Raw genomic sequence first — 70,574 nt, 5'->3', positions numbered from 1 at the left:
ATCGTAAGCGCAAGATCAGTGGACCCCAGCCTGGAAGCAGCAGCCGTCCTCGTTTCTCAGGCAATCAACCTCAGCAGTTCAGGCAGAACCAGCGTCCACCTCAGCAGCATCAACAGTTCCAAAGGCAGTACCCTCAGTGTCGGCGTTTCGAGATAGGGGGGTCCCTAAGCCGACGAGTGAGTGTGCTGCGTGCCCCAGCCCAGATGGGTCGAGCGCGTGGGCGAGCGCGAAGGGGGGAGAGGCGAGGTGGCCGGAGTCGAGCGTGAGAGAGGTGGAAGTCCCGCGGCCTTCGTGTTCGTCCCGCGCCCAGGTCAGGTGCGCTTGCAGTAGGGGGGTTACAAGCGTCCACGCGGGTGAGGGAAGCGAGCGGCCCCAAGAGAGCGCCTGTCCCGTCCTCGGTCCCGCGCGGCCAACCTTCTCTAAGAAGGCCCTGGTCCTCCCTTTTATAGTCGTAAGGAGAGGATCCAGGTGTACAATGGGGGGTGTAGCAGAGTGCTACGTGTCTAGCAGAGGGAGAGCTAGCGCCCTAGGTACATGCCAATGTGGCAGCCGGAGAGATCTGGGCACCCTGCTGGCGTGATGTCGTGGCTGTCGGAGGTGCGGCGGAGCCTGGCGGAGGGACAGCTGTTGGAGCGGTCGAGTCCCTGCTGACGTCGTCCTGCTTCCGTAAGAGAGCTGGGGGGCCGCCGTCGTCATAGAGCTTGTGGAGCGCCATCATTGCCCCTCCGGCGGAGCTGGCCGGATGGGACGCCGGTCTTGTTCTCCGTGACCCGAGTCGATTCGGGATAGGATGATGATGGCGCTTCCTGTTGACGTGGCGGTCTGTGCTCTAGGCGGGGCGACGTGGGGGTTCCTCCGAAGCCGAGGTTGAGTCTGCCTTCCGTTGTCGTGGCCGAGCCCGAGCCATGGGGTCGGGCGAGGCGGAAGTCGTTCGGCCGAGGCCAGGGCGGAGTCCGAGCCCTGGGGTCGGGCGAGGCGGAGTTTCGTCGTCTTCCGGGTCTTAGCCCGAGTCCGAGCCCTGGGGTCGGGCGGAGCGGAGTTCGCCGTCTTCCGGGTCTTAGCCCGAGTCCGAGCCCTGGGGTCGGGCGGAGCGGAGTTCGCCGTCTTCCGGGTCTTAGCCCGAGTCCGAGCCCTGGGGTCGGGCGGAGCGGAGTTCGCCGTCTTCCGGGTCTTAGCCCGAGTCCGAGCCCTGGGGTCGGGCGGAGCGGAGTTCGCCGTCTTCCGGGTCTTAGCCCGAGTCCGAGCCCTGGGGTCGGGCGGAGCGGAGTTCGCCGTCTTCCGGGTCTTAGCCCGAGTCCGAGCCCTGGGGTCGGGCGGAGCGGAGTTCGCCGTCTTCCGGGTCTTAGCCCGAGTCCGAGCCCTGGGGTCGGGCGGAGCGGAGTTCGCCGTCTCCCGGGTCTTAGCCCGAGTCCGAGCCCTGGGGTCGGGCGGGGCGGAGTTCGCCGTGGCGCCTTTGGCAAGGCCTGACTGCCTGTCAGACTCACTCTGTCGAGTGGCACTGCAGTCGGAGTGGCGCAGGCGGCGCTGTCCTTCTGTCAGACTGGCCAGTGGAGCGGTGGAGTGACGGCGGTCACTTCGGCTCTGCCGGGGGCGTGTGTCAGGATAAAGGTGTCAGGCCACCTTTGCGTTAAATGCCCCTGCAATTTGGTCAGTCGGTGCGGCGATTTAGTCAAGGTTGCTTCTGAGCGAAGCCAAGGCCTCGGGCGAGCCGGTGATGTGTCCGCCATAAAAAGGGGGCCTCGGGCGAGACGGAAGTCTCTCGAGGTCGGCTGCCCTTGGCCGAGGCTAGGCTCGGGTGAAGCGTGATCGAGTCACTCGTGTGGACTGATCCCTGACTTAATCGTACCCATCAGGCCTTTGCAGCTTTATGCTGATGGGGGTTACCAGCTGAGAATTAGGCGTCTTGAGGGTACCCCTAATTATGGTCCCCGACAGTAGCCCCCGAGCCTCGAAGGGAGTGTTAGCACTCGCTTGGAGGCTTTCGTCGCACTTTTTTGCAAGGGGACCAGCCTTTCTCGGTTGCATTTCGTTCCGGTGGGTGCGCGCGAGCGCACCCGCCGGGTGTAGCCCCCGAGGCCTCGGAGGAGTGGTTACACTCCTTCGAGGTCTTAATACCTCGCGCAATGCTTCGGCTGGTCTGGTCGTTCCCTCATGCGAACTGGCCGTAGCCCGGGTGCACGGTCGGGGTCCAAGCTCTCGGGCTGGTATGTTGACGCTGTCAACGATTTGGCCGGAGCCGGTTTTTGCGAGAGCAGCCCCCGAGCCTCTGCACAGGGCGAGAGGGCGATCAGGGACAGACTCGACTTTTTACATACGCCCCTACGTCGCCTTTCCGCAAGGAGGAGGGGGGGAGTGCGCCATGTTACCCTCGATGGGCACCGAACATGGTGTCTCCGGTGAGCTGCAAGCGGGTAATCCGAGTGGACGTCCATGCCCCGTTCGTTGGGGGTCGGCTAGGGGCCCAGAGGCACGCCCAAAAGTACCTGCGGGTGATTTGCCGGACCCGGTCCCCTGGCGATGGGGTCCGAGGGCTCGATGCCTCCCTCCGATGGGATTCCGTTACAAGATCGTTCCCGCTGGTCTCGGAAATGTCCTAGGGTACCTCGGGAGCGCAGCCCGAGCCTCGGTTATGTATCGAACGTACCCCTGGTCATCCCTTGCTCGGTGTCTGAGGCGACTGTGAACCCTTCGGGGGCCAGCCTTCGAACCCCTGATCAGTAATGGGCGCGGAGCCCGAGTAGCCTGAGGCGGCCATGGAACCCTTCGGGGGGCTGGCCTTCGAACCCCTGACCAGTAGTGGGTGTCGGGCCCACGCGATATGAGGCGGTTGTTGAACCCTTCGGAGGGCCAGCCTTCGAACCCCTGATCAGTAGTGGGGGGCTCGGAGCCCGGTTCCTTCGCGGAGAAGGATCCCTTTCGGGGTATCCCCCTTTCCCGGTCCCTGTTGCAAGAGATAGAGAAAGAAGAAAACGGAAAAGGATACGAAATCGGACGACGTGGCGTACCTTTTCTGGCGCGATTATTACGGCGAAGGTGAAGCGTCGCGCGCTCCTCCTGCCAGAGGCGCCGCGTGTCCCGCCGCGGAGTTAATGCGACGGGGCGAGTGGTTGGCGGGGCGGCCGTTACGCGTGTGCGATCCGTTCGAGGAACGGGTCACGGGTGCACCGTCTCCACGCCGTGAGAGGAGGCTCTCTTGCTGTCCCAGGATGGGACGTGAGCCTGGCTGACGACGTGACTGCTGCGCCCGCCCGCCTGCCACCGCTATTACTGCCGGCCCTCTTTCGGTCGCTTTGACCGACGCGCCAGGCTGGCGCTGTTGGGTCGCCTCGAGTCGCGGCATTGGCTCCGCAACCGAAGAGGCGCGATGGTGGCACAAGTGGCGGTGCGGTTGCTTGCATGCAGCAACTGGCGCGCCGGTTGCTCGACGCGTGGGCCTGGGTTCCCAAGCTGGCGTGTCAGAAGTTGGAGAAGCGCGTCCATCTGGCGCGGTTGCATGCCGCCTGCATGGCTGCCCGCCCCTTCTGCCCGTTGGTCTGGGCGGAAATGGGGGGTCGCTTGTAACCGCTGGACGGTCGTGCGCACCACGCGCGGCGGTTCGGCTTCTTCTGCCCTGAGCCGGCTTGCATGACATGCGGGACCCAGCCCCCGAGTCGCAGGGGAGGGCCTTGGAGCGTGTTGGAGAAGACTCAGCCCGTGGCGCCTGGGGGCGCACGTAGGGAGAGTTGCCTTTAAAAGGAGGGAGACTCCTTTCGGAAGGCAACCATGTCTTCTTCCTCCCTTAAGCGCCGTGTCTTCCCATCTTTCAAGCCCCCGGATGGGGGGTATCCGCCGCCTCTCCGCCTCCTCGTTGGAGGAACGCAACTCCATGGGAGTTGGTACCTCTCAGCCATCGTTCGGCTTCAAGGATTTTCATCATGCTGCCCGGCTGCTCCCCTCCGCCGGCGGTCACCTGAGATGGCGACCTCCGGCTTGATGGTGGGGGAAAGCGAGCCGGGCTGCGGCCTCTTCCCCTCCCTCAGCCTCAAGGATTTTCATCACCAGGGCTGGGGAGGGGAGTGCGCCGAGTTGAGGTCGGCCCCCGCGTGGGCGGCGGCCCGCTCCTTCACTCAGTGATCGGAGGGAAAGGCGGCCGTCGTCCGTGGCGCTGGCAGCTGCAGCGTGCCTGGCTTTCAGGCGCGGGTGGCTTCGGAGCCGCTCGCGGTTCCGGCATCCGCCACGGCAGCTTGAAGAGGTTCTGCTGCCGGCGAGATAGCCGGGGCCGGCCACGGGCTGACCTCCAACTCTACGGCCTTCTGCCCGTCCTTGCCTTACGAGTTTTGGCATGGGCGGGGGGCTCCTGGCAGCGGCATCTAGCCTGAGGTCGGCGTTGCCGCTGCTTGGTCCCTCGGAGCAGAAGGCGTCGTCGTCGCCGCTGCTGGAGCAGGTGACGGCGCGCCATTCGTCGGCCTTCAGTTGCTCCGCAGGCCTTCCCCCTCGGAGTGGGGTCGTTCGTGCCTGCGGAGGGGGAACCGGAGTTCCGTTCGTAATGGCACTTCGAATGCCAGTGTTTTTTGTTCATTGCGGCTGTCGGGGCCTGAACATGTATGTAATTTCGGCACGGAGCCGTGTTTTTTCCTCATTTTCGAGCACTAAGTCTCGCCTATTGATTATCTGAACCGCTTTACCAAGCATGAGTCGCCCCGTGTCAAGGTGACGGGTGAGGTATCCGTATCCCGGAGGCGTAGGAATCCCTCGGCCCGTTCGGCCTTGTTGTCTGGGGTTCCTCTAGCTTAGTTAAAGAGACCCCTCGGCTGCCCTTCGGTGGACCGAGGCCAGGGGTAGCGATATCAGTATGAACAGAGGCGGAGTTGGCTCGAGAATGGGAACCTGGTTGGCCGGAGCCTAGCCGTGTTGTCCGTCAGCGGAGCCGACGCCGAAGTCGATCAGTCGAGACCTCGGGTCGGGCTGGCGCCCTTGGAAGCCGGTTGACCGAGGCCCCAGGGGTAACCGGTCGAGCCGCCTGCTCGGGCCGGATTCCCGGAGGAGTCCCTGGGCCGCGTCGCCGCCCGAGGCTGGGTCGGGCTTTGCTGGAGACGTCGTCGATGCCGAGGGTGCTACGGCTCCCTTCAGCGTGAAGACCCGAGCCTGCAGGATCAGATCATCTTGTAGCGTGTGCTTTCTGCGGCCGCCGAGGCCAGAAAAAACACACCCTCGCCACGCTTGCGAAGCTGCGCCTTTTTTCCCCTTGTTTCGAGCATCTGGACTCTGTCTGTAACAGGGATGTTTGTGTGAGCGAGAGTTGCTTTTCGCGGAAGGGACGAGTGAGGTATCCGTATCCCAGAGGCGTGGGAATCCCTCGGCTCGGTCGGCCTTGCCGCTTACGCGTACTTTCACCCGTCCATGAGGCCCTGTCCCCGACTTAGTCGAGAAAGCTTGAAGGACTGCTTCGGCAGGAGAGCTTCCGAACGTGAAGACTTGTTCGGTCCACGGAGTCGCTTTATCCGAGCGCAAGTTACTTATCGCAGAAGGTGATGAGTGAGGTATCCGTATCCCGGAGGCGTAGGAGTCCCTCGGCTCGGTCAGCCTTGGCTGCTTACGTGTACTCCGTCGTTTCCAGGATCCGCTTTCCGAAGTAGTCAAGAAGCACGAAAGAAATCTTGCTAAAAAGAGGTCCTTTTTTGAGGAAAAATTCGACGCAGAGGGGGTCTCCCCCCTTTTAGCCCCCGAGGGAGGGTCGGGCTTTGCCGAGGCTAGGTCGACCCTTCCTTGACGACTAAACTTTGCGTAGGCGCGAGGTATATGAACAACTTGAAAACATCTTAAGGGTAGAAGCGACGTAGCTGTTTGATGTTCCAAGCGTTGCCGTAGATCTCGCCTTGATGGTTGGCCAGCTTGTATGTTCCGGGCTTCAGAACTTTGGCGATGACGAATGGCCCTTCCCAGGGGGGCGTGAGCTTGTGCCTCCCTCGGGCGTCTTGCCGCAGCCGAAGCACCAGATCGCCCACCTGGAGTTCTCGGGACCGGACCCCTCGGGCGTGGTAGCGTCGCAGGGACTGTTGGTACCGCGCCGAGTGTAGTAAGGCCCTGTCCCGAGCTTCCTCCAGCTGATCCAGCGATTCCTCTCGGCTAGCTTGGTTGCTTTGTTCGGTGTAGGCCCTCGCCCTCGGGGAGCCGTATTCCAGGTCAGTGGGCAAGATAGCTTCAGCCCCGTAGACCAGGAAAAAACGGCGTGAAGCTCGTGGCACGACTCGGCGTCGTCCTTAGGCTCCAGACCACCGAGGGGAGTTCCTTCATCCATCGCTTGCCGAATTTGTTGAGGTCGTTGTAGATCCGAGGCTTGAGCCCTTGTAGAATCATGCCGTTGGCACGCTCTACTTGCCCATTCGACATGGGATGAGCCACGGCGGCCCAGTCCACCCGGATATGGTGATCCTCGCAAAAATCCAAGAATTTTTTGCCGGTGAACTGGGTGCCGTTGTCGGTGATGATGGAGTTCGGGACCCCGAAGCGATGGATGATGTTGGTGAAGAACGCCACCGCCTGCTCGGACCTGATGCTGTTCAGAGGTCGGACCTCGATCCACTTGGAGAATTTGTCGATGGCGACCAGCAGGTGCGTGTAGCCCCCGGGCGCCTTCTGCAAGGGACCGACGAGGTCCAGACCCCATACAGCGAAGGGCCAAGTGACGGGTATTGTCTGCAGAGCCTGAGCGGGCAGGTGCGTCCGCTTCGCATAGAATTGGCACCCTTCGCAGGTGCGGACAATTCTAGTGGCGTCAGCCACCACCGTTGGCCAGTAGAAGCCTTGCCGGAAAGCATTTCCGACAAGGGCTCGGGGTGCTGCGTGGTGGCTGCAAGCCCCCGAGTGTATTTCTTGCAGCAGTTCCCGACCTTCGGCGATGGAGATGCATCGCTGGAGGATGCCCGAGGGGCTGCGATGGTAGAGCTCCTCTTCGTCGCCCAGCAAGACGAATGACTTGGCGCGCCGCGCTACCCGCCGAGCCTCGACTTGGTCGAGGGGTAGCTCTCCTCGACGGAGATATTGCAGGTACGGGGCCTGCCAATCTTGATCTGGCGTGGCCCCGCTCTGCCCTTCCTCGACGTTCAGTGCCTCACCCTCGGAGGCCGAGGGTACCTTGGGCTGTGCCGAGGGTACCTCGGGCTGAGCCGAGGGTACCTCGGGCTCGGGCGCGTCGTCGAGCTTGACGGAGGGTTGATGCAGATCCCGGGAGAAGACGTCCGGGGGGACTGTCGTTCGCCCCGAGGCTATCTTAGCCAGCTCGTCTGCGGTTTCGTTGTAGCGCCGAGCGATGTGGTTGAGCTCGAGCCCGAAGAACTTGTCTTCCAGGCGCCGAACCTCGTCGCAGTAGGCCTCCATCTTTGGGTCGCGGCAGTGGGAGTTCTTCATGACTTGGTCAATGACGAGCTGCGAATCACCGCGGGCGTCGAGGCGTCTGACCCCTAGCTCGATGGCGATCCGCAATCCGTTGACCAGAGCTTCGTACTCGGCCACATTGTTGGACGCCGGGAAATGGAGGCGCAGCACGTAGCGCATGTGCTTTCCGAGGGGCGAGATGAAGAGCAGGCCTGCGCCGGCCCCCGTCTTCATCAGCGACCCGTCGAAAAACATGGTCCAGAGCTCCGGTTGGATCGGAGTCGTTGGCAGCTGGGTGTCGACCCATTCGGCCACGAAATCCGCCAACACCTGGGACTTGATGGCCTTCCGAGGGGCGAACGAGATCGTTTCGCCCATGATTTCCACCGCCCACTTTGCGATCCTGCCCGAGGCCTCTCGGCACTGGATGATCTCCCCCAGGGGGAAGGATGACACCACAGTTACCGGATGAGATTCGAAGTAGTGTCGCAGCTTCCGCCTTGTCAGGATCACAGCATACAGCAGCTTTTGAACTTGCAGGTAGCGGATCTTAGTCTCGGACAGCACTTCGCTGATGAAGTAGACCGGCCTCTGAACGGGCAATGCATGCCCTTCCTCTTGCCTTTCGACCACAATCGCGGCGCTAACCACCTGAGTGGTCGCGGCGACGTAGACCAAGAGGGCCTCTCCGTCCGCCGGGGGCACCAAGACAGGCGCCTTTGTAAGGAGCGCCTTCAGGTTGCCGAGGGCTTCCTCGGCCTCGGGGGTCCAAGCGAAACACTCGGCCTTCCTTAAGAGGCGGTACAGAGGCAGACCTCTTTCGCCGAGGCGTGAGATGAAGCGGCTCAGGGCCGCGAGGCATCCCATGACCCTCTGTACCCCTTTTAAGTCCTTGACGGGTCCCATGCTGGTGATGGCCGCGATCTTCTCCGGGTTGGCTTCGATGCCTCGCTCGGAGACGATGAACCCCAGGAGCATGCCTCGGGGCACCCCGAAGACACACTTCTCAGGATTAAGCTTGACTCCCTTCGCCTTGAGACACCGGAATGTCACTTCAAGGTCGGAGAGGAGGTCGGAAGCCTTCCTTGTCTTGACTACGATGTCATCGACGTAGGCCTCGACTGTGCGACCGATGTGTTCGCCGAACACATGGTTCATGCACCGCTGGTACGTCGCGCCCGCATTCCTCAAACCGAACGGCATGGTGACATAGCAGTACATGCCGAACGGCGTGATGAAAGAAGTCGCGAGCTGGTCGGACTCTTTCATCCGGATCTGGTGATACCCTGAGTAGGCATCGAGGAAGGACAGGGTTTCGCACCCAGCGGTGGAATCCACGATTTGGTCGATGCGAGGCAGAGGGTAGGGAACCTTCGGACATGCTTTGTTGAGACCAGTGTAGTCTACACACATCCGCCATTTCCCCCCTTTCTTCCTCACAAGCACAGGGTTGGCAAGCCATTCGGGATGGAATACCTCTTTGATGAACCCTGCTGCCATTAGCTTGTGGATCTCTTCGCCAATCACTCTGCGCTTCTCCTCGTCGAATCGGCGCAGAGGCTGCCTGATGGGTCGGGCTCCGGCCCGAATATCCAGCGAGTGCTCGGCGACATCCCTCGGTATGCCGGGCATGTCCGAGGGACTCCACGCAAAGACGTCGGCGTTCGCGCGGAGAAAGTCGACGAGCACTGCTTCCTATTTGGGGTCGAGCCCGGAACCGATCCGGACCTGCTTGGTGGTGTCGCCACTGGGGTCGAGAGGGACGGCCTTGACCGTCTCCGCTGGTTCGAAGTTGCCGGCGTGGTGCTTCACGTCTGGCACCTCCTTGGAGAGGTTCTCCAGGTCGGCGATGAGGGCCTCGGACTCGGCGAGGGCCTCGGCGTACTCCACGCACTCCACGTCGCATTCGAACGCGTGTTTGTACGTGGGGCCGACGGTGATGACCCCGTTGGGGCCCGGCATCTTGAGCTTCAAGTAGGTGTAATTGGGGACGGCCATGAACTTCGCGTAGCATGGCCTCCCTAGCACGGCGTGGTAGGTTCCTCGGAACCCGACCACCTCGAACGTCAGGGTCTCCCTTCGGAAGTTGGAGGGTGTCCCGAAGCAGACGGGGAGGTCGAGTCGCCCGAGGGGCTGGACGCGCTCCCCAGGGATGATCCCGTGGAAGGGCGCAGCGCCTGCTCGGACGGAGGACAGATCGACGCGCAGGAGCTTGAGGGTCTCGGCGTAGATGATGTTGAGGCAGCTGCCCCCATCCATCAGGACCTTGGTGAGCCTGACATCGCCGACAACGGGGTCGACGACGAGCGGGTATTTCCCCGGGCTCGCACATGATCGGGGTGGTCGGCCTGGTCGAAAGTGATGGGCTTGTCGGACCAGTCTAGGTAGACTGGCGCCGCCACCTTCACCGAGCAGACCTCCCGGCGCTCTTGCTTGCGGTGCCGAGCCGAGGTATTCGCCGCATGCCCTCCATAGATCATGAAGCAGTCGCGGACCTCGGGGAATTCTCCTGCTAGGAGATCTTCGTTCTTGTCGTCGTCGCGGGCCCTGCCACCCTCGGCGGGTGGTCCGGCCCTGTGGAAGTGACGCCGAAGCATAACGCACTCCTCGAGGGTGTGCTTGACGGGCCCCTGATGGTAGGGGCACGGCTCCTTGAGCATCTTGTCGAAGAGGTTTGCACCTCCGGGGGGCTTCCGAGGGTTCTTATACTCGGCGGCGGCGACAAGGTCCGCGTCAGCGGCGTCGCGTTTCGATTGCGACTTCTTCTTGCCTTTCTTCTTGGCGCCGCGCGGAGCAGACGCCTCGGGAGCTTCTTCCGATGGGCGGCCCTGGGGCTGCTTGTCCTTTCGGAAGATAGCCTCGACCGCCTCCTGGCTAGAGGCGAACTTGGTGGCGATGTCCATCAGCTCGCTCGCCCTGGTGGGGGTTTTGCGACCCAACTTGCTCACCAGGTCGCGGCAAGTGGTGCCGGCGAGGAACGCGCCGATGACATCCGAGTCGGTGATGTTGGGCAGCTCGGTGTGCTGCTTCGAGAATCGCCGGATGTAGTCCCGAAGCGGCTCCCCCGGCTGTTGCCGGCAGCTTCGAAGGTCCCAAGAATTCCCGGGGCGCACGTATGTGCCCTGGAAATTGCCAGCGAAGGCTTGGACCAAGTCGTCCCAGTTGGAGATCTGCCCCGGAGGCAGGTGCTCCAACCAGGCGCGAGCAGTGTCGGAGAGGAACAGGGGGAGGTTACGGATGATGAGGTTGTCGTCGTCCGTTCCACCCAGTTGGCAGGCAAGGCGGTAGTCCGCGAGCCACAGTTCCGGTCTCGTTTCCCCCGAGTACTTCGTGATAGTAGTCGGGGGTCGGAACCGGGTCGGGAATGGCGCCCGTCGGATGGCCCGACTGAAGGCCTGCGGACCGGGTGGTTCGGGCGAGGGACTCCGATCCTCCCCGCTGTCGTAGCGCCCCCCACGCTTGGGGTGGTAGCCTCGGCGCACCCTTTCGTCGAGGTGAGCCCGACGGTCGCGTCGATGGTGCTCGTTGCCGAGGTGGCCCGGGGCCGCAGGCACGGTGTTGCGCGTGCGCCCGGTGTAGACCGAGGCTTCCCGCATGAATCGGGAAGTCGCGGCATGAGGTTCCGAGGGATAACCTTGCCTTCGGGAGGCAGTGCTCTCGGCCCGCCGGGCCGCAGCGCCTTCCGGGAGATTCTTGAGTTCTCCCTGGATTCGCCGACCCTCGGTGGTTGACGGCTCCGGCATCGCGCGGATGAGCATCGCTGCGGTCGCCAGGTTCTGACCAACCCCGCTGGATGCGGGCGGCGGCCTGATCCTGACATCGTTGGTGACGCGGTGCTGGAGACCTTGGGGCAGGTGACGTATTTCTCCGGCCAGGGGTTGGCCCACCCATGCCTGTCCGACGTCCCGACGGATCGGCTCAAGCGCTCCTGTTCCCTCGTTGAGCCTGGCCTGCACCTCGCGGACTTGCTCGAGTTGTGGGTCGTAACCCCCCGCCGGAGCGGGGACCACAGCTAGCTCCCGTGGGATGTCGGCGCGAGGCACCGGCCTAGGGAGATCACCGTCCTCCGGCATGCCAAGATGGTTGCCTTCGGAGGGATCCCCTAGCTCGATGTGGAAACATTCGCGGCTTGGGCCGCAGCTCTCGTCGCCAAGGCTGCGGCTTCCATCGGAACAGTCGGATAGGCAGTAGTCACATGCGGTCATGAAGTCCCGCACGGCACTGGGGTTGCCAAGTCCGGAGAAATCCCAAGCGATGCTGGGATCGTCATCTTCCTCGGACCCAGAGGGCCCGTAGGTCGAGACGTCCGTCAGTCGGTCCCAAGGCGACCGCATACGGAACCTCAGTGGGGTTGCACTCGCCTCGATGAGAGCGCCCGCCAAAACGAGGTCGTTTGGCGGGTTGAGGCCGAGTCGAAATGACGCAAGATGGGAGTTAGTCGGTACCTTTTTGTCGACGAGGAGCGACGTAGTCACATCGGGGACTGGTTGCACCGTCAACTCTGGTTCGAGGGCGACGTCCTGCAGGCCTTCCGCGAGCGCGCCGGCGTCGTCTTCTTGCTCGGGGTCAGCGTGCCGCGGGGGGACGGCGCTTGCCTCCGTCTTGAACGCGAGGTCGACGTCCGGCGTGCCTTCCGTCGGGGCGTCGGGGGCGTCGATTCGCTCGACGGCCGACGAAGCGCGGCCTCCCACCTGGCCTTGACGGCCCCGCCTCCTCCTCCGTTGGCGGGGGAGAGAACAGAGCGAGCCCGAATGTTGCCCTTCCACCACGCGGGGAAGACGTCGTCGATTCCGCCGCCGGCGGGCGGGTTGTCGGCCGCCATTGTCGTAGTCGCGCGGCGGTGGAAGAAGTATCATGTCGTAGCTGCCGTCGAAGGACATGAACTCAAGAGCCCCGAAACGAAGCATCGTCCCGGGCCGGAGAGGTTGCTGGAGACTGCCCATCTGGAGCTTGACGGGGAGCTGTTCGTCAGCACGCAGCAGGCCCCTACATGGCGCGCCAACTATCGGCGTTTCGAGACAGGGGGGTCCCTAAGCCGACGAGTGAGTGTGCTGCGTGCCCCAGCCCAGATGGGTCGAGCGCGTGGGCGAGCGCGAAGGGGGGAGAGGCGAGGTGGCCGGAGTCGAGCGTGAGAGAGGTGGAAGTCCCGCGGCCTTCGTGTTCGTCCCGCGCCCAGGTCAGGTGCGCTTGCAGTAGGGGGGTTACAAGCGTCCACGCGGGTGAGGGAAGCGAGCGGCCCCAAGAGAGCGCCTGTCCCGTCCTCGGTCCCGCGCGGCCAACCTTCTCTAAGAAGGCCCTGGTCCTCCCTTTTATAGTCGTAAGGAGAGGATCCAGGTGTACAATGGGGGGTGTAGCAGAGTGCTACGTGTCTAGCGGAGGGAGAGCTAGCGCCCTAGGTACATGCCAATGTGGCAGCCGGAGAGATCTGGGCACCCTGCTGGCGTGATGTCGTGGCTGTCGGAGGTGCGGCGGAGCCTGGCGGAGGGACAGCTGTTGGAGCGGTCGAGTCCCTGCTGACGTCGTCCTGCTTCCGTAAGAGAGCTGGGGGGCCACCGTCGTCATAGAGCTTGTGGAGCGCCATCATTGCCCCTCCGGCGGAGCTGGCCGGATGGGACGCCGGTCTTGTTCTCCGTGACCCGAGTCGATTCGGGATAGGATGATGATGGCGCTTCCTGTTGACGTGGCGGTCTGTGCTCTAGGCGGGGCGACGTGGGGGTTCCTCCGAAGCCGAGGTTGAGTCTGCCTTCCGTTGCCGTGGCCGAGCCCGAGCCATGGGGTCGGGCGAGGCGGAAGTCGTTCGGCCGAGGCCAGGGCGGAGTCCGAGCCCTGGGGTCGGGCGAGGCGGAGTTTCGTCGTCTTCCGGGTCTTAGCCCGAGTCCGAGCCCTGGGGTCGGGCGGAGCGGAGTTCGCCGTCTTCCGGGTCTTAGCCCGAGTCCGAGCCCTGGGGTCGGGCGGAGCGGAGTTCGCCGTCTTCCGGGTCTTAGCCCGAGTCCGAGCCCTGGGGTCGGGCGGAGCGGAGTTCGCCGTCTTCCGGGTCTTAGCCCGAGTCCGAGCCCTGGGGTCGGGCGGAGCGGAGTTCGCCGTCTTCCGGGTCTTAGCCCGAGTCCGAGCCCTGGGGTCGGGCGGAGCGGAGTTCGCCGTCTTCCGGGTCTTAGCCCGAGTCCGAGCCCTGGGGTCGGGCGGAGCGGAGTTCGTCGTCTCCTGGGTCTTAGCCCGAGTCCGAGCCCTAGGGTCGGGCGGGGCAGAGTTCGCCGTGGCGCCTTTGGCAAGGCCTGACTGCCTGTCAGACTCACTCTGTCGAGTGGCACTGCAGTCGGAGTGGCGCAGGCGGCGCTGTCCTTCTGTCAGACTGGCCAGTGGAGCGGTGGAGTGACGGCGGTCACTTCGGCTCTGCCGGGGGCGTGTGTCAGGATAAAGGTGTCAGGCCACCTTTGCGTTAAATGCCCCTGCAATTTGGTCAGTCGGTGCGGCGATTTAGTCAAGGTTGCTTCTGAGCGAAGCCAAGGCCTCGGGCGAGCCGGTGATGTGTCCGCCATAAAAAGGGGGCCTCGGGCGAGACGGAAGTCTCTCGAGGTCGGCTGCCCTTGGCCGAGGCTAGGCTCGGGTGAAGCGTGATCGAGTCACTCGTGTGGACTGATCCCTGACTTAATCGTACCCATCAGGCCTTTGCAGCTTTATGCTGATGGGGGTTACCAGCTGAGAATTAGGCGTCTTGAGGGTACCCCTAATTATGGTCCCCGACACTCAGCACCAATATCAGAACCGTCAGAGCAATCAGTCAGGAGGTCAGTTTCAGAGGCAGAATCAGCAGGCACCTCGTCTTCCTGCCCCAGCAAACCAGCAGAACAGTCAGGCAGCACCAGCTCAGGTTAGAAACAGAGCATGTTTCCACTGTGGAGAGCAAAGCCACTGGGTGATGCAATGTCCGAAAAAGGCAGCCCAGCAGCAGTCAGCCCCAATGCCCCAGCAAAGCAGAATCTGTCTCAGCCTGGAGCAGGCAACCGCTCTCAGCCGCGCTACAATCATGGGAGACTGAATCACTTGGAGGCTGAAGCAGTTCAGGAGACCCCCGACATGATAGTAGGTATGTTCCCAGTCGACTCCCATATTGCAGAAGTGCTATTTGATACTGGAGCAACGCATTCTTTCATTACTGCATCATGGGTAGAAGCACATAATCTTCCAATTACTACCATGTCAACCCCCATTCAAATTGACTCAGCCGGTGGTAGAATTCGAGCTGATAGCATTTGTTTGAATGTAAGTGTGGAAATAAGGGAGATAGCGTTTCCCGCTAACCTTATAGTAATGGGTACTCAGGGAATAGATGTCATCCTAGGGATGAATTGGCTAGATAAGTATCAGGCAGTTATCAGTTGTGATAAAAGGACAATCAAGTTGGTGTCCCCACTAGGAGAGGAAGTGGTGACCGAGTTAGTCCCGCCTGAGCCAAAGAAAGGAAGTTGTTACTAGATAGCTGTCGATAGCAGTGAAGCAGACCCAATTGAGAGTATCAAGGTTGTGTCTGAATTTCTAGATGTGTTTCCCAAGGATTTACCGGGTATGCCACCAGAGCGGAAAGTTGAGTTTGCCATAGAGCTTCTTCCTGGAACTGCCCCTATCTTTAAGAGAGCTTACAGAATATCCGGACCAGAATTGGTTGAGCTTAAGGAGCAGATTGATGAGCGGTTAGAGAAAGGTTACGTCCGGCCAAGCACCTCGCCTTGGGCCGCCCCTGTCCTGTTTGTGGAGAAGAAAGATGGCACCAAAAGGATGTGTATCGATTATCGAGCTTTGAATGAGGTCACAATCAAGAACAAATACCCTTTGCCCAGAATAGAATATCTGTTCAACCAGTTGAGAGGAGCCAGTGTGTTCTCCAAGATTGATCTGAGGTCGGGTTATCATCAGCTCAGGATTCGACCTTCAGACATTCCGAAGACGGCATTCATTACCAAGTATGGTTTGTATGAGTTCACTGTGATGTCTTTTGGTTTGACCAATGCACCAGCATTCTTCATGAACTTGATGAACAGTGTATTCATGGATTATCTTGATGAGTTTGTGGTGGTATTCATTGATGACATTCTGGTTTATTCTCAAAGCGAGAAAGAACATGCAGATCATTTGAGGATGGTATTGCAGAGATTGCGAGAGCACCAGTTGTATGCAAAGTTGAGCAAATGTGAATTCTGGATCAGTGAAGTCCTGTTCTTGGGTCACATAATCAACAAAGAAGGTTTGGCTGTGGATCCGAAGAAAGTGGCAGATATTCTGAACTGGAAAGCGCCAACGGATGCTCGAGGAATCAAGAGCTTCATTGGAATGGCCGGATATTATCGGCGATTCATTGAAGGGTTTTCGAAGATTGCGAAACCAATGACAGCGTTGCTAGGCAACAAGGTTGAGTTCAAGTGGACCCAAAAATGCCAAGAGGCCTTTGAAGCGCTGAAAGAGAAGTTGACTACAGCGCCTGTCCTAGTCTTGCCTGATGTGCACAAGCCCTTCTCGGTGTATTGCGATGCTTGTTACACAGGTTTGGGATGTGTGTTGATGCAAGAGGGAAGAGTTGTGGCTTACTCGTCCCGACAGCTGAAGGTTCATGAGAAGAATTACCCAATCCATGACCTAGAGTTGACAGCAGTGATTCACGCATTGAAGACATGGAGGCACTATCTGTATGGACAGAAATGTGATGTTTACATAGACCACAAGAGTCTGAAGTACATATTCACTCAGTCAGAGTTGAATATGAGGCATCGAAGATGGTTAGAGTTGATCAAAGACTATGAGTTGGAGATTCACTACCATCTAGGCAAAGCAAACGTAGTGGCAGATGCTTTGAGCAGAAAGAGTCAAGTCAATCTGATGGTCGCCCGTCCGATGCCTTATGAGTTGGTCAAGGAGTTTGACAGGTTGAGTCTCGGGTTTCTGAACAATTCGCGAGGAGTCACAGTTGAGTTGGAACCAACCCTGGAGCGGGAAATCAAAGAAGCGCAGAAGAATGATGAGAAGATCAGTGAGATTCGGCGACTGATTCTAGATGGCAGAGGCAAAGATTTTTGTAAAGATGCAGAAGGTGTGATATGGTTCAAGGACCGCTTGTGCGTTCCCAATGTCCAATCCATTCGGGAGTTGATTCTCAAGGAAGCTCATGAGACTGCTTATTCGATTCACCCTGGTAGTGAGAAGATGTATCAGGATCTGAAGAAGAAATTCTGGTGGTACGGAATGAAGAGGGAAATCGCAGAGCATGTAGCTATGTGCGATAGTTGTCGAAGAATTAAGGCAGAGCACCAGAGACCAGCTGGATTGTTGCAACCGTTGCAAATTCCCCAGTGGAAATGGGATGAAATTGGTATGGATTTCATATTAGGATTGCCTCGCACTCGAGCCGGCTACGATTCTATTTGGGTAGTAGTGGACCGTTTGACCAAGTCAGCCCACTTCATACCTGTCAAGACCAACTACAGCAGTGCAGTGTTGGCAGAATTGTATATGTCTCGGATCGTTTGTCTTCATGGTGTGCCAAAGAAGATAGTGTCAGACCGAGGAACGCAGTTCACCTCTCATTTCTGGCAGCAGTTGCATGAAGCCTTGGGTACACATCTGAATTTCAGTTCAGCTTATCACCCGCAGACAGATGGTCAGACCGAAAGAACCAATCAAATTCTTGAAGACACGTTGAGAGCCTGTGCGCTGCAAGATCAGTCCGGATGGGATAAGCGATTGCCTTATGCAGAGTTCTCCTATAACAACAGTTACCAGGCCAGTTTGAAGATGTCGCCATTTCAAGCGCTCTATGGGAGGAGTTGTAGAACTCCGTTGCAATGGGATCAGCCTGGGGAAAAGCAAGTGTTCGGGCCAGACATTTTGCTTGAAGTCGAAGAGAACATCAAGATGGTTCGAGAGAACCTGAAGATAGCGCAATCAAGGCAGCGAAGCTATGCAGACACAAGAAGAAGAGAGCTGAGTTTCGAAGTCGGAGACTTCGTCTATCTGAAAGTGTCACCGATCAGAGGAGTTAGAAGATTCGGAGTCAAAGGCAAGCTAGCACCCCGCTACATTGGTCCGTACCAAATTCTCTCAAGGCGTGGAGAAGTGGCCTATCAGCTCAGTTTGCCAGAAAATTTGTCTGTTGTGCATGATGTCTTCCATGTGTCTCAGTTGAAGAAGTGCTTGCGTGTGCCAGAAGAGCAGTTGCCAGTGGAAGGTCTTGAAGTCCAGGAGGACTTGACCTACGTTGAGAAGCCAGTGCAAATCCTTGAGGTTGCAGACAGAGTCACCCGAAGGAAGACCATCAGGATGTGCAAAGTCAGGTGGAATCACCATTCAGAGGAAGAAGCAACCTGGGAGCGTGAAGATGATCTGTTGGCTAAATAACCAGAGCTCTTTGCTAGCCAACCCTGAATCTCGAGGGCGAGATTCTTTTAAGGGGGATAGGTTTGTAACGCCCTGAATTTGGGGGTAGAATTTTTTTTCTTCTTTTCTCTCACCAAATTCAGGCGTTACCCTTTTCTTTTCTCTTTTCTCCTCGCTAAACCTTGATCTTTTCCAAAGTCATAGCGGGTTTTGGCTTTAGACCTCGTGTAAAGCAAAACCTTAAAATACTTTATTTTGTGTGATGCACCATGCCGAACCATGCATACTTTTTGATTGATTAAAAATGTGAATGCTTTCATCTAGAGGAAATTAGATTTTAGAAAAAGGAAAACCTTTTTCTCCTCCCCTCCCCCCCCCCTCCTTCCCCATTTCGGCCCAGCCGCCCCCTCCCCCTTTGGGCCCAGCCGGCCCAACCGTCCCCCCTCTCTTTTCTTTTTTTTCTTTTTCCAAAAATCCCCTCCCTCTCTCTCTCTCTCCCTCACCCTCACCCTAACCCTAGCCGCCGCCGCCCCTCACCCGCGCCGCCGCTGCCCCTCCCCGGCGCCGCCGCCGCCGCCCGCCCCCTCCGGTGAGGCCCTCCCTCCTCTCTCCCTCCTCTCTCTCCCTCCTCCCTCCCTCCTCCCTCTCCTCCCTCCGGCGCCCTCCCCCGCGCCCCGCGCCCCGCGCCGCCCGCCTCGGCCCCCGGCTCGGCCGCTCCGGCGAGCTCGGCCCGACCCCGGCCCCGGCCACCCCGGCCGCCCGCGCCCCCGACCCCGCCCGGCTCGGCCCCGCCCGCGCCGCCTCTCCCCCGACCCCGGCTCGGCCGTTCCCCGACTCGACCACCTCCCGCGCCCGGCCTCGGCCGCTCGCGCCCGGCCTCGGCCGCCCCCGACCCCGGCCCCGGCCCAACCGCCTCGTCCGGCTCGGCCCCGCCCCCAGCTCGGCCGCCTCGCCCGCTCGGCGCCGCCCCGGCACGGCCGCCCGCCTCCCGGCGAGCTCGGCCGCCCCGTGCCCCGGCTCGGCTGCCCGCCCCGCGCCCGCTCGGCCGCCCCCCGGCTCGATCGCCCGCCCCCGTGCCCCGGCTCAACCACGCCCCCCGCCCCGGCTCGGCCGCCCCCATCCCCGACCTCGGCCGCCCCGCTCTCGGCCTCGGCCGTGCCCCCGCCCTGCCCGTGCTTCGCCCCGCCGTGCCTTGCTCGCGTCGTGTCGGCCCCGGCGTGGCCTCGAGTTCGGCCCAGCGTGCCTAGGGCGCGCGGCCTTGAGCTCGGCTAGAGCGCGGCCCCGACGTGCACATGGTTAGTTCGCGGCGCGTGCATGCGGCCTCGCGCGCGTGCCCGCATAGTGCGCAGTGCCTTGGCACGACCCATCGTGCCTTCGTCTACCCCCAGACGCCTCGTCTACCCCCCCCCCCCTCCCGTGTCCTATGCGCGTTAATCCCGTTGTTCATATTAATAAGTAGGAATGTTAATTTGGAAATTGGTTACGTTAGTTAATTTGTATAGCTAATTGTCCAACTTATTCAATGTTAATCTACTAAAAGTGGTCACGTTTACATTAGTGCATGTAGCTAATTCTTATCATTGAAGCTAAGTAGACCTGGAACACGTAGCATTTAGGTGTTCGTCAACCCGTAGTGCGTCTCGGGCTTAAGCTTTAACTCTCGCGAAACCTTTCCCCATTTCTTTCTAACCTTGGTAAGTTCATTATCGTATGTGATATTCTATGCATATTTACTTTATTTGTTCTTTCGTAATGGTGTACTGTTTGTTTCCTAATTTGAATGGATGGATGTATGTATGCTTGCAATCGCATAGAGAACGATCCGGTCGAAGAGCCCGAAGAACTCGTAGGAGAAGCCCCTGAGCAGCAGTCGGTTGGTGGAGGCAAGTGTCCTTTGACCTATCTCTGTCCTATTCATTCTTTAATTCACCTCCCGCATTACACATTTATACCTAAGGATTGACTAGATTTTGTTATCCATGTCCTTGTTTACCTATTTGGGTCGGATTATTATTGTTTAGCTTTATGCTATTGCTCAACTCTAATCAATGAACATGATGAGATCATATATGATACGCTGTTTTCCCTCTTCTTATTATGATGTTATACTTGTGGCCTTTAAGGGGGCTCGAGCGGTTTCTCGAGTGCCTCTCCGTAAGGACCTGTTCTATGGATGACCGCCCGGGAAAACAGTGCAACCATGAGGGTGGAGTGGGACGCCCTTAGCTGAGTAATTAGAGGATCCGGGGTGTAGTTCGCTTCGCCGTCGTGCCGTCAATGGGGCTCGGTGTATGCGGCTCGCTCTGCCAAGGTTGATTTGTCCCTTGGGGAGGAGTGCGGTACATTTAGGAAACCTAACGGGCGGCTACAGCCCCGGGGAATCTTTGTAAAGGCTACGTAGTGAGACCCTGCCTATTCACCTTGGTAGTGTTTAAGGGTTTGATCGGCCCGAGGCAAGAGGGAATCACGGCTTGTGGGTAAAGTGCACAACCTCTGCAGAGTGTTTAAAAACTGATATATCAGCCGTGCTCGCGGTTATGAGCGGCCAAGGGAGCTCCAATGATTAGTGGTACTTGATCAGAGACATTTTGGTTTACAGGTGGCAATGAGACTGATGGTTTTGGTTATGTCTATGGTGCTGGTAAGTGGTATTCTTTCCGTTTGGAAAGGGTACATCGGGCTAATAACTTTGGTTAATGCTAAAACCTGGCTTTCTACTAGTAAGTAATAATCTGACCAACTAAAAGCAACTGCTTGACTTACCCCCACATAAAGCTAGTCCACTACAGCCAAACAGGATACTTGCTGAGTATGTTGATGTGTACTCACTCTTGCTCTACACACCAAACCCCCCCCCCAGGTTGTCAGCATTGCAACCACTGCTCAGGAGAAGATGAAGCTGTGGAAGGAGACTTACAGGAGTTCCAAGACTACGACGAGTTCTAGGTGTGGGTTAGCGGCAACCCCCAGTCGGCTGCCTGTGAAGGCCGCGGTTATCTACGTTTCGTTTTCGCACTTTGATTTATTGTAAGGACTATGTGGACGTCTCAGACGTATGATGTAATCGACTATTATTTCCCCTTTTAATACTATTTGAGCACTGTGTGATGATGTCCATGTTATGTAACTGTTGTGTACGTGAATTGCTGATCCTGGCACGTGCATGGTTCACATTCGGTTTGCCTTCTAAAACCGGGTGTGACATGGAGGCTCGTCCCCCACCACCAACTCCAGCCCCAGCTCACTCTCCTGTGGACGACGACGACGACGACGATGACGACGATGTTTATGCACCGCTGTGACAACGCCTCGCACGTAATCGACAAGGTATGGGAGGTAATGGTAGACGTCGTCATCATAATCCTGAACCAGACCATGATCCATTTGCTAAGATTAAGTTTTCTATTCCACCGTTCATGGGTTCTTATGATGTTGAAGCTTACTTAGACTGGGAGATGACGGTAGAACAAAAATTTAAATCCCATCTTGTTCCTGAGCAGCATAGGGTTAGACAAGCCACTAGTGAATTTAGAGATTTTGCTATCATTTGGTGCAATGAACTTGTTAACACACGTGCTGCACCACAAACATGGAATGCGTTAAAAGAGGAGATGCGAGCTCGCTTTGTTCCCCCTTCTTATAGACGTGATCTTCGAAAAAAATTGCAACGCTTAGATCATGGAGACATGTCGGTACAGGAATACTACCGAGAACTTCAGAAAGGTATGCTACGATGTGGGGTAGTTGAGGATCCGGAGGATCAAATGGTTAGGTTTTATGGGGGATTGAGGCGGGAGATTCAGGATATTGTTGATTATAAAGAATATCATTCTATACAATGCTTGTTCCATCTTTCTATGTTGGCAGAAAAAGAATTGCAAGGTCGTCAACAACGGAGGAGCAGCACTTTCGCTCCACGCCAGCCACCGGCGCCAGCCAAGGCGTCATCATCTTCGGGCGTACGGACGTCCACATCTTCCACTATACCTTCGGGTGTTGCAGCAAAACCTGCTACGACCACCTCTTCCACAGGTCGCTCCTCCGACATCAAGTGCCACCGCTGCCAGGGACTTGGTCATATTCAGTGAGATTGCCCCAGCAAACGGGCATACATTGCTACTGGTGATGGTGGGTATGTTAGTGCTTCTGATGTTGAAGATGAAGATACTGTTGGAGCTAACATTGCAGAGACTTATGATGGTGATGAAGAGGTTCTTAGTACAACAGCCACCGAGACCTATAAGGCCTTGATTGTGCAACGAGCTTTGAGTACCACGGCTAGTGACGACGACAACAGACAGCGCCACAACCTTTTCAACATGTTCCTCATTGTCAAGGACTGCCGTGTACATACCATCATTGACGGTGGTAGCTGCAACAACTTGGTGAACGTTGAGGTGGTCAAGAAGCTTGGCTTGACCACACGAGAGCATCCCCACCCTTATCACATTCAATGGTTTAACAACAGCGGTAAGTTCAAGGTAACAAAAACAGCAAGGGTGCATTTTTCTATTGGCTCTTACCATGACTTTGCTGATTTCGATGTGGTGACTATGGATGCTTGCTCTCTTTTACTGGGAAGTCCTTGGGAGTTTGATACTGATGCTATTCACCATGGTAGATCTAATAAATATACTTTCATGCATAAGGGAAAGAAAATTGTGTTGCTTCCTATGACTCCCACTGAGATTATCCACTTTGAACATGAGAAAAAGACTAATGCTAAGCAAAAAGGTGTTTTGAACTCTGAAAATCAGCAACCTATTAAGTTAAAAACTCCTACTTTGCTAGCCACTAAATCTGATCTTGATGAGTTACATGCCTCTCTTGGACTTTGCTATGCCTTAGTGTGCAAAAATGCTTTCTATTCCATTGATGATACATCTATTGTCTTGCCACCTGCTATTGCTAACCTTTTGCAAGAGTATATGGATGTGTTTCCCTCTGAGATACCCCCTGGATTGCCACCTGTGCGAGGCATTGAGCACAAGATTGATTTAATTCCAGGGGCGAGCTTGCCCAACCGTGCTGCCTACAGGACCAACCCTGAGGAGACTAAGGAGATTCAGCGCCAGGTCCAGGACCTTCTGGACCGCGGGTACATTCATGAGAGCCTTAGTCCTTGTTATGTTCCAGTTCTTTTGGTTCCTAAGAAAGATGACACTTGGCGCATGTGTGTTGATTGTAGAGCCATTAATAACATCACAATTCGGTACAGATATCCTATTCCTAGATTGGATGACATGCTTGATGAATTAAGTGGTTTTATTGTTTTCTCTAAAATTAACTTGCGTAGTGGATACCACCAGATTCGTATGTCTTTAGGTGATGAATGGAAAACTGCATTTAAAACTAAGTTCGGTCTTTATGAGTGGTTAGTCATGCCTTTTGGGTTAACTAATGCGCCTAGCACTTTCATGAGATTGATGAACGAGGTTTTACGTGCTTTCATCGGTAAATTTGTGGTGGTATATTTTGATGATATTTTTATCTATAGTAAGTCTCATGATGATCATATTGAACATTTACGTGTTGTTTTTGATGTTTTGCGTGATGCACGTTTATTTGGTAACCTTGAGAAGTGCACCTTCAGCACCGATCGTGTGTCTTTTCTTTGATATGTTGTGACACCGCAGGGCATTGAGATGGATGAGGCAAAAATTGTTGCCATCACGAGCTAGCCACTTCCAACCACGGTCACGCAGGTTCGAAGTTTTCTTGGTCTTGCAGGATTCTACAGGCGATTTGTGCTAGATTTTAGCACCATTGCAGCACCTCTCCACGAGTTTACAAAGAATGGAGTGTCGTTTCGTTGGGGACCATCACAACAACAAGCCTTTGATGCCCTCAAGTCGAAGCTCACACAAGCACCACTGCTGCAACTTCCTGATTTTGACAAGACATTCGAGCTCGAGTGTGATGCGAGCGGCATTGGGATTGGAGGAGTGCTCATTCAAGGAGGTAAACCTGTTGCTTTCTTTAGTGAAAAATTGAATAGTCCAACTCTGAATTATTCTACATATGACAAAGAATTATATGCTTTAGTACGAGCTTTACAAACTTGGCAACATTATTTATGGTCTAAAGAATTTGTCATACATTCGGATCATGAATCTTTGAAGTATCTAAGGGACAATCTAATCTAAACAAACGACATGCTAAATGGATTGAATTCATAGAATCATTTCCTTACATTATTAAGCATAAAAAAGGAAAGGATAATGTAATTGTTGATGCTTTATCTAGACGTTATACTATGCTGTCCCAACTTAATCATAAAATATTTGGTTTGGAGACTATAAAGGAATTATATGCTGCTGATTTGGACTTCAAAGATGCTTTTGAAAATTGCAGAGAGGGAAGAACGTGTCAAAAATTTATGCTGCGTGAAGGCCTTCTCTACCGTGCTAACAAGTTGTGTGTTCCAGCTAGCTCCGTTCGTCTTCTACTCTTGCAGGAAGCACATGGAGGTGGCTTGATGGGACATTTTGGTGTTAAGAAGACCGAGGATGTGTTGTTTACTCATTTCTATTGGCCTCGGATGCGGCGTGATGTTGAGCGCTACGTCTCTCGTTGCACCACGTGCAACAAAGCTAAGTCCCGACTTAACCCCCATGGTCTTTATTTGCCTCTTCCTGTTCCTCGTGCACCTTGGGAGGATATTTCTATGGATTTTGTTTTGGGATTGCCTAGAACAAAGAGGGGGAGTGATAGTGTTTTTGTCATTGTCGATCGTTTTTCAAAGATGGCACATTTTATACCCTGTCACAAAACTGATAATGTTTCACATATTGCTGATTTGTTCTTCACTGAGATTGTGTGTTTGCATGGTGTGCCAAATACTATTGTTTCTGATAGGGATGCTAAGTTTTTAAGTCATTTTTGGAGAACTTTGTGGTTTAAATTGGGAACAAAGTTGTTGTTTTCTACTACTTGTCATCCCCAAACTGACGGGCAAACAGAGGTTGTTAATCGCACTTTATCTACCATGTTGCGGGCTATTTTGAAGGATAATTTGAGGTTGTGGGAGGAATGTTTGCCACATATTGAGTTTGCTTATAACAGATCGATTCATTCCACAACCAAGCTTAGTCCATTTATGGTAGTATATGGTTTTAATCCTCGTGCCCCAATTGATTTGCTACCTTTACCACCTTCTGAAATAATGAACTTGGATGCTACACAACGTTCTGAATTCATTCTTAAGTTACATGAAACAACTAAGTTGCAAATTGAAAAGATGAATGAAAAGTATCGTATTGCTGCTAATAAAGGTAGGAAGGAGATGAAATTGGAACCTGGTGACTTAGTGTGGGTTCATTTGAGAAATGATAGGTTTTCTGATTTGAGAAAGTCTAAACTTATGCCACGAGCTGCAGGTCCTTATAAAGTTCTTGCAAAAATTAATGATAATGCATATACACTTGAGTTGCCGCCAAATTTTGGGGTTAGTCCCACCTTTAACATTTCAGATTTGAAGCCATATATGGGTGACGAAGATGAGGCCGAGTCGAGGACGACTCCAATTCAAGAGGAGGAGGATGATGAGGACATCACTTTTATACATACAATGAATGGACCGATAACACGATCTCGTGCACGACAGCTAAATCTCCAGGTACGTTCTACCCTAGTCAATTGTGTTTCAGAGCTAACGCTTGGGGCCATGGATGTTTTGATGATTAGGTACCTTGGAGAGGACCAGCAAGGACTTGGGAAAGGCCAAGGTGTTGAGGAGGAGCAGCAAGGGCGTCCACAACAGGAAGGAGATCAAGTCCGAGTCGGCTGCGACTCCATCTCGGGTTCCAGGACCAGTCTGCACTAAAATGGACGCCTAAGATGCATCCGGACTCCGATTGCGACGGACTGGATATGGTTGGAAAGATAACGAGATTATCTTACCAACCCAACTGGTTCCACCCTAAAATTCATTTGGAGTCAACGGGAATCGTCGAAATAAGTCAGCGTTCAGATTCTGTTTTGGTGCTACGACACCGTCTGTTGGGCCGTTGGGCCGTGTATCGCGTCGGAGCCCATTAGGGGCGAGTCCAGGGCAACGCACGCCCTAATACTCTATTTATTCAGCAGCCGCCGCCACATTTAGGCTTGGGTTTTGCTTAGATCAATTCTGTCATCGAACAGTGTCACCGTCATCGGCTTGTGAGACCCCCTCCCGTAATCAATACAATTTTGGTTGCGTTTCTTTCCTATTCTTGCTTGTGTTCTTGATTGTGCTTGCAGGGATAAGCCTTCGTGGCGAGGTCATTCGTGTGTCACGGGTGATAACCAACGGAGCCGTGGTGTAGTGATTGCGAGGAACCGTTCGCTCGGAGCCTTGGATCATCAATGTCGAGATCTCCACTCAATCAAATTATCGTATCTCACGGAAGATCGGACCGCGTCCACTATCAGCCTGGAGGATGGAGTGGGGCGTGAGGTGCTGAAGCTGGAGCCCGAACTCCTCCAACAGCAGCAAGAAAAAAGGCGAGATCGACAGAGCCAACCCGCAGGAGATGTAGGAGACGAACAGAACAAACTCCCTGACGGTGAGATCGTCGAGGGGAGCGGTGCCGGCGCGGATCCTTGCGGCGTACGCTGGTGAGCTCCACCCAAGCAGGCCGCACACCAGGTTGAGCGCCGCCTCAAACTGGAAGCGGTCGGGGTGACCGAGCGAAGCCATGGCGTGCACGACGGCACGGGCGTGGAACTGAGGAGCGAAGGCAAAAGGGCACGGCCGGCGGCGCGGGTGTGGAACAAAGAAGCACAAAGGCGAAAGGGCGTAATCGATTGGAAGAGAATGCGAAAGCGTAACTGCTGCACGCGGAGGTGAACCCTTTTTCAAGGAAGCCAGAGTCCTCACTCAAGGAAACCACTCTGCACGTCCCTCGATCGCCGCAGGAGATCTCGCCCGACGAGCACCAAGGACCAAGACAACCCAGTCTATGACACGGGGGCCCGGGCCCACAAGTCATACTGATTGCGTGCCAATCTTCGGGTGCGAAAAGAGCGAACCGTCGTGCGAGGAGCGAACCGCCGCGCACGATCGCGCACCGCCTCGGGGCCGCTGCAGAAGGATATTTTTTAACCAAGGCGGCGGCAACGAGGCGCCCCGCGCATGGCCCGATAAAACCACCAGGCGTGGGGGCCACGGTCAGTGAGCCGCGGGGTCAGATATGGCAGTCAACATGACCTAGGGCGGATTGACGGTGCGTGCATTAGTAGATATGCTAAAACGTTGCGCCGCACCGGCAGATGTGCTAAAACAGCGCCCCAATCACCGGTCATGCCATGTTGAGGCGAAGTACAAGCTTTATCCCCACCTGCAGGCTCGCATCCTCCCCTAAGGTGGGCCTGGGGGCCACTGTCGGTACCTTGAAACTAGGGTACCCCCTGCTACTGTATAAAGACACAGTACCCACGCGGCTATCTCTTAGTCGCGTGGTAGAAGTGCTGTGTGTGGGACCAGACCATGACTCGCTCCAGCCTCGGGTGACTGCTCTGGGTCCACAACAGCGCCTGACCCCGCCACATGGGCGAGGTCCGGAGTCGCCACGTGTCCAGAGAAGGTGACACGCTCCAAGCCGTCAAAAATGGGCCCAGACCCCCATGGGAGAGTGCCGGATCTCTGGATATGCAGTCCGAACCTCCAAGGTTGGTCTAGGACCCCCACGTGCACGGACCGGAGCCCTGGAATCGGATCTGGACCCCCCCCCCCCCCCCGTATGGTGTCCGAGCCACCCACAATGGGTCCCGAGGTCCCAGGACAGAACACACCCAGGCATTAGGTCCGGTGTCGACACGTGTCCGGACCTAGTCTGGTAGGTTTCGGACCTGTCCGCGTATACTCCTGCCCCCCGCTCAGGCGGAGACCCGATGCTGCCGCGTGGCATACTGCGCGCGACTTAAGCCAACGGGTGGAACCTAACATGACGCTTCTAGGCTATGCGCGCCTTTGCATTTATTACGGATAACACGTGCGCCCGTCCATTCCACTGACAGGTGGCGTGCACAGTCCACGATACGCGGGCCGCGCTGTTATTCACCATTACTCGTACGTTTCGGCTATCAATGCTACATGGACTGCGGTCATCAAGACTCCCCGGTGAATACTTAGTCGTTACTAGCATTAATTACACACATAATGTGTTTTTCTATTATGCTCCTGGGCCTGCATGTCGGGGCTCAGCATCCTTGTATATGCCTCCCTTAAGCTATAAAAAGGAAGGCACACAACGTTACAGGGACAAGTTTTTACACACAAGCTCATACGCTCAGGCTTACAACACTCAATACAACACACAGTGGAGGTAGGGTATTACGCTCCGGCGGCCTGAACCACTCTAAATCCTCGTGTCCTCTCGTGTTCTTCTCGAATCCACATAACAGGCAAACCGCTAAGGCCCCTCCTCATCTTAGGATTAGGGCGGGTGCATCCCGCCACCCGGCCGGAGAATTTTCTCTCCGACAGGCTGAGTCTTGCGCCTATAAATAAATGAATAGTAACATTGTACTGTTCACGCTAAATTGTAATCGCTCTCGCATCAACACCTTGGATTTTTCGAACTAGCCGAAGGTATCAGTGTAATATGAATTCTGTTAATGTCCATATGCGTATTATAAAATACATATGTGTATGAGTCAATAGATTACAGTCATTGTCTTTACATATCCCAACACTTATGAATCAAAAAGGCATGCCCTTTGTGTCCTTCGTCTGAAGAATATTATATCAAAGAGGAGATAATACTTTGGAAGACGAAGGCGCTTGACCTTAAACAATTGTATTGTTTTGTTCTTATTTACAGTATTTGAGAATAAGTGACTAACAGTGGGTTTTCATCTGGAATAATATTCTTGGGTCGTTCCATAACAAAGATTAGAAAGCTATCCACCGTATGGTAGATAAACACGTTGCAACAACTAAAGAAGGCCTGCGTTGTTGTCAGCACGTGAATGGCGATTGTCTGGCTATGAATAAAGCAAGATAGATTATGGCTTTAATTCAGGTTCACATGCAAAGTGCACAATCCGAATTAACTAGCCTACTACTCTAATATATATATGGAAATTAGTTAGGCTCCTCTTGAACACTGCACTGCAGTGTCCTATTTGCGAAGGTCGGGAAAATGGTCTGGGCATGGGCATGCTCTGTTCGGGAAATGAAGGCAATGGCAATGCCATTACCAAGTCATGCGTATCTTCTCTCTACACGAGTCACGCAACAACGCTGCTCCCTGCTGCTATGGATAGAGGATTCGTGTGACCCAACTAATCGATCGTGCATGAGGTTGGCAGGCATCCGCACTGCAGCCTCTGAAAACCATGGCAGCCGCGTCATTTACAGTGTCAGGGACTCAGGGCAGACATGCACACGTCCAGATCGAGGAGAGAGAGCTGTCAGCCATGGCAGCCGTGCTCCTCACGCTGCCTTGGCTACCTCGTCACTCGATTAGCGATTTTATTAGTTAGCATCAGTCCGTTACGGCGTGCCTTTCATAACAGAGACGCTGCTGGGCGCTGTCAGCCAGGCCCTCCAGTGCAAAAGGCGGGAATCATGGTGGGTTGCGGCTTGCGGGTGAAAAAGGCGGACCATTAGCATCGTGTTAGCAGAGAGCCACGACGTCGTCGCCCGCTTCACCACCTCTCGCACGATCACACGTTGATGGGTCTCGATCAGCTGAGATGCTGGTCCCTTGATCGCTGCAGAGCGTCCCTGTGTGCAGTTTCAGTGCAGTGCACACGCAGCCAAGCTGCTCGCTGTAGTGTAGCTGTGTAGCTAGCTGATGGATTCAGAGCCCTTGCAAGCAAAAGCAGCGCTGGTTGGCATCACAGTATCGTCCTGCAGAGTACAGACAGGCAGGCAGGCAGGCAACAGAACACCTGCGCAGAATTCAAAGTTTCCAGCCGCTCATCGTTCGGACATGGGAGTCTTCTCCATTCTGTGGCAGAAACGGCAGTGCCTGTAGCAACCCTAGAATGGCATGATCCGTCCAGCTCGCGCGGTCGATGTCGATTTCAGTGTTCGTTAACCGAACCTCACCGGCTACTGCAGTTGATTACTGCACATTCAGTTGTTAAAGGGAAGGAACCGATCATAATGATACTTATAAAACAAAGTCGGTATCCAGTTCAGTAGCCCTAATGCAATGAATTTGACGAGAATACGCAAAAAAAAAAACTATTGAACTAAAATTAGTTAAATTCGTGCAGGCGAGAGCCTTTCAGTGGCTGCGCTAATAAGCCCGTGTCACACGACAGACACCCACCGTTCGCCTGCTTTCGCATCGTCCTCTTGGCTGGAAGCGTCCGCGGCTCGGCGCACCGAATCCCAACCACCGGTAGTGCCGCATATACATCGCCCTGCCGCTCGGCCCGGCTCGCGACAAGCAAGCTGATCACCTGAGCAAGCTCGGTGAGGCCAAGCAGAGCGGCGCTCCAGTTCCAGCCAGGCCCCGGAGATATGCAGATGCGGCGGTGAGGGCCGGGCCGGCAGCAGTGGTGCCTAGCTAGAAGCGTACGTAGGGGCGGGCCCAGCCATGTGGGCGCCGTCGCGGGGGTCGTCGTCGGGGAGCGGGCGAAGGACCTGGCGCCGGCGCATCGCGGACTACCTCGCCGACGACCAGACCGACGTGTCGGACAATGAGTCCTTCATCACGGCGCACAGCGACGAGCACGCCGCCCCGGCGTCCGGCGCCGGGGGAATGCTGCCGGCGTTCCTCGCGGACCAGGGCGACCTCGTGGAGGTGATGCTGGAGCTGGACGAGGAGTCCATGGTGGTGCGCAGCGTCACGCCCACCGCCGCCGCGCTGTGCGGGCCCACGTCGCTGCCCCTGCCCGGCGCGCGGAGCCTGAGCCGGTGCTCGTCCACGTCGTCGCGGATTCGCCGGAAGTTCGCGTGGCTGCGGTCGCCGTCGCCGCGCCCCCCGGCCGCGACCGCGGCGTCCGACCAGCAGGTGGTGGTGCGGGAGGCGGCGCTGGCGGCCCGCGAGCGGCGCCGCGCCCAGGCCCGCCTGGACCGGTCGCGGTCCGGGGCCAGGCGCGCGCTCAAGGGCCTCCGGTTCATCAGCCGCACCACGGGCTCCTCCGACGCCGACGCCGGCGCCGGCGCCGGGCTCTGGCGCGGCGTGGAGGAGCGCTTCAACGCGCTCGCGACCGACGGCCTCCTCGCCCGCGACGACTTCGGCGACTGCATCGGTACGTACGTTCGTCCGAACAAACAAACAAAGCAGCCTCCGTACGTCTGTTGCTACGGGAGCCATGAACGACGACATCGACGCCGATCGTCCGTTGCAGGGATGGTGGACTCCAAGGAGTTCGCCGTGGGCATCTTCGACGCGCTGGCGCGGCGGCGGCGCCAGAACCTGGAGCGGATCAGCAAGGACGAGCTCTACGAGTTCTGGCTGCAAATCTCCGACCAGAGCTTCGACGCGCGCCTCCAAATCTTCTTCGACATGTGCGCGTCACCCCCCCCCCCCCCCCCACACACACACACACAAAACCCTGCACTGATTTCTTCCTCTGTTTTTTCTGTTGCAACTGGTGCTGCTCCTTGCTCGTGTTCTTGGCCTGAAACAAATCCATTTCACTTCAATCCAGGGTGGACACCAACGTGGACGGTAGGATCACGAGGGAGGAAGTGCAAGAGGTAATCAAATCAAGTAGAGCGAGCGAGCCCACTTGATTAATTAGTCAACATATTAAGTTACTGAGTTAGTAGTACAATAATCGAAAGTAACATTGCTGTAACTATCACCTTGATCGGGTGAGATAGGCATGGAGTTTCACTGTGTGGGTAGGTAATTAGACTTGAGCTTCAGCGTGTGGTCAGCCTAAAAGCTTCCCCCTTTTTGTTGTCACTACATACAGCTGATCGTTCTGAGCGCGTCGGCGAACAAGCTGTCAAAACTCAAGGAGCAGGCTGAGGAGTACGCGTCCCTGATCATGGAGGAGCTCGATCCGGAGAACCTTGGCTACATAGAGGTGTGGATACACATACACGTGTACAAGTTACACCAATTGCTATACCCAGCTACGTGTCAACAGTGTGGGTTTTGTTTGACTGGCTGGCGTGGCCACGTACGCAGCTGTGGCAGCTGGAGGCGCTGCTCCTGCAGCGCGACGCGTACATGACCTACAGCCGGCCGATGAGCAGCGGCAGCGCGGCGCAGTGGAGCCAGGGCCTGAGCGGCGGCGCGGGCGCGGGCGGGCAGCCGTCGGCGCAGCAGCAGCAGGGCGTCGCGTCGCGGTGGCGGCGGTGGAGCCCGCGTCGCGCGGCGGCGCGGGCGCGCGTGGCGGCGGCGGAGAGCTGGCGGCGCGCGTGGGTGCTGGCGCTGTGGGTCGCGGCCATGGCGGCGCTGTTCGCGTGGCGGTTCGTGCAGTACCGGCGGTCGGCGGCGTTCCGGGTGATGGGGTACTGCCTCCCCACGGCCAAGGGCGCCGCCGAGACGCTCAAGCTCAACATGGCGCTCGTGCTCCTCCCCGTGTGCCGCAACACGCTGACGTGGCTCCGCTCCACCTGGGCGCGCTTCTTCGTCCCCTTCGACGACAGCATCGCCTTCCACAAGGTAAAAAAACTAGAAACTAGTACATGCGCTCCTGACGTGGGGGGCCCTCCACCCGATAGTAAGTTCAAAGTCCTGTGTGGCCGTCCGTCGAGTTTGCGTTGCGCGGTCAAACGGTGGGCCGCTGCCGCGTGGGGCCATGCGTGACTTATTTTTGGCCTTTCGGGCCGTCGCGTACTTTGGGCTTGGGGGGTCTTTCCAACCCTACTGCTCGCGGGGTCCAATCAGAAGTCAGATTAGCGGTTCGCTGAGAGGCCTACGAACGTGACGGCACAGAAGATCCGCGCGCGCGGCCCTGCACAGCACAGTACAGCAGTCGTGTCCTGGTCAAGATTTCTGGTCCGATACGCCGGTGCGGTGAGTCACCCGACCGACAGGTTTTCCGCTTCCAGGTGGGGGCCATGCGCACCCCGTCTTGATTTTTGTCTCATGTCTTGAGGGAAACGTGTTGAAATGTACTACTAGTAGCTTAAGCGTTGATCTACGTTTGTGTTCGGTCGTGCAGACAGTGAAACTTTTATGGTCCTGTCGGGCAAAGGAGAATGCACCAATCAACACGTGTGCATGCACCTTAGTTGAATCCAGTTTTCGCTAACGAATCATTATTCGACAGAAAGCATAGAGAATCAGGTACCCGGCCGGCCGGGGGTCGTCGTCCCAGTGGTTGATTTCGCGTTTTTTGTAAACGCCTTTGATTGATTTCGCGCGCACACGCCATGGCATGGCAGATCATCGCGACGGCGATCGCGCTGGGCATCTGCCTGCACGCGGGGAACCACCTGGCGTGCGACTTCCCGCGGCTGATCGCGTCGGCGCCCGAGGAGTACCGTCTGGTGGCGCGCTTCTTCGGGCGGGACAGGCCCAGCTACCGCGGGCTCCTGGCGGGCGCGGAGGGCGTGACGGGGATCGTCATGGTCACGCTCATGGCCGTGTCCTTCACCCTGGCCACGCGGCCGTTCCGGAAGCGGGAGGAGGCCAGCAGGGACAAGAAGAAGGCGGCGGCCTGCGCATGCAGGGGCGTCCCGCTCGCCGGCTTCAACGCCTTCTGGTACTCGCACCACCTGCTCATCGTCGTCTACCTCCTGCTCCTCGTCCACGGCTGGTTCATGTTCCTCGTCGACAAGTGGTACCAGAGGACGGTACGTACACGTAACTATATGTATGTATATATTAATATATCCATATATATCACAACGCCTAAGCAGCAGCAGCAGGAGCAGTACAGTGAGGGCGTCACGGATGTGCCCGTGGCATCTGCTGCCGATTAGCTCAAAAAAAAAAACTGTTGCCTTGGAACCGAAATGCGCGAGAATATTATAGGCTTGGTTCTGCGCTCACCCACTCTGCAGCTGACATTTTATTTAGCCCATTGCGAGACACGTACTGGGGATAGATGGGCACTCCCATGCTGTGCAGGAGGGAATCTGACAGCTGCCCAGGCTCGGTGGTTGGATATGTATGTATTTTTAGACCTGGAACCATGTAGTACTTCTTGAAGCGCCGCTCACCCCTGATGCTGTGTTGAGACATTCTGCCAACCAAGTGTTTTAGAGTTGTATATATATCTGCACTATATATACGGTACCTGGCCGCATCGTCGTTCTACCTTCAATGGAATGGAACTGCAACCTTGCTGACAGTGTGACGATGGATCTCTTGGGTGACGCAGACGTGGATGTACATTTCTGTGCCGCTGGCGCTTTACGTCGGGGAACGGACGCTACGGGCCTTCCGATCCAAGGCCTACGCAGTCAAGATTCTCAAGGTGTGCCTCCTGCCGGGGAACGTCCTGACCGTTACCATGTCGAAGCCCTACGGGTTCCGCTACAGGAGCGGGCAGTACATATTCCTCCAGTGTCCAACAATCTCCCCGTTCGAGTGGTACGTACATACGCACGCATAGTTGGCACTCTCATGCATGCATCTCTTGATACTTCTCCGTGTCGGTGGCGTATGTGGCAGGCACCCTTTCTCCATCACCTCAGCTCCCGGAGACGACTGCGTCAGCGTCCACGTCCAGACCAGGGGCGACTGGACACAGGAGCTCAAGCGCATCTTCGTCGAGAACTACTTCACGCCGTGCGTGCCCAGACGGGCTGCCTTCGGGGACCTAGGCGCGGTGGACCACAAGACCAAGAGGTACGTGCATCAGTGCATGGCATGGCTTCTTCCACGCCGTCACGTCCTGTTTCTCTGCCTCTGATTCATCCATCGGTCAATACGAATAAAACCGCCTCTGGTCTTCCATCTGATCGACGCAGCCCGCCGAGGTTGCTGGTCGACGGCCCCTACGGCGCCCCCGCGCAGGACTTCAGGAACTACGACGTGCTGCTCCTCGTCGGCCTCGGGATCGGCGCCACGCCCTTCATCAGCATCCTCAGAGACCTCCTCAACAACATCAAGCTGGCCGACGAGCTCATGGTACGCGTACAGTACCGTCTCGTCTGTATGTATTGCAGCTGTAGCGTGTCCGCTTTCTTTACTTTCTCGTCGTCTGAACCTTTTTCCATTTCAGGACCTGGCAATGGAGACCGGCCGGGCCGAGGACAGCGCCAGCAACCTGAGCGCGTCGACGGCGAGCGGCGGCGGCAACAAGAGGAGGGCGTACCGAACGACCTGCGCCCACTTCTACTGGGTCACGAGGGAGCCTGGGTCGTTCGAGTGGTTCAAGGGGGTGATGAACGAGGTCGCCGAGATGGACAATAAGGTGACGACGCTGCCCTCTGCCTTTTTTTTTTTCTTTCCGTTCGTGCGCGCTGGTTTCCTGCTGATGGTTTTGGCGCCTTGCCGGCCAGGGTGTCATTGAGCTGCACAACTACCTGACAAGCGTGTACGAGGAGCGAGACGCGAGGACGACTCTGCTGTCCATGGTGCAGGCCCTCAACCACGCCAAGCATGGCGTCGACATTGTGTCAGGGACAAGGGTAAAAACACGCTTTGCTAATTGGCTCGTTCGGTAAACGGAGCTATCAATCATGAACTCATTTCAACATGTGAAATTTCGCCGCTCAATGTTTTCAGGTCAGGACACATTTTGCAAGGCCTAACTGGAAAGAAGTATTTACGAGGATAGCGTCCAAGCACCCAAATTCTACAGTCGGTAAAATTTTTGCCCCCTAGTGTATTCATTTTTTTTGTCAACACACTGAGAGGCGCGAAAAAAAACTACTTATTTATTGAGCATCGATCAAGTGTTTGCCATTCTGACCATGAGAGTTTTATCATGCACGCAGGGGTATTTTACTGTGGGAGACCTACACTTGCCAAAGAACTGAAGAAACTGTCACTTGACATGAGCCACAGAACGGGAACCCGATTTGATTTCCACAAGGAGTACTTCTGATGGAAAATACAAGTGCCCCTGATTTCTTTTAGTACTAGAAGATACAGATAAAAAAATTCACAAATTTTGCGTAGAAGCGAACTGATCCTCTTTCACAGTATGTAAATGTACATGGTATAAAGCAGAGAGTAGTTAGAAACGTTTTTTTTTCTTTCTTAACCAAATGGGAGGGTGAAAATATGTCCTGCGCTTTCAGACAGCCATTGGTTACTGCAGATATAACTGTATAGATCATATCATTGTATGCTAAGCATGCAAGAGACTTGAGGCCAACAATCTGAATGCGTATCACTCAATTAACTGGTCGTGTTTACTTTATTACAGCCAGTGGCATCGCGCAGAAATCATATATATGGTCAATTGATTCTTCATGTAGGCCTCAGCTGTTGAAGCAAACTAGCATGCTTGCTGGGGCCGATTTGCATTAGGTTAGATAGTTTGGACTTTGGGGGCAGATATGAAACGCTATCATATGAAAATATACCAAGAATCACTTGCTATTAATTAATAATCAAATACATTTTTCCCCATGAGTAATAATGTACAATGCATCTATATATATTATGTTTAAAGCTAGAACAGAGAAAGTTAAACTGCTTGCTAGTCCTAAATCCAATGTCAGCAGGAGAAACAAGACTTTCAGTCTTCAGGTAGTACTTACACCAATTAGAGATCCCTAGACCCATCCTGACAAGGTAAACAAAACTTAGTCGCACTCGAAAAGAACAGCGAATCTATACCCCCCCCCCCCCCCCCCCCCCCAACACACACACACACCCCACACCCCCATATGAGTTTAGTTGATGAAGTATGCCGCACCAAGAGCATCTTGTGCAGAAATCCTCTGCAAACGAAGACAGACACTGATTATTAGACCATTTCCAGCATTTCTCAAATTAGCTGATATTGCTGATATGAAGTTTGCATTGCTCAGCATGCCTCATATCATATCGAAATCCCAGATAACAAAGCCAATGTTGAAAGATAATGTCTGAAACATAAGAGCAACATACCTGTGAAGGATTAAGGATCAACATCCGTTCAATTAATTCAACTGCAGGACAGTCAAAGCTGCAAACAATTTTTTTGACATAATTAAATCCAAACGTAAAAAAAATAATGGTAACCACACCAAATACCTAGGCGTATGAAATAGTCAGTGGATTACTTCTGCAAAATATCTCTCAGGCTTCGTTTGGTAGGAGTCGCAGGACGGATAGTCATTGTCTTATACAATGGTAGCTTGGAAACACCTGGCCAGCTTTCCTCGTTTGGAGATCCACACAGTTCAAATATTTTTGATAACTGCTCTTGCTAAAACAAAACACAAGCTTCTGTCATGGTTTCAAGCATAAACATAACAAAATAGGAAAAAAATTGAATGATATCAATAATCTGAAACTACTCATCCATATTCGAGGAAATATTGTAAAGAAATGTGTTGGCATGCTCACGAGTAAAGAGTTAAAGGAGCTGACTATAAGTGAAAACATGAAAATAGCCATTAACGTGTTTTATTACTAGGATATCCAACACAAACAGAAATCACTGGACAAACTGAGAAAAGTAAAAACAAATATATACAACACTTCAATTCAATAAGTCCAAGGTACTAATTGACAAAAAAAAAACGCATGAAACCATAATGCTAACATCCACATTTGTTTAAAGGTGGTCTTAAAAAAGTACTGAATTCTGATGGTCTAAAGAAATAAAATCCCTCTTCCAAAGATGTGCTATTTGATGGAAATCATCTTTCCATAAGATATGAATAGATGCATCTATGGACTTGAGTAATCAAAAGAAAATCGACTTGTTCAAGCAAAAGCGAATGATGGAAACTGTCTGGTTTCCTGGAATCTAGTCAAAATGCCACTACAATATGGAGGGATTGATATTCATGATCTGGTGTATTTAGGATGGCCTCTCCGCGTTAGGTGGCTTTGTCTTGACAAGACAGACAGTTCTCGCCTTGGGCAGGATTACCTATTCAAAATTTCAAATCACTCAAAATGCTCAGGTTATTTTCAAGGTTGCTGTGGAATTCATAGTTGGTAATGGGGAAGGCATCCCGTTCTGGTCCAATAGGTGGCTGCGAGCAAATACAGTTTCTGAGTTGGGCAACTGGCACCTATAATCTTTTCAAAACAATTCCTAAGTCATAAAACAGCACCCGGTTCTGCAGGCTTTGGAGACCCCCCATAGGGTCTCAGATATTAAAGGTACACACTCTCTGTCGGTCTGTCCTGGTCCTGAGAGGGAACCTCTTGCTATGGGATTTGGTTGATAATATGTTGCGAGGGGATTGAAGATCAGCACCGATGGAAGCTCAGCAGGTCTAGTACTTATTCTAGCAAATGAGCCTACAATGCTTACTTTCTTGGCTCCATTCACTTTGCTCCATCGAGCAGAATTTGGAAGAGCTGGGCTTCACAAAATTGCAAGTCCTTCATTTGCCCTGCAATCAACTATATGTTCGACTGGTGATCATCTAGCAAAGAGATTTCCTCATCCAGCGACCTGTCCTCTTTGTGATCACACAAGAGATTCCATCCAGCACTTGTTGATCTCTTGCATCTTCGCTAGACAGGTATGGTTTGTTATTCTTCAGAAATTGGGTTGAGCCCCATCTCAGTCCGGTTTCTGCTAGCAAATTTTCAAGCTGGTGGAACCGGCAATCAAGGATGTGCCTAAGGAGATGAAAAAAGGGCTTAATTCACTCATTACCCTAGTGGCCTTGGATATTTGGAAGCACAGTAATGTGTGTGTGAATTGTGATGCTGCGTGGCAGTGAGGAGTGCATAGTGGAGATCGGAAGAGCAATTGGGATCAAGAACTGGGGCGCTGAGGATAGCGAGGAAGTGGCGCGGTGGTTTCGTCGACGGCGGCTGCGGCTGAATCGCCAGTCGCCATAGTCGAAAAGAAACCCACCCGCCTGGGAGGTTTATTCCTTCTTCAATGATGATTACAGCAAATCAAGTGCCCCTTGTACTTTGGAGCACTTCTACTAATCCTCCTAATTACTTCCTTCCTGATCCAATAAACCGGTCCCACGCTTGGCTAGACTAGCCACGGGCCAGGCTTCGTGGACGTCGTGGGTGTCGCCTATACTGGCGCCCAATGGGAAACACCACACACCCTGATGGAGGGGGGTGACCTTTAATATATAGTCAATATGACTTGCAGTACATGGAATATATCCAATTACATGGAAAGCTATCAATCTAGAATATCCCTAGAATATCTCAAAGAACATGGAAAGAGTGTCAAAAGTTGGCGAAGCCAACAACACTCGACGACTTCAGCAGTGGACCTAGACACCGTGGTCTGACACTTGGAAGACTAGGAAACCAAGTTGCCATCGAGGAAGACGCAGAAGCCGAAGGTAGAGTGTCAAAAGTCCGAACAGGCAGTCCAATCCGCATTAGAGTAAGCGGTGAGTAGAGATAGCAATGGGGCCCCGATCCCCGATTCCCCGCGGGGAATTCCTCCATTAGGGGATGGGGATGGGGAAGGTTCTCCCCCACGGGGATGTAAACGGGGAAAAGTCCTCCCCCGACGGGTAAACGGGGACAGGGCATTCCCCATCCCCGTTCCCCGCGGGGACCTGTTAAACTTACCATCCCTAGCGATGAGGGACTGAATGGAGCCAGTACCAATGTGGAGTCCGGAGCCGAGTGTGCCCTTTACGTAGCGAAAGATGCGCTTGACCAGCGCAAGGTGAGGCTCGTGGGGATCGTGCATGAATAGGCACACCTGCTGGACCGTGTATGCTAGGTCGGGTCAGAGTGAGATATTGAAGAGCACCCACAAGGCTCCTATAGTCGAGGCTGGCAGAAGTGTAGAGTCTTGGCATGAGTGTCAACGGGAGTCGCTGTAGAGTGACACTCAGCCATGCTGGCGTCCTGGAGAAGGTCCACAGCATATTGTCGCTGAGACAGAAATAGGCCATCTACAGAGCGGGTGACGGAGATGTCGAGGAAGTGGTATAGGTCGTCAAGATCACTCATGGTGAATTCAGAGGTGAGTTTGGTCATCACATGCTATATGAGAGTCGAGGACGAGGCGCTGAGGATGATGTCGTCGATGAGAGCAGCAAGTAGGCGATCTGCACACCCTCTTTGTGAACAAAGAGAGAGGTGTCGGATGTCGATGTGACGAAGCCAAGCTGTCGAATGAACGAAGCAAACCACTAGTACTAGGCTCGAGGAGCCTACTTAAGTCCGTACAGGGACTTTTGCAGAAGGTAGACGTGATCGGGGGTGGTGGGGTCGATGAAACCAGGGGGCTGCTGGCAATAAACTGTCTCGTTGAGGTGGCCATGAATAGGGGTGTAATCGGATCGAATACGGACGGATATCAATGAAATCATATTTGTTTTCATATTTTTAGTCGGATTCGAATTCGAATACGGATAGCTTCGAATACGAATACAAATACGGATGTTCTCGAATACAAATACGGATAATCGTGGATCGAATACGGAGCTAATCGGACACGGATAGCGTCGGTAACGAATATTTTTGTCGGATATTGTGTAAGACACCATTCCAGACATATCATAGTTGTAATCATTTAGCCTCTCCTTTAGTCCAAATATTTTTGAGGATTATATGTGCACATATGCTACACCTCCATAAAAATCCATGAATTTCTAAGGCTATTTTGAGTATTGTTAATTTCTTTATGTAGAAAATCATTAAAATGCAATTAAATTCATAAAATATTGATAACTATGATATGTGGTTTCACGTGTTATTATGATATGTGGTTTCACTTATTATTATGGTGGTTTCACATGTAATCATTACGGGTTTCACAAATAAGTAGAAATAAAATGAAATAATTGATGACATCTTGTGGTTTTATGGTTCAAACATTTTTGAGGATGCTATATGGACATATGTTACTCATACACCAAATTTCGTAAATTTCTGAGACTATTTGTATATTATTAATTTCTTTTTACAGAAAATCATCAAAATGCATTTAAATCCATAAAGTATTATAGTATCGACCAAAAATTACAAATAAGTTATCAAGACTAATAAACATTCCATAAGAAGATAACCTCAAGTCCCTACATGAAAATGAGAAAGTGAAGTAAAGGTTATGTTGAAACTTGGATACTTAAGCTGATTTCACGTGTAACTCACACAACAAGTGTAAGAAAATGAAAAGAATCACTGACATCTTATGGACTTTATGGCCCAAACATTTTTTAGAATTTTATGTAGACAAATGTTAACCCTCCGTCAAATTTTACGAATTTCTAAGACTATTTGTGTATTATTAATTTCTTTCTACAAAAAATCATCAAAATGTAATTAAAATCATAAAATAATCTAGTGTCTACCAAAAACTTCAAAAAAGTTACCAGAACCAATAAACATTCTATTAAAGATAATATGAAGTACCTATGTGAAAATGATAAAGTGAAGTATTGATTATGTTAAAATTTGGATAGTTAAGGTGATATCACATGTAACTCATGTAACAAGTGAAAGTGATTTGAAAGAAATGTTGGCAATCTTTAGATTTTATGGCCCAAACATTTTTTAGGATGCTATATGGGCATATATTGCTCCTCCATCAAATTTCATGATTTTTTGAGACTATTTGTGTAATATTATAATTTTTTCTATAGAAAATTATCAAAATGCATTTAAATTCATAAAATATTCCACTATCGACCGAAAATTGCAAATATGTTACCAGGAACAATAAACATTACATAAGAACATAACCTCAAATTCCCATATGAAAATGATAAAGTGAAGTATTGATTATGTTGAAACTTGGATATTTAGGGCGATTTCACATGTAACTATCCGAATATCTGAAATCTGAAATCTGGTAAGATATCTGGGTAGATATCCGGATATCCGAAATATGAAATCCGGACAGTTATCCGAGAAGATATCCGGATATCCGAAATCCGACGGATATCAGGCATATCATATCCGTATCCGATATCCGAACTGTATTATCCGAATTCGAATCCGAAATCCGAAAATTCTGCGGATATCCGAAAAAAATTATCCAACCGAATAATTAGCCTCTTCGGACGGTCGGATGGTCGGATAATATCCGTACCGTTTACACCCCTAGCCATGAAGAAAGGCGTTCTTCACATGTAGTTGGTTGGTCGACCAGGCGCTAGAGGTGGCGACACTGAGAACCATCCGAATGGTTGCCGGTTTGACAACCGGGTTGAACGTCTCGCCGTAGTCGATGTCATGGCGCTGGGAGAAGCCGCAGACCACCCAATGTGCCATGTGACGAGAAAGAGTGTCGTCGGAGTGGAACTTATGCTTGAAGATCCACTTGCATGTCACAACATTGGCGCCAAGGGACCGAGGGACGGGGCGCCATGTGTGGTTGTCGACAAGAGCCTTGAATTCATCGGTCATGACTACACGCGAGTTGGCATCGGCCAGGCCACTGCGGTAGTTAGCCGGGATCGATGGAGGTGCTGGCGATGCAGCAATGGTGTTGAGGTTCCTGTACTGCACCCTGGGATGGTGCCAGTCGCAGAGCGAGTTACAGGACGATGTGGCTCCGATGGAGGGGCCAACGCTGGTGACAAAAGTCGTGGCTCTGGTGGAGGGGTCGACGCTGATGTCGGAGCCGAACTGGGAAGGGAAGCCAACGAGGGAGAGATGCAGGCAGTCGAGGGCACGCCAGAGTCGGGAGAATGACGACCGTAGACGAGGTGGTAGTCACGAACTAGGGGTGGGAGCTGGGGCACCATACCCGAGGATGCAGGAGGGCCTTTCGCTCAGCCCATACTCTATCAATATATATACACATGCCTACCCTGATTTATGGTTAGGGTTTCAATCTAATATGCAGGTATTAGGAGGGAGACATAGACGGTATGTGACGGCATCAATCTGCTCGGTGATCTAGTAGGGCCCAAAGTAGTGAGGCCCCAGCTTGGAGGAAGTTGTCGTGGTGTCGACAGTTGTATGCTGATGCAGACGGAGCCAAACACAGTCGCCGACCGAGTACTCCACTAGGCACCGCTTCTTGTCCTGATGTTCCTTCATGACGTCCTGGGCTAGCAAGAGACACTTGCAAATTAATGCCATGAAGGTGTCATGGTGCCAGAGCTATTGGCTGACCATCTGTATGCGGATGTAGGACACCAATGCAGGTAGCCTGCATGACGATGATGCAACTACACCTTGGACTGGCCATCTGTATGCGGATGGAAGGCGGAGTTGTGCAGGAGCTTGGCACCTGCTAGCTTGAACGACTCCCAGAAGCTGCTGGTGAAGATCGTGTCCCGGTCGCTAAGCACATGCAGAGCACGAGACATCCGAGGCTGCAGTCATGCCTCCACCGCCGACGCCACCGATGGTTCGCCAAAGAAGCACTTGGAACACTTGGTGAAGAGGTGATGAGCGTGCATCTGTTGCAGCACAATGTTGACATGTTGTAAGTGTTCAACCCACGAGGAACTTTTTTTTTCTGGAATACGCAGGAGAGTTGCGCATCATTGCATTAATAGAAGAATAGGAAAGGGGGAGAGAACCCCGGTACAGAACACACACACCACTTAGAGACTAACTAAGGATCACCGACTATCATGGAGGAAACACGACCCACAACGCTGATCTAAGCTAGCAACTCATCAACTTGGAGGAAGGACAGGGCCTTGGCTCCAGTCAAGGACCATAGCACCGCCTCTTTCCTAGCCACTCTAAGGGTTGTGACCAGGCTGGGATTACAACCATCAAAGACACATCTATTCCTATGCTTCCAAATGGTCCAAGCACCTAGGATCACTAAGGAATTAAAACCTTTTCTCAAAAAATCAGATGCCCGAGAGCTGCTAGACTTCCACCACGACTCAAAAGAATCCTCATGAGCTGGACACAGTTCCTGCAGCCCCACTGAACTAAGGAAATGAAACCAGAACTGTATGGCAAAAACACATTTGACCAGCAAATGATTTATGGTTTCAGCCTCTTGGTCGCACAGGGGGCACTGCTCAGGTCGGTCTAGTCCTCTTTTTATAAGCCTGTCAGCAGTCCAGCACCTATTATGTTCCACAAGCCATATAAAGAACTTGCACTTTCCAGGAGCCCAAGATTTCCACACACGTTCTGCTGGTTCGAACTGAACCGAACCAAGGAAGAGAGCTTTATAAGCAGAACTAGTTGTATACTCCCCTGAAGCGCTGAATTTCCATAAGTGGCGATCCCTTATTCCAGGCTGGAGCACAACTTCACAAAGTTCCAAGAATTCAGCAATGACTCTAACTGAAATTGCCCCATTCACATCGGAGATCCACTGAAAATTAGGGAGCGCATCTTTGACCAACCGTCTGTTGGCAAGACGCGGGGGCACCAAATCAAACACTGCAGGAGCTATGTCCTTAATACATTTCCCATCCAACCATCTATCCTTCCAGAAGAGGGTATTGGCTCCATCACCGAGCTTAGTAATAATGGCTGCAGCGATCAAATTTTTAACCACCTTACATACACGAGTGGGGAAGTCCGTCCAAGGCCTACTGGGGTCTGTTTTCTGCAGCCATGGCCAACGAGCTCTCAGAGCCCAACATAGGTTCTTTAGCTCACTAATCCCAAGACCACCCAGCTCCTTGGGACGGGTAACCTTAGGCCAAGCCAAGAGGCAATGACCACCACGGAACTCTTTCCTGCCCCTCCAAAGGAAGCCCTTCCTCAACTTAACAATTGCTTTGATGGCCCAAACAAGAAGGTCAAGTGCCAAAGCTGCATAAATCATCTTTGCCGTCATGACAAACTGCACATGAATAGCTCTACCAGCCCTGGTCATAAGTTCAGCTTTCCATCCTGGCAGAAGGCTAGCAACTCAATCAACGATGGCCTGAACCTGGTCCCTTGTGAGTTTCTTGGGAGACAAAGGCAGACCAAGGTACTTACATGGAAAATCTGAAATATTACATGGCAGCAAGTCTTGTAAACAATTCAAATCTTCTTCCCCACAGCAGATTGGGAACACACTGCTCTTCTGGATATTAGTCCTTAGACCTCTCCGGAGGTCAATATTGGTGGGAGACAGGCGTCCTTCAACTCATCGAGGAGCTCGACCATCACCAAGATGAGGACACTATCTTTGACAGTACAATCATTGAGGGCACAATAGTCGAAGCAACAACACCAACTATCATCATGCTTGTGAACAAGAAGCACCGAGGAGAAGAATGATGATGTTGACTCCCAGATAACATCTCAATGACTTAGGTATTGTTGTGGGTGGTGGCAGAGGAGGCCTTGACCTGGCGGTGCTCATATGCCTTAGGCCAGACGCATCGCTGACTGTAGATTGGAAGGGTGTTGGAGCTCGACATCGAAGGCCAGTGGTTGACCAGGCTAACAATAAAGAGGTCGATCTTGTGCTATGTTGTGAGCTCCTCACGGTGAGACAACAGCGCCACAAAGTGCCCCTGATACTCCAAGATGCTCATGCGATGTAAGGCCTTGAGTTCACCAAGGAAGTTGGAGCGAATTGGCAATCCCAAGTGCAAGTTGACAAACTCAACGAAGCACGGCCATGAACCGAGGCCCAAGTTGCGCTCCGTCTAGTAAACCAGTCCGCTGCAATGCCATCTAAATGCAAGGATGCCAGCCAGACCTTCTCCATGGTGCAATGGTCGCAGAAGTAGTTGTCACACTTGTTCAGCCACATGAGCAGATCGGACATGTCGTTGAAGCAAGAGAAGTTGATCTTCGAAGGGCGAGGCCTATCGCGGCGTTCATCGTGGTCATCGAAGCCAGGGTAGCTGTGGTGAACATACCAATCGAGATGTCGATCATGGTATGATTAGCCATCATGGTCACGCAGGTGAAGTAGGTGTCAGGTTCATGTAGTCACGATCGTGAAAATCACCATGGTCGTGGAAAACATCACAGTCACGGTCGGTGTGGCCACCATTGTTGCCATGCGTCCTCTTTGAAGTCACCATCGTCTTCACCGAACTGGAACTTCTCCATCGTCTATACTGGTAGTCCTCCATGGCAACATCGAACACCTCAAGCAAAGTGCTCTTAGCATCATCGGCAACATCCGACGGATGTGGGAACTAGGAAGCATCGGAAGAGCACGACAAGATGGACATGCCCACTCACTAATGAGATACCCCCAGAGTTGTTGACCACCCATGTGAACCTCCATGTTGAAGAAAAATTCAGCCCCCATTTGATGCCATCGAAGATAACTAGTCACCGGGGAACTAGAACGACGTTGGGACGAGTGGATGATGCCATGAGGTCCACTGGTTGTGCTCATTCTCTTCTTTTTTTTGGTGTACATAGAGCAAAGCAAAGGGCTCATAGCATAGCACAAGGACAGGTTGGTCGCTTATTGGCACAACTATGCCGAAGCAAGGGAGCCAGACGGAGCAGGTCGGGGCCAAAATCGGAGTGCGAAGGGACTCGACAGAGCAGGCTTAAGCAAGCGTCGGCATGCGACAGCGCCAACATGCAAGCCACAAGACAGGGGTTGCGAGGTAGAGGGCAGAGGCGGTTGCAACAAGCAAGTGTGGGGCCAACACCTGAGCCACGACATCACGTTTCGTGGATGGCACCATTGTGGTAAAGGTCGTAATGCCAGAGAAATCACTACCGCAAGGCATAGAGGGCAAGGTCATAAGCGCCTATACCATAAAATCAATTTTTGACAGAATCAAAAAGATATCTGGTAGAATCGTAACCATAGAATATGACCCTAATAGAAATGCATACTTTTGTCTCATGCACTATGAGGATAGTGAAAAGAGATATATTTTACATTCGGCTATAATTGGAGATACTATTATTCCTGGTACGGAAGTTCCTATATCAATGGGAAATGCCCTACCTTTGAATGCACTTTGAAATATTAATTTACATAATTAAAAGTAACAATTTAGATTTACAATGAAGCCTAGAAATCGATCACTGATCTAATTTGGCTACCTCTATAGAATATACCTCAACGAAGATCTGTGCCATGGAGTGAAAGTGCACGGCACGGACCCACACAAAACGAAAGCGTGAGATGGAGCCACAGGAAGGGGGAGAGGGAGAGTTGCACAACCACCTCACTGACGGCTCACCAATGGTGGTAACCAGGTAAATGGATCTCGAACCTAAACCTAGCTTTATTACCATGTTAGGAAATGCAAAATCACACTGTATTGCAGTCCGCCAGTCCCCAAAGCGGAAAACAAGGTTCTTACAATATGCACTAAACCAATTATAATAGTGAAAAAATACATAACATAGATATGTTCATCTAACAAATATCAGTCACGGTTTTTAAGGCGTCCTTGAAGTGTTGCTTAAGCGGTAAGGCCAACTAGAATGGTAAGGTGCCGCCTAGCCTTAGAAATTTGAGTAAGGCGATCGTGGAAACTGGAAACTCAATGAACGTCAAGAGATAGGATGGGCATGAGCAATAGGAACTCACCAGCAAGCAATACAATGTGTTGTATGGAGAATACACAGGTCAAAAGGGGGTCGCCGGCGGTGAGCTCAAGCTCGGTGGCGGCGACAAACCGCGTCCACGAGATCTGAAATTCCCAATACGATGTAGTTTGAGGCTGGGGTAGAACTAGTTTGGGAGGGAACTAGGAAGGTGTAGGACCTATGGGTGAGAGGGATTTGGAATTGATTGAGGGAAGTGGCGGGGATGCGGCCATGAATGGAGCTGCTCCTTGTGTGGTGCCTGGACAGAGGTAGAAGAAAAAAAACAAAGAAGATGGGAGGGGAGGCGATAAGGGCGCAGGGGATGATGCCAAGCTGGCCATGGGTCGTCGAGAGGCCTACCTAGACCTAAAAATTAAGTGCAGTGAGCTGGGCTGCTTGGTCAATGGGCTGGACTGGGCTGGTTGGTGAGCAGGCTAGCAGAGCTATCTCTTTAAACCTCTTCTCGGGTTAGTCGCCTTACCTCGTCTTATCGCCTTAAAAACTATGATATCAGTGTAACAAAAAATGCATAATAGAACAAAGTACAATAGGGATCATATAATAGTAAAAAAATAGATAAATACGCACATTTTTTGTATTTGTGCATCATGCATGTGACAGGCTGTTAGTGGGCTGGTTAGGTTTACAGCATGGTTGGCCTAAGGCCCATGACCGGATGACCCTAGGGTTACTACGGCCTCTAGCTTTGACAAAACCTATAGTATATACACATGTATCATGTACATGGCAATCAATCAATCTAATCTTGTGTGTACAACATAAAATACTCATCATGTTCAATGTTCACAAAACCAAATCTCATGTAAATAATAGTTCACTTATTATAGGAAAAATAGCGCTGGGAGCAAGAGCACAAATGAGAAGTGTATGCATCATACCTCAGTTCTGCCAGGAAATAATGGTTTCTTAAGTAAAAATTCTGCAAATATGCAACCGACAGACCAAATATCCACAGGTTCAGCATAACTTGTGGCACCAAGAAGCAACTCAGGGGGTCTATGAAGTATGAACAGTTTGTCATGATGTCCACATCAGCACATATTCATGGAAAAAGTTGTGTTAGTATAAGTGGGTAGAAAGGTATTGGCCCAATCAAATGTGTTATGATGTTATTTCCCCCATTCCATATTGCACTTACCGGTACCATAAAGTGATGACATGATTTGTTAAAGTTCCGTCTCTAGTGAACAGCCTTGCAAGGCCAAAATCTGCGAGTTTTAACAACTTACCACCAGTTATTAGAAGATTAGCCCCTACAAACAATTCAATAAACAGGTAATTATGAGATCAAACATAGCCAGGGAAAATCAGGTCGAAGGCACAAATGACCAGAGATTCAAAGTTTCAAGTTAAATCTAAAAAAAGTGAAAACCTTTGATATCCCGATGAAGTACATTGTTGGCATGGCAGTACTGCAATCCTTTTAGCAGCTGCCCCATATAAACCTGAAGGAATGAAAAATTTGAGTCAATAATTAGTCATTTTAAGGAACACACTAATGAGTAATGACACATCTCATTGTTAATTCATATTTTTTCAGTAAGTACACACTCCGTGTGTTGGAAACAATCATGTGTCTTGGTTCATAGCATTTACATTAACTAAATTTCAGCATATAGAGTAATAGGAAGTAAAAGCATCTCCAACAATGCCTCAGACTGATGCCTCAAATTGAAATATACGGCTCTATATAGGAAAAACCACTCCAACGGTGCCTCATTTTTTAAAATTTGATCAAAAAATTATAGGGCACCCTCTCAAGTGCCTCAAATATACTACACCATAGTGGGCTGTCCTATAATCTACATTTAGGGCTTTACTGTTGGAGCAGAATATTTTGTTGGTGCCCTAATTCCTACAAAATATACTCAATTTAAAATTATAGAGCATTTTTATAGGTCATGCTGTTGGAGATGTTCTAATAGGCTGGTTAGTTGGGTAATTTTCTGCATTTATTAGGGGCTATCACAGCCTGATTTGTAGCTCACACTGACTATATTAGTAGAAGAGAACCACAAAAGGCCAAGTCATCCCAGCCACCAAAACACTTGTGCTCGTCTATGTTCTTGTGTGATATTGTGTTCCTGTGACATGTTGGAGGTTTTAGGCCTGTCACCGTGACTCTTGGGTCTGTTTCTCTTCAGCACCTTAGCCAAGGATCTACTAAAAATGACTTATTGACTTATTTTCCCAAGTCAAGTCCTTAAGTAAAATGCATTATTTCATGGCATGCCAATCAATTTATGGCCACTTGAATGCATGTTTAGTGCACAGGCACATAGCAATACGTCAAGGCATCTGCAAGGGATCTAGTAACTCAAGCTAGGATATGCCCTGCCCCAACAGTTTTTTTTTCGAAAATGTGATCCCAACAGGCACATAATGAAAATTTGAATGGAAAATTAGGGCTAGTTTGATAGAGCTCCTAGAACAGCTTCCAGGATGAATCCAGGAGAAGCTCTGCCAAACAGTTCTTTACTGAGAGGTGGTTCTTTGCTGATTCTGTGAAATGATTCTCTGAAATCGACTAGCAGGCTCGGAGTTAAAGAAGTAGCTTCTCCTAATTCACTTCACACACAGAAACACTGTACGCATAGTGTTAATCCTACAGAATTATTTTCAATCAGATAACCACTTCCCACAGAGAATCAGCTTATGCATGTATGAGAACAAAATAACAAATATAGGTCACTGGTAGTGGTGCATCAGCATAAACCCATGAGCTTTACAGCTTTCACCACTGTCCGTGCAATCAGTGATGATCTCGCCATCGCTCATGAGAGCTTCATCTTAGTCATCTCAGATCCCATGGAGTCTGGGATGACATCTCACCAAAGCCAATGGTTGCTTATTGTTTTTCACCCATGTCCATGGATACTAGGGATGACATCTAATCGCAAAAGGTACGCCAATTTTTGTTTCCAATGATGTTATTATTGTTTTCTTGACATTTGTGGCACATCCATGGAGGATTGAGAATAAGCCCAGCCAAGCCAGGCAGAACTATTTGTGCTGTTCCACACCACTTTGACTATGACGCTTCAACTTCTCTCCTTTCTTCGACTCACCCCGCTCACGTGTCTATGCTCCAGTTGCCAGGGCACAATGGATGCAGCAATAGGGCTGTGAATTCATGTACGAAAACCCCAGAAGGTAAGCTTCACACTCCCTTTGTATGAATTTAGTTCCAATTGCAACTATGATTTATGATTAGATTAATTGGGTAGGGCTAGGGTTAATTGTTGTAAACCCTAACTGCATTCCAAAGAGAGAGTTGTACAATATAAACGGGAGTCCCTAATGGGCCATCTAACAGGAAACCTAAGCCCAGAGGGACCCGCACGACCCAATAAGGACCGGATACAGATACACTCTAATGGCGAAACTCTAGCCACGACAGATGTTGAGACTGGACCAAAACTCCTCAAACACTATAGTCGGAAGCCCCTTCGTGAAGACGTTGGTGAACTGCGAGGTGGTCGGAACGTGAAGGACACGAACATCTCCAATGGCGACATGCTCGCGGATGAAGTGGAGGTCAATCTCGACATGCTTTGTGCGCTGATGTTGAACGGGGTTGGTGGAAAGGTAGACAGCGCTAACGTTATCGCAGTAGACCAGGGTGCTCCTCATCAACGGACTGTGGAGTTCCGGTAGCAACTAGCAGAGCCACGTCGTTGGCCACGGCGCGGTACTCTGCCTCTGCACTAGAACGAGAGACAACCGGCTAGAGCTTTGACGACCAGGAGACAAGGTTGTCTCCCAAGAACACGGCGTAGCCTGAAGTGGATCGACGCGTGTCTCGACAGCCCGCCCTGTCGGCGTCAGTGTAGACCCAAAGCTCGGTGATCGCGGGCCGACGAAGAAGGCTGAAGTCGAGGGTACCCCGAAGATACCGCAGGATCCGCTTCATATCGGTGAGGTGCGGCTCCCAGGGGTTGTGCGTGTGGAGGCACACCAGCTGGACGACGTAGGCGATGTCGGGCGGGTGAAGATGAGTTACCGGAGAGCCCCGGCAGGCTACGATAGCCAGTGGGGTCGGCCACCGGAACCCCAGCATCGAAGGAGGCCTTGATGTGAGTGTCGACCGGAGTCGCCCACGGCTTGCAGTCAGCCATGCTAGTGCGCTCCAAGATGTCCATGGTGTACCGGCGTTGGTGGAGGAACATCCCGGGAGAGCGGCACTCGACGGTGACCCTAGGAAGTGGTGCAGCTCACCCATGTCCTTCATCGCAAACTCCTACTAGAGGCAGGAGATGATGCGACGCAGAAGGTCGACGGAGGAGGACATGAGGACGATGTCGCCGGCGTAGAGGAGGAGATACGCCGTGTACGATCCGCGGCGGAAGACGAACAAGAAGGTGTCTGACTTGGCCTCGACGAAGCCCTGCGAGAGTAAGAAGGTGGCGAAGCGACTATACCATGCTCTGGGCGCCTGCTTGAGGCCGTAGAGGGACCGGTTGAGCTTGTAGACCAGGTAGGATGAGCTGGGTCAACAAAGCTAGTCGGCTGGATGCAATAGACCATCTTCGTGAGGGTGCTGTGAAGGAAGGCTTTCTTGACGTCAAGCTGATGCACCAGCCACTCCCGGGAGAGCGCCAGGGTCAGGACGGTCCAAACGGTGGCGGGCTTCACCATGGGGTTGAAAGTCTCGTCGTAGTCAACCCTGGGACGCTGAGTGAAGCCCCGTAGGACCCACCGAGCCTTGTACCTGTCCAAAGATCCGTTAGCCTTCAGCTTCTGCTTGAAGATCCACTTCCCCGTGACCACGTTGGCGCCGGAAGGGCGTGGCACCGGGTCCCAGGTGTGGTTGGCCTGTAGAGCCTCGTACTCCATAGCATGCCGCCAATTTGGATCGGCGAGCTCTCTACGGACGGAGCTGGATACGGGGGAGAGCGCCGGAGAGGACAAAGCCGAGGGGACAAGGCGGTCGACGGGCTGGAGAACACCGGCAGCCCGTCGGGTAACCATCGGGTGGATGTGGCCCAGGTCTCGGTGAATGGCCACGGGATGGTACACCGGTGGCTGGGTGCAAGAGCGGGCCGATGCACAAGGCTGGCCACGTCGCTGGTAGACACGGACAGGGTCGACGAAGCGTGGAAAGGACGGAGACGACGAGGCCGCGTGTGGCTGCGCGGGTGGCGTCGGTGTCGCGCGTAGCGGCGCGGGAGACTCCGGGGCTGCGCAGGAGACGTCGGGGCCGCGTGTGGCTGACTGGCGGCACGAGAGACTCCGAGGCCGGGCGAGACTGCATGGGAGACATCGGGGCCACGTGTGGCGGTGCGAAAGACACTGGGGCCGCGTGTGGCGGCGCGGGAGGTGTACCCGTGGACGAAACAGGGAAGGGAGGAACGATGGAGGGAACCGCAGAATCGTCGTCCAGGAGGGAGTCGAGCTCCGTAAGAGAGGCAGCGGAAGAGAAGGTAGAGAAAGGGAAGTCAGACTCGTCAAAGACGACATGACAAGAGATGATGATCCTATGGGAGGAGAGATCGAGGCACTGGTACCCCTTGTGATCCGGGGAGTACCCAAGAAACGCACCCGAGCGGAACGAGGGGCGAGCTTATGGGCGGCAGTGGCAGAGAGGTTAGGGTAGCAAGCACACCCAAAAACTCGAAGGTGGTCGTAAGAGGGGGAGGTGCCAAACAGAGCAGAAAAAGGAGTGGGGTGAGAAACCGCCTTGGTGGGGAGGCGGTTGAGGAGGTAGGTGGTAGTGACCAAGCCCTCAGCCCAGTAGCGAGCGGAAAGGGAGGCCTAGAACAACAGGGAACACATGACATTGTTCGTAGTACGAATTGTGCGCTCAGCCCTGCCGTTCTGAGGGGAGGAATAGGGGCAAGACATCCTCAACTGGACATCGTGGGAGAGGAAGAAGTCACGAGACACGGAGTTATCGAACTCCCGCACGTTGTTGCACTGAACACTCCGAATGGTGCGACCAAACTTAGTGGAAACCCAAGCGAAGAAGTAAGAGCATGAGAAACGTGTCGAACTTCAAACACAAGGGAAAAATCCACGAATAATGGGAAAATTCATCCAAAATGATCAAATAGTACTTATAACCAGAAATACTGATAACAGATGAGGTCCATACATCATAGTGTATCAGATCAAAAATGCATGCCGCTCTGGAAGAGGAGGTAAGGAAGGGAAGCCGAACATGGCGACCTAGCTGACATGCATGACAATGATGCTCAAAAGAGCCCCGACTACAAGACACAGTGGAGCTGCTACACAGCTTGGACATCACATCACGCCCGGGGTGGCCAAGTCGACGGTGCCAAGTGACGGACAAAGCAGCAGCAACGAGGGCGTGTGACACATGGGTCGTAGAAGAGGTAGCAGGCAGGCAAAGGGTGTATAAGGGCCTAGAGCTGTCACATCTGGCGAGAAGGGTCCTGGTAGCCAGATCCTTCACCGCAAACCAAACGGGTCAAACTCCATAGAACAAGAATTGTCAGTAGTGAACTGACAAACAGAAAGAAGATTTTGAATGATGTTGGGAGCAACAAGGACGTTGTTTAAATGGAATGGACCGAAAAGGACTGTGTCGCCTACTGAGGTGACGGGAAGGACAGACCCATTTCCAACAACAATAGAAGGGAGAGAGGGGTGAGGGGGAGAGGTGGAGGAGAGGATACCTACGTCCGGAGTGGTGTGGTACGACGCGCCAAAGTTGGCCACCCAGTCAATGACACTGGTGGGCGGGGCCAGCGTCATTGTGCTGAAGGACTGCTGGTCCCACCCGCCACCCCAAGTACCCCACTCGAGCTGAGCTGGAGGGCCCGAAAGCGGAAGGAGCCCCGACTGGTGTAGAGGAGCCAGGGGCGCCGTCGGTGGTGGAGCGACAAGGAAGATCGTCGGTAGGGCGTGGCGCAGAGGTACCCGCGGACGGCCCCGACCACATAGAGATGCCGTCGGTCTACGGGTTGTAGAAGGATGGCCACTAAGCGCCACCCCTGCCTGCTGGAGCACGGCCACCACCGCGAACTCCCTTGCCACCGCCCTTGCGGCCTCGGCTGCCACGACCACCTCCGGAGCTAGAAGCCTGACGAGGGACTCCGAAGGCTGGCGAAGGCGGAGAGGGGTGGTGAGGAGCCCCCCGGAGTCCGAAGGAGCGGTCCGAGTGGCGTTGTAGAGGGTCGTGGCAGTGGCAGTGTCGGCGGTGGACTCGAGCTCCTCGAGCAGGAGGTCGTTGCGGACATGCTCGAATGTGGGGAATGGCTTCTGGCGCTTGAGGATGGCCTTCAGGTGCCCGTAGCGAGGGCTCAGGCCACGCAAGATGTTGAGGACGAGACTCTCATCCATGAGATAAGCCCTAAGGACACGGAGAGAGTCAGCCAACGTCTTCATCTGACGGCAGTACTCAGTGGCAGATAGGTCCCCCTAAACAAGCTGGTGGAAGGCAACCTCCAGGTATAGCTTCCGGGCCTGGTAGTTGCCGCGGAAGTGAGTCTCGAGCGCGACCCAGACCCGACGAGCTGTGTTGTCCAGCTCGCCGGCAATATCCTGCAGCTCAGCAGTGATGGTGCCGAAGATCCAGGTGAGCACCACCTGGTCCATCCGAAACCAGGACTCGGACGGCTCGGTGGTGTTGAAGAGGATGTGGGCTTCGAGGGCGTAGCGACACAAGATCTGCAAAACCTGCTGGTGCCATCGGGCGTACTGAAGGGAGTCGGGGCCGAGAACGTCGGTGACGAGTGCCCGAATGCTGGGGATACCTAAGGCCTGTGCGTGGAGCGTGCTGTGGATGGTCATGGCAGAGGTCGGAGAGTGCTGCCCTGGACACCCTTGCCCGCGAGACGACGGTAAGTCTCGGCGAACTGACACTCGAGGGCATCGGCAGTCGCCTGCTCCTGCTCCAAGGCACATGCGGTCCTGCGCACGCCAACGAGCGGCCATAGCAGCGGCTTGGGCGGCGACCAGGGTGGCAGCGACAGCGTCGGTAGGCGGCCGCTGCGAGGCGGTCAGGGGGCAGAGTACGTCGAGGCAGTGGTGCCGGTGTGATCCCCGACAACCAAGTCGTGGGCCCCGCTGGTCATGACGTTGTATGGGAAGCCCGACGCGAGCATGGCGGCCCAGAAGGCGGCATCATCGGTGATGGGGACGACGCTGGAGGGGGGAAGCCGTCGGAGACGAAGCCAGAGTCGCCGTAGGAGGACAGGGGTATGCCGAGCGCACCAGAAAGAGCAGCGGCCAGCACGCGCGAGTTGCTGTCCACGGAGAAGGGGAGGCTGAAAAAGCTCGTGCCAGGGAGGATCCTAGTGGCATGGCCGAGCGTGGGAGCGCCTGCGCCGAGGCCTCCCGCGATTGATCCGTCCGGGCCAAGGTCGTGGGCACCGAGGGCGAGGGTGCCTGCGCCGAGGCCTCCCGCGCCGCCGCGCCGGATCCGCTCGCGCTGAGGGCAGAGCGGTGGCGCCAGGGACGGTTGCGCCGACGTCGATGTCACCCGCGATCGGAGCACTAGTGGCGACGAGGGAGAAGCCCGGCGGCCCCCAAGGACGACGCATGGTCGAGAGACGCAGGGCCTGCTCCAGAGAGGAAGAAGTGCGGGGAGGGAAGGCCCCTGAGGGCGGCGGTCGGTCGGCCATGGCAGGGGAAAGGAGAGAGCGCCGACGTCTAGGAGAGGAGACCGGGGGCTATTTACAGGAGAGAAAAACCCTAGGCTCTGATACCATGTTGGAACCCCTAAGTGCATTCCAAAGAGAGTTGTACAATATAAAGGGGAGTCCCTAATGGGCCATCTAACAGGAAACCTAAGCCGAAAGGGACCCGCACGGCCCAATAAGGACTGGATACATATACACTCTAACATTAACTAAACTAGTCTAATACCCGTGAGTTGCGACGGTACCCAACCATATTTGATGATATTGATTGGGTAGCGACACTTGAGAGTCTTAATGGACCCTCCACATAAAAATACCCATAATAAATGAATTTAATGTCAAAGTGAACATATTGTTCATATTCCAGATATTGAACTGGTAAAACAAATATTACACTTGATCTTAGCCAAAAGACCAAAAAATGAGTTGGAAAGGAGCCCCTATACTCGAATTAAATTATAGCCAATGTTTTGGCTTGGGACTTGGGAGCGAGAAGATGGTGTAGATCTGATGCCCTAACCAAAATCATCATTGAGTTTTCATAGGTAACACATGCAAATTCATTTATGGTGATGGATTAACAATTTTCTCCAAGTTTAGCAAGACATAGAAAAGCGCAAGTACGCCAACAAGATCATTCCTGAAATACCAAATACAACAAGTTTATCCTCTAATGCTTAACATGCTTACTGAAATACATACTTGCTCTTGTCTTTAGAGTATCTATCAAACAATAAAAACATTTTCCGCTTTTATAGAGCCGTGTACTCGTTTCCAATTGCATAGTTGGTTTCACTTAAAATTCAATGTGAAATTAATTCGGCATGAACAAAACTTTTTCATAGTTATGCTCTAGCAATGTTCCACAATTAAATGGTTAGAAATTTGTATAAGACCTCGCCACATTTGGTGATGTGTGGAATGCACGAACTACACCCTATGTTGAAGGAGCGGAGCAGAGCTCGCGCCAGAGCGGAAGACGAGGAGACAGGCTCCCGATCCCTAGGGGCGACGAGGAGGTTTAGAGTTGGGTGTACTCGATGCAAGTTTTATCACCTAGCGAGCATCCTTATCTGGAGGCAAGCGCCGTAATCCTCCTCGCCGGTGGCGGTGCAACGGCGGAAGAAGCGAGCGGAGGTTGTTGCGAAATGAACAGGGTTTGTTGCTAGAGCGACAGCTGCGAGAACGCTGTTGTGCAAACAAATAGAATAGGGATGGGATATGATCTGGGACCGTGGGTTGATTTTGAAGAAATACAAGGGATTTTTTTGTAAAAAGATGACGCGGGACGACCATTGAAACTGGTGCTTTAATATAGTAGAGACTATACATCTCCCTTGTTTCTCTTTAATTTAGAAATATTTTTATTGTCTTTAGTTGATCACTTGATTCATTGTTTAGCCAAGATGAACAGGAGGTTGAAGACTTTGTAGCTTTAGACAGTTAGACCGTGTCCAGCAGTTCACCCATATGGTCACCCAAAACATTGTTTTGCACTATAGACTGCACTGTTTGCAGAGTGGAGTTTAAATATGGGTATAGGAATGGGTAATCTACTGGAGATAACCTTATAAGCCAGTTGTTTCAAGCCCCTCTTCTGCTGAAAATCATATTTCAAGCTCCCATGCTGCTGAAGGTCCTAATGTGACATATGCTATTTTGTTATGTTCTGCTATGTTTTTGAGCAAATTAGGACAGATAACTTTCTCTTTATATTGTACAGGTGAAAAACATGAGCTCATTTGCTTGTTATCTATGTTCTGGCCAAAATCAGTATAAGCGTGATGCCCAAATACTGGCCTCAACCCCTGGAAATAGACCATGAAGCAGCATCATACATTCATACGTGATTACTAGTGGCTAACGCCGCAACCAACATTGATAATGCCATGCAACAAACTTGAGTTAACAGAGGCACTACTAAAAAAATCAACAAAAAACATGCATACAGAAGCAAACCATGCCTTAGATTGCTAGAAAAAATGTGAAGAGAAATGTGCCCAAAATTTATGGATGGAAGAACACTTCAGTACCTTGACTTGGGATGGGGCACTATGGTGCAATACTTTCTTCAAATCATGGTCCATGTATTCAAACACCATGTAGATATCTCCCCTATAGATGTGATCATCTGCATAGTCCATAGGATAAAATTATGTGCATGTAAAAAATTATTAAACAAGGAAAATATTAATCCATCAGCATGGGGTACATTAGTGAAGAATATAAGCAAGTAAACAAAAGAGAAGTGAGTGATACTATACCTGATCCGCCTGTTCCATGTGCAGAACCTGGGAAAAAAATTAAAAATGGTTAAGCAATGTCATTGTATCATGCACTCCATTATATATCTAGAAATGACTAGATGAACATTTGTTACCAGGAGATACTACAATCTCTTTCAATCTGATGATGTTCTCATGATCCAGCTTTTTTAATAGTTTAATCTCACGCAAGATTTGGCGTGGAAACTACATAGGTACTGAACAGTTCAGAGGGGCCTATAACACGCACAGAACAATGTGCTTGAGTATTATTAACTTTGTTGAGATGATAAAGCTTACCCCTTCTTTGCCATCATCCAGTTTTATTTTCTTAAGTGCTGCTCTTTCCCCAGTAATAATATCCACAGCTTCAAACACCTCACTGAGATTTGTAGGAAAAGACACAACAGTGACAAATTAGGTGGTTAGATAGATCATGAATATTCATGTAGTAGTAAAATGCCCTGGCAGATCAATGTAGATGTCAAGGAAATAAAACTAATGAAAATATGGCAGGAGATCTCCTTCATTCCATTTTCTTATCATGAAATAATCCTAAGGACAAGAAAGAACATCAAGATTGATAATTTAACCATTGTTATTTCAAAGAACCATGTTTAGCAGGTTATTTCAAAGATCTTAAGACATAACGGAAGACCATTATAGTCCACCTAGTTGAATAAAAGTAGGGGTTCAGAAAGAACTACAAATTATTGTCAGTGTGAAAGACTATACCTAATGGATCTACTGATTGTACAAAAATGCCGAAAAATTTTCTCAAGAGGTTTGGTCTTTTGCATCTTCATACACCTTGCGTGTTGCACAGTTCAGAATCAAATTTGCAATGGAGGTGCTTGCCCCCATTAACCGTTTTAGATACAGAATATAAGGTATGCGCTGTTTTATTTACGTTCCACTGAATACAATCAGATTATCAGACCATCTCAGAGGGAGTATTTTACAATAGTCAAAACAGGAAGAAAAGAAAGCACAAGATTCAAACACTTACCAACTGAGAGAAAAATAATATCTTGTGAAACCTTACATTTTTAGTGCATATGTTTAAATTATATTTCCAGAATAAAGACGTTCAAGGCTATAAATTACTGGATAAACAATGATATATACTTTTAAAGTGGAAATTTTCTTTCTTTTGGCCAAAGGGAACAAGCTCCAGAGTTGACTCTAGTTCCGGTACAAAGCAAATGAACGGTCGGGGTCAGGGGGATCGAAAACGTAAGAACATAGCAGTGCCTGGTCCTTAACCTGAACTATTGCTCAAACACATAGAAAATCATTTTTCTATATGCACAAAATTCTAGATAGGGCTCTAGTGTCTCCAACTCGTCATCATAAACTGTTTTCTACAAAAGCATTGGCTGAACAGGGGGGACTTGACAACATATCTTGAATTGACTACTTTGTGAAAATCTTTTTGATGACCTAATGTGCACCAACAGATTGAGATATGAATTCCTAAATTATGCTTTCTACAGATAAAAGCTTATCACGGGAAAATCGTACAAGAGAAAACATCACTTTTAGGACTCAGGATGTCCAAAAAGATGAAAGCTGACCAACTGAACCAAAGTTGTAAGCATAAACAAGTGAAATTCCAGTTAAAATGCATATAATCAGGTTAGTAACAGATGTTATGGGATCCCCCCCCCCCACCTCATCAGACAAATAAAAAGACATAACCTAGCTGCATTATATACATAGACAAAGTTTTCATGGTTGCTATACATCATGACTTAATGCATACGCCTGTCTAACAGTTCAGCCATTCTGACAGACATACCTACCGATATTGTCCAACACTATCGAGGGAACCCTAAGCAACTAAAAGATTACAGCTTTAATGATGCCAATAACTGACGGCAACTAGGGCGAAAAAGCAAAAGCACTGTTGCTCCACCAACAAGTGATGACCTACACAAAGTCTCCGCCGACAATTGGCTCCAAGTACGCCATGAATCGTGCATCCATGGACCAAACGGATCATCATTCCGCCGCCGGCCGTACGATCCCACGGCCACTCAACATCTACTGCAATTGCAGCGCGCGGCGAACGATTCAGGCGGAACAGGCCAAAATGCAAGGGAAATTCTAGCCCGGTCAGCGTGCCGCCGAGGAGATTTCGGTTCAGCTCGCTTACCCGTAGGTGCCCTCGCCGATCTTGCGGATGCGCCTGTAGCAGTCGACGGTGCGGGCGCCGGCGGGGGCGTACTCAGCCAGGTTGAGCGCGCCAAGGGGCGCCTCCTCGCCGTCCATATATAGCCGGAGGCCGCGGCGGTGTCGCGAGAGTGAGCCGGCTCCGCTAGAACCTCCGGAGGCTTGGGCAGCAGGGCAGACGACACGAAGCGGAGGATGCGGAAGCCGCAGGAGGCTAGAGTCGGGAGTGTCCTACGTAAGTCAAAGCGACCCAGTCGTATACCGCTTCCATCTTGAGTCTGGGCTTGTTAAAGTGGGCCGGCCCGTTTCGCTCCACTTTTTTTCATGCCTAAAACAAAAGTTGTGCACAAAATCTAGATTGCTTATGACTTTAGCCATGAGAGCATGTTTGGCATTACAATAAAAGAGAGAGAGCTGGTGAGAGCCAACCAAACACGCTAACTTCAGAGTTGCAAATTTCATAGAGTTTTGAGGGTTACAATATAAATTTTTGAAATGCCTCTTTTGCTACTCAAATCCTAAAAAAATAACCTAATCATAGAATATGAAGGTACTTACTCGCTATTGGGCATTGGCACTAGTTATGAGAAATAAATCTAGACTCTAAAGTAGAATTGATCCATCTAGAGTAGAGTAGAGTTTTATGAGAAATGCTGCTCTAGAATGGAGCAGAGTTATACCAAACACCCAAAAAAGCTTAAATTAGTTAAAGTTAGCTAATAACTGGTTGAAAATTTGACTAGAAATATCTTTTTATTACCCTCCTATTTATATGCACTAGGGCTAATTTTAACTAATTTTTGGCTTAAGTTCGAGGAGAAACTAGATTCATGATTAATTTTATGAAATCGATTTTGTTAATAAATTGAAGTAGAACAAATTAGATGTCCTCGAAAATGGACCAAGATCTTAATGAATCTGTTGAGCACCATTTGTGGCATTGGGCACGGCCGGACAGTTTGACCCTGAGGCCTAGATGGTCCGAGCCACCGACGGTTCGCCCATAGGCGCGGACGATCCTCGGATAGATCGAATCAGGCAGTTAAAACTCCCATCTCCTCGTGTGTTTAGTCCTCTAATCCCGCGGGAGCTGTTGGAGAACGCTTATGAACGAGTCTAGACCTCCCCTTATATATTTGAAGGGGTACGATCGATTGAAGGACCAACAATCAATATACCTTTAGTTCTTGACATTTTGCCCTATGAGTAGACGGTAATATAGTTTCCTCTCTCTAATCTTCACCTCTCTTCGGCTCTACGTTGTTTAGAGACATCTTGGGTGGCCTGCCGATCCCAAGACAAACCCTAGGATCTTTCCTCCCCGATGGGGTCCCTCTTAGGAGCGGGATCCAGGTGTTGTTGGCGGACTCTGTCGCCTCAACGTACGCGTGGACCGTCCGGCTCGTCGGGCAGAAACCCTAGCCTCTGCGCCAGGTCGCAGACCGTCCGGCCCTCGGCCGCGGACCATCTGCGCTTCCGTAGAGAGCATCACCGTCGGTACTCATCGCAGTGATTGGTGCCTAGATCAGTGTCAACACACTTTTTGGCGACTCTGTTGGGGAAATCGTGTGAGGATCTATCAGATCGTCCCTCAATGGCCGGTTTAAAAGATAGCTCTGATGTCTCCCTTAGTAACATAACTGAGCCGGCTTGGGAAACCCTATCGGCTGAAAAACAACTAGAGTTTGAGAAGCACAAGGAGTAGCTAATCAAGGAAGCACAAGGGAAGTTTCTGGCCAACTTCAGAGTGGACAGGAACAACAAGGTCGTTCGACAACGGGCGACTGATCTGGCTTCGCTCAGACCTGCTACGGCTACCCCCAAGATAAGCGAAACAAACGGAATCCAATCTCTTAAAGCTTAAATAGGTGAGCAGCGAGACCAAATGCAATTGATTATAGGGGGTATGCAAAGCGACTATAAGAGGCTAGTGCGCGCATTTGATAAATCTACTATCGCGAATTTTCCCTCGCACGAGGTTGAATCAGGGGAAAACACATGTGATTCATCGGCTGCAGATTGGCATGGCCAATTACAACCCCTTTACGGTATGCCGATAGACACGTACCTGAGACAAGCATAGCCTCCTACGCACATCGGGGTAAACCCGCCGATCTGTGCATGGCTAGATTGTTCGCACGTGGGCGCAGACCGCTTGGGCCAACGGCGGCCGTCCCGGAACCGAATTACCCAGACACGCGTCTGAGCTGCCATGTTCTGCGCAAATCCTAAACAAAAAATTTGGATCGTTCGCGCATAGCGTCAGACAGTTCGAATACACTACTAGACAGTCCGACCATGCGGTCGGATAGTCCACGCACGCAACCGCACGGTCCGCCTATTCAACCGAACAGTCCGGCTCATAATACATAGAACCCAGTGATGATGATTATTATCCAAATACACATCCATCCTAGCTAAACCTTCCATCACATCCTACAATGCTCTAGTATAGTAATATAACATCCCAAACACGTGGGGCGAGTACTTTCCAGCCCCTCCTATAAGGCCAAAAAGGAATGGCCAGTCATATGAGCCGCATAGGGCAAGCATTAATGCACCACAAAACCCAAGTCATTGGGGAGGTAAACAACATACTAATATCCAAACAACCACACCTATGTTGGACCAGAGAGCCGGTGGACTCCCGCTGGTTGCCATCGGCATAGTGAGGGAAGATATAACCAAAGCGTTCTGAGATAAGCTCGAAGTTAGCACGATCCCTAGGGGTAGTCATATCTGAGGCCCTATGATAGCCGATTTGGCTATCACCCGTACCCACAGAGACTAGGATACCCGAATTCGCAAAGTTTTCGAGTGACCAGGGTAAGAGCATGCACAAACACATAGGCCTGTTCCTAGCACAATTAGAAGAATTGGCCAACACGGAGACGTTTTTTGTTTGTTTATTTTCATTATGCCTACCAGGAACTGCATTCGCATGGTATGCCACACTGTCTCCTAATTCTTTTTTCGTGGGAAGATTTAGAACAAAAATTCCATGGATGGTCTCCGGTGATTATGAATTAGTTCTGGTGGACCTAGTGGCCCTGCGACAAGGGAAAGATGAATCGGTTAACGATTACATCCAGAGGTTCTAGGACACAAGAAACCGATGTTTCCAAATTCACTTGGCATAGAAATAGCTAGCAGGATTAGACTTTAATGAAATGCGTTATTATTTAAAAGAAAGATTAGAAGTCATTCAATTTTTCACGCTAGCACAGTTACACTAGAGAGCTTTGGCTTGTGAAAGCCGAAGCAAAGTGAAAGGGAAATAGGGTTTAACCTTTTCCTATAAATGATTTTGGTGGTTGAATGCCCAACACAAATAATTAGATTAACTAGTTTGGTCTAGATTATATATTCTACAGGTGCCAAAGGTTCAGCACAAACCAATAAAAAGATCAAAGTTAGGGTTCAAAAGAAAGGAGCAAAAGAAACCGAAGAGAACCCTGGTCTGGCGCACCGGACAGTGTCCGGTGCACCAGGGGCGATCGACTCCAACTCTTCACCTTCGGGTTTCTGGAGAGCCGCTTCGTAATTCATCGGATTGTCCGGTGTGCCACCGGACTGTCCGGTGCACCAGCGGAGCATCGGCTAGCCAGCGCAACGGTTGGGTCCAACGGTCTTCTGACAACACACAGTGCGCGGACTGTTCGCGCAGAGTCAGAGCAGCCGCCAGAAGGCGCACCGGACAGTGAACAGTGCCTGTCCGGTGCGGCACCGAACTGTCCGATACCCCAAGAAGTCAGAGCTCCAACGGTCGAAACCATCAGAACCCTAACGGTTGGGTGACGTGGCTGGCGCACTGGACTGTCCGGTGTGCCCATCGACAGTAGCCTTCCCTAATGGTTGAATTGGTGGTTGGGGCTATAAATACCCCCCAACCACCTCCACTCCAACTATCCAAGCATTCATTACTTCTCATTCAATACAAGAGCAATAGACACCACTTCAAAGACATAGTTCAAGAGATCGATCCGCTCAAAGCCCCAAAATCAACTCTAGCGCATTTAGGCTTTTGAGAGGATCATTTGTGTTTTCTTGTGCTCTTGTTTGCTTGGCTTGGCTTTTTTCTTCCTCATTCTTGTTCTCTAAGTGACTTATAATCAAAGCAAGAGACACCAAGTGTGTGGTGGTCCTTGTGGGATCTAAGTGACCCATTTGATTAAGGAGAAACCTCACTCGGTCTAGGTGACCGTTTGAGAGAGGGAAAGGGTTGAAAGAGACCCGGTCTTTGTGACCACCTCAACGGGGACTAGGTTCTTTGGAACCGAACCTCGGTAAAACAAATCATCGTGTCATCCGCTTTACATTCTTGGTTGATTTGTTTTTTCCTTCTCTCATGGACTCGGATTTTATTCTAACGCTAACCCCGACTTGTAGTGTGTTTAAGTTTGTAAACTTCAGTTTCCGCCTATCCACCCCCTCTAGGCGACTTTCACAAAGATACTGCTAAAGCGGTTCGTCATAGTGTCCATGTGGTAGAATGCGATAAGAGTAGCTCGAACAACGAATCAAAAGAGGTGTGCGCTGCTGAAATGATTTAGCCAAAGTAGGCCAAGTCTTTGGCTTATTCCTCCTTGCAGCTGGTTCAAATGAAACGGCAAGAAGAGGTTAAGTTTACATTTAATGTTGGCAAGTGTGATAAAAATATTCGATGAATTACTCAAAAATATGGCAACATTAAAATAAATCATACTATTCCATCTGCCAACGAACTCAAATGTCACACATACTGCAAGTGGCACAACTCATTCTCTCACGCGACTAATGATTGTAATGTGTTTTGACGACAGATCCAAGTAGCCATTAATGAGGGACAATTGAATTTTTAGGAAATGCAGGTGCACACGGAGCCCTTCCTAATAAATATGATCAACGTTTATGGTAAAAAGTCTTGATTCAGCCCAACACAGCCGATAAGGGCAAGGAGATCATTATCGGCGATGCATGAAAGGCCAATGAAAATGCTAAAATCTCTTGTAAGAAAGTGGTGCGGAAAAGTGTCGATGTTTGGACCCGTGGACCTAACTAACCAGTGAAATAGTGTCGCGTTCCCCAGACCCAGATGGTGATGCGAGTTGACATAAGCGATTTATCCTGGTTCAGGCTACGAAGGGCCCTACTTCTCGCAGCGGAGGGATGAGGCTTATATTACTCGCACCAAAGTGCTCGCAGTAGGGGTTACAAGCACGGCGAGAGAGGGAAGGATGCCAAGTCCCTAGGAGTGATTGAAGCAAGTGCCAACACTGAATGAAGGAGAAAACTACCTAGTGTCCGCTCGGTCTCTCCCTTGTGGAGCCATGGATTGTCATATTTTATAGGCCCGGTGAGTGTTACCTTATAGACGAGATCTGACTACATGTTGTGAAGGGGTGTCTTCATACCCTGTAGATAGTATGACCTTGTACTTTGTCACTAACTGGTGCTGAGAGCCGAGGTCGAGGCCGAGGGCTCGATCACGTACTTGAGCCCCCCTGACGTGGGGTTGCCCATACCGTAGTGGTTGACACAGTGCCCATCATGGGAAAGCTTCTTATGTGATGCGTCAGCTCTACTATTTCTGATGACGTTGGGATATTCGTGCTACCACAAGTGTGGAATGGGACGCCCTTGACTGACTAATTAGGAAAGCTAGTGGAGGACTACCTTACCCGAAAGGGCAAGGGCGGTAGAGGAGCTACGTATAGGGAGGTTCTCGGTTGATCATGCTGCGATGGCTTTTCGAACGAGGGATTCCTATATTGCCCTTCTTAGAAACCGAGCGAGTTTTCTGAAGATAGTAGAACTTTGTAAAGGCCTCGTAGTGGATCCCTTGCCATTGACCTTGGAAGTGTCTAAGGGCCTTGCAAACCCTGGCTAGACGGGATACATGACTTGTGGGTAAAGGGTGCAACCTCTGTAGAGTGTAAAATTGGTATATCAATCGTGCTCACGGTCAAGAGTGACTCAGGTCTCTCTCATGATTAAACTATGGAACTAAACTTAATTTGTCATATGCATTGCATTGTGTGTGTTGTTATTAATTTTTATCTCTTACTTATTTGGGTTGGTATCTACTTATACTTAGTAACTGCTAATAAAATTTTTACCAACTTTAAAAGCAATGCTCAGATTTAACCATCTCTTTTGGTAAGCCTTACACTTCACATGAGCTTCCACCTTTGGTGAGTTCATGTGCATTATTCCCCACAACTTGCTGAGCGATGAACGTATGTGAGCTCACCCTTGCTATACTCACATCCCCCAGGTCAAGGACATGTACCACAAGATGAGGCGCATGAAGGATGCTGTGATGAGTTCGTGAGTGGTCTAAGCCGTCGTCTCCTAATCAACTGTGGTTGCTAGATCATTGTCTTCATATGATATAATTATTTATTTATTTTATACAGAACCCCTATTATATAGTAAAGATGTGACGTTCATTTATGTACCATGAGTCATCATATGTCTCAGACTTGATCCTAGCACACTTGGTGAATTTCGTGCCCTGGTTTTGGACCCCTAAAATCCGGGTGTGACAATCTCGTCCTCATTGAGACCAACCGCCTCAATTTGTGCCACCTTGTCGAGGAGCGCCTCGTTGTTGGCCATCGCTTTGAGAGCAACGAGTTGCGTCTTGTAGTGAGGAAGAGGTCCATTGGCGATGTCGTCAACGTACCTCGCTTCCTTTACCATCATCCACCCGCTCACAAATTTACCAAGAATTTCTTCGGGCAACATTTTGGTGTACTTGGGGTTCTCATGAATAAGGTTTACAAGGTTAGGATCAATGAAAGTAAATGACCTTAGCATTAGGCGCACAACGTTGTGATCATCCATCTTGTACTCCCATAGCATCAGATCTTGTTCACCAGGGTCTTGAGCCTGTTGTACGTGTCAGTTGGCTCTTCACCCCTCTTCATGGTGAATCTTCCTAGCTCGCCTTCCACCAACTCCATCTTGGTGATCATTGTGATGTCATTCCCCTCATGAGCGATCTTGAGGGTGTCCCATATCTCCTTGGCGTTGTCCAAGCCACTGACCTTGTTGTATCCATCCTAGCATAGAGATGCTAAAAGCATAGTAGTAGCTTGGGCATTTCTATGAATTATCTCATGAATATGAATAGCATCATCATTGATATCATAATACATCATATTTTCTACTATGCCCCAAATGCTATGGTGGAGTGAAAATAAATGACTACGCATCTTATGGTTCCACCATAAATAGTCTTCCCCATCAAAGTGAGGAGGCTTACCAAGCAGAACGAATAGTAAATGAGCATTTGAATCATAAGGAATGCGAGAGTACTTAAAAGACATCTTAGAGTAGTTTTGTTTAACCGTCTTTTCTTGGAGTCGTTGTCGTTGTCCTCCTTTGGTGAAGATGAAGAAGCATCACTATCGCAGTACACTATCTTCATGATGCGCTTCTTCTTCTTTCCGTCCTTCTTGGTCTTACCGGACCTAGAGTCGACAGTTTCTCCTTCCTTGTCGCCGGAGAGGATCTCCTCCTTCTCGTCGGTCACCTTCCCCTTGCCTTTAGGATGCATCTCTTCGGGCAATTAGTCCCTTGATGAAGAGAACGACTTTGATACCAATTGAGAGCACCTAGAGGGGGTGAATAGGTGATCATGCAAAACTTAACTCAACCAACCCAAACTTGGTCTAAAATATGAGTTAGAGAGAATTAAAACCAAGTTTGAGAGTAGAGAGGAAGAGAGAAGTTCCTTTTACTTGATTGTTGTATCAAGAATTAATTAGATTTTGAGCATTGTCACAAGTGAAGAATTGGAACAGAGAGGAGATAAAATTGCAATAAAGTAAATGGCACAAGAGACACAACAATTTTTATCCCATGGTTCGGTCAAGCTTAATATGCTTGCCTACTCCACGTTGTGGTGTCCCAATGGACGAGGGTTGCACTCAACACCTATCAAGTGATCCAAAGATAAAACTTGAGTACCATGGTTCTTCCTTATATCTCATAATATCCTAGTTGTGAGGAATCTCCACAAGTTGGAGTCTCTCATGCCTTACCCATGGAGATCAAAATAAAAAATCGGTGTAAAGGAGGGAGTAGAGTACGCACACAAGAGCACGACGCAACAACAACACGCACAAATGCAAAGAAGAGAGCGCAACAACAAAGCGACAGAGTAACGACTTATAAAATACGCTCAAATCTCTCTCAAACATTTTAGAGGCATGGTCATAGATCTCAGAGTTGTATTGTGCTCAAAGTATGCTTGGTGTACTGCTCCAAGCGCCTAGTGGTCCCTTTTATAGCCCCAAGAGACCTAGGAGTCGTTGAAGCTTCATTTGGAAGCTCCTAGCCTTCCCTATCTACGTGTGCACCTGACTGTCCGGTGGCACACTGGACAATGCACATTACAATGGTCCAACGATCACTGATTGGCCACTTTCCTTCTCAGATGGGCACCGGACTGTCCGGTGGGAGGCACCAGACAGTCCGGTGTGCCATTTGACCGTTGGCGCTAGTGACGTGTCTGATAGTCGTTCGCTGTCCAGCACACCGGACTCTCGGACGCTATGCCAAGACCATCCAATGAATTATAGCCGAGGGGGCAGTTGAACCCGAGAGCGGCCTCTTCGGTCGTACAGTCACCGGACTGTCCGACACATTTCAGACTGTCCGGTGGGTGGCACCGGATTGTCCGGTGCTGCCCGGACCAACCCATCTTCTCCTTTTTTGTGCCAAATTTCTTTGGCTTCTTTTGGCTCGTCTTTAGATGATCCCTAGCACTTAAACAAACATGATTATCACATAAAACAATTGACTAAGTGTTGGAACTATACCTTTTCCATCCATTTCATCCAGGATTTGCAATATGGCCCAAACTTAAGCCCCAAAGTGCTTTTCTCTACAAAATATGTTAGAGCCCAAACACAACTGCTAGAGACATAGTAAAGGACCTATGCAACATGTTTGGACATGCAAACCTCACACTTATACCATATCTCACAAAGTTGCATTTTAGGTCCGTGTTTGTGCTCTTTTGGACTTGATATCTTCAATTTGCTTGATTACAACATGTGCTCATGCTCATATGAAAAGTGTTAGTTCATAGTAGTGTGTTGAGCAGTTGTTCACCAAAACACTTACAAATGGTTGACGGGCACATTTCCCTTTTAGAAGCGCTTTCAGAGCACGAGAGGGCGAGAAGGCGGTTGGTGAGGACTGTAGCTTCTAATTATGCATGTCCCATCTGGCTACAGAATGGGCGTATTTATAGGCATTCCGGAGGTATGTGGTCCAAAGTGCGACCCTACCCCGTCTATCAACTATATCCAAGGAATATTCCACGCAACGAAGTAATTACTGTGCCATCCATATAACAGACTAGTGGGCCTCCGAGCGCATCCCACGGAGGATCGTGCCGAGCTGTATGAAGCATAACTGCTATCGGTGTCCTCAAGAGTCTTCATGACACCTTCCTCTCAATCGATGGCTAGATGTGGGGGTAACGAAAGAGTCGGCTCTGGAGCATGGCGAAGTCCCCAGTTGCCCTTCGGTTGGCTGGGCTGAACGGAGGTTGAACAAGGGCTCCGCCTTCGGTGCGTCATGAAGGGTGACAAGGACTTCGCTTCTGGGATGTAGCGAAGTCTTAGTCGCCCCGTCCCCGCCCGGCGCAGCGCCTCAATGTCGGCCCCGCTAGACCGGAGGCCTCTTTGATCGGGGTCCCTACACCAGTGAACCTGTGAAGGCAATAAATGGCGAAGGGGGGGGGGTTCCGTTAGTTTAGAACCAAGGCAAGTTTAGACTCCGCTCAATACGGTCTTCGCTCTACGATCAAGGCTGTGTTCAGTCTCCTCCCCAATAGTATGTTCATGCAGTCTCTGGACCTACATGTTCAATTTTGGTACATTTATCAACGTGTTTGCTATACCTATTAGATTTAGTTCCTTTAATTTAATTTCTTTGAATAATTCAAATTTGAACAGCAAGTCACTTAAAAATGAAAATCAATGAATGCAAAATTAATATTCATGTTGTTGAACACATGTTACGACCTAATACAGGTACAAACCAGAAATTTCAAACACCATGTTCACATAACATGATCGCAAACTTGCGATTCAGTTGTTTTAAAATTGTATAAAACACAAACAAACTCATAAAATCATGAAACTTGTCAAAATGTCATGACATAATATGTAGTTGTTGTGATAAAAAAATTGTCAGTGTTTCATGAAAGTTGTCACATACAATCGACGGTATCAAACAACTCACATGGTTCGCCCATCCCTTCGCCGAACTAGTCCAATCGAACACCTCACTGATCTTCTAAACTTAGTGGTGATTTGTGAAACTTGTGATACACATGTCGTTTGTGAGTGTTGGTAATTATCAGGGATAAGATCCCCGGTACCTGGGCCCATCGGTCAATGAGCATGCTGGGGGAAAAGCCTCTAGCAACTATGGCCCAC

General features: G+C 51.5%; 2 protein-coding genes and 1 non-coding gene across 5 annotated transcripts; 1 reads left to right on the top strand and 2 right to left on the bottom strand.

Moving 5' to 3' along the window:
- The first annotated feature begins 29,967 nt into the window (after window positions 1-29,967).
- On the top strand, window positions 29,968-35,937 carry LOC103643238 (respiratory burst oxidase homolog protein E). The gene is made up of 13 exons (XM_008666393.3): window positions 29,968-30,909; window positions 31,009-31,168; window positions 31,312-31,360; window positions 31,582-31,695; window positions 31,800-32,279; window positions 33,005-33,415; window positions 33,946-34,157; window positions 34,239-34,415; window positions 34,538-34,697; window positions 34,792-34,983; window positions 35,072-35,200; window positions 35,298-35,376; window positions 35,510-35,937. Exons 1-13 carry the CDS (start codon window positions 30,252-30,254, stop codon window positions 35,617-35,619), a joined length of 2,931 nt encoding a protein of 976 aa, XP_008664615.1. The 5' UTR covers window positions 29,968-30,251; the 3' UTR covers window positions 35,620-35,937.
- Window positions 35,938-36,090: 153 nt separating this feature from the next.
- Window positions 36,091-60,392, bottom strand: LOC100283405 (cell division cycle 2-related protein kinase 7). 3 transcript variants are annotated; one of them, NM_001402535.1, is made up of 12 exons: window positions 60,116-60,356; window positions 59,894-60,006; window positions 58,258-58,339; window positions 58,074-58,164; window positions 57,958-57,984; window positions 57,727-57,824; window positions 48,457-48,529; window positions 48,223-48,337; window positions 47,963-48,080; window positions 36,788-36,933; window positions 36,633-36,690; window positions 36,094-36,463 (listed from the first exon to the last, which is right to left on the bottom strand). In NM_001402535.1, the coding sequence occupies exons 2-12, from the start codon at window positions 59,944-59,946 to the stop codon at window positions 36,416-36,418; spliced, it is 909 nt and encodes a 302-aa protein (NP_001389464.1). In that variant the 5' UTR covers window positions 59,947-60,006; window positions 60,116-60,356; the 3' UTR covers window positions 36,094-36,415. The 3 variants fall into 3 exon arrangements, with proteins under 3 accessions (XP_008677342.1, NP_001389464.1, NP_001149778.1); XM_008679120.3 differs by lacking the exon at window positions 59,894-60,006 and having other exon boundaries at window positions 36,091-36,463; window positions 36,788-36,924; window positions 60,116-60,392; NM_001156306.2 differs by lacking the exon at window positions 59,894-60,006 and having other exon boundaries at window positions 60,116-60,342.
- On the bottom strand, window positions 55,922-56,119 carry LOC111590803 (U2 spliceosomal RNA). Its single transcript, XR_004855829.1, has one exon. It is a non-coding gene; the product is annotated as a U2 spliceosomal RNA (small nuclear RNA).
- Window positions 60,393-70,574: the final 10,182 nt, after the last annotated feature.

The sequence above is a fragment of the Zea mays genome, chromosome 1 (assembly GCF_902167145.1).
Source record: "Zea mays cultivar B73 chromosome 1, Zm-B73-REFERENCE-NAM-5.0, whole genome shotgun sequence".
In the NCBI taxonomy this organism is placed as follows: Eukaryota; Viridiplantae; Streptophyta; class Magnoliopsida; order Poales; family Poaceae; genus Zea; species Zea mays.
The sequence above is the reverse complement of the archived record's forward strand: the minus strand, read 5'-3'. Positions and strand labels throughout refer to the sequence as shown.

Coding starts and splice junctions, on each gene's coding strand:
- LOC103643238 (XM_008666393.3), top strand. CDS start 30,252: ATGTGGGCGCCGTCGCGGGGGTCGTCGTCGGGGAGCGGGCGAAGGACC. Junction 34,416..34,537: donor GTGGACCACAAGACCAAGAG/GTACGTGCATCA, acceptor TGATCGACGCAG/CCCGCCGAGGTTGCTGGTCG. Junction 34,698..34,791: donor AGCTGGCCGACGAGCTCATG/GTACGCGTACAG, acceptor TTTCCATTTCAG/GACCTGGCAATGGAGACCGG.
- LOC100283405 (NM_001156306.2), bottom strand. CDS start 60,231: ATGGACGGCGAGGAGGCGCCCCTTGGCGCGCTCAACCTGGCTGAGTAC. Junction 48,530..57,726: donor GTGCCCCATCCCAAGTCAAG/GTACTGAAGTGT, acceptor TCATTCCTTCAG/GTTTATATGGGGCAGCTGCT. Junction 36,464..36,632: donor TGATCCTTAATCCTTCACAG/GTATGTTGCTCT, acceptor CTTCGTTTGCAG/AGGATTTCTGCACAAGATGC.